Source organism: Bacillus rossius, chromosome 1, assembly GCF_032445375.1.
Source record: "Bacillus rossius redtenbacheri isolate Brsri chromosome 1, Brsri_v3, whole genome shotgun sequence".
NCBI lineage: Eukaryota > Metazoa > Arthropoda > Insecta > Phasmatodea > Bacillidae > Bacillus > Bacillus rossius.
In genome coordinates this window covers 374,602,913-374,675,001 of record NC_086330.1, presented here as the reverse complement: position 1 = coordinate 374,675,001, position 72,089 = coordinate 374,602,913, and the positions used below count along the sequence as shown (strand labels likewise).

The window sequence follows — 72,089 nt, the reverse complement described above, 5'->3', positions numbered from 1 at the left end:
AAATGTAAATTATTTGGGCATATGACATGGTATCAATGAATTGGTAGGTTGTCAGAGAGAAATATTAAGAAAGACAAATTAATAAAATTAATATTGCTAACGAGTTAAACCATACATACAGAATTAAAATAAAAGAGCAGCTGTTTTCTTTGTCTCACTTCTACTGCAAAAAATAAGTGGATTTCCTGATTTATTATCAAATCTGCCCAGTGTTAAAACGGCTATTATAAGAGGACATGCCCAGGTAATGTCTGGTAAACCTACCCCTATCTGACTTAGTGGTGTAGGTCTCAGCATGCTTATTTGCCATATCCAGAGGTTGTAGGTTTGAGTTCCACCTCGAGCTTTGAGTGTTTGCTTTCAGGGTCGTCAAGAGAAACTAAGGGCCTGGGGGTAAATAATAATATTGTGGAGACCCCTCTCCATTACTGTGGCCATAACTGTAAACGTGATCTGCATTTATCACATAACTTGTAAGGTTTCCAGTTAATTCTTCTAGCAATAATAGACTTGTAATTTTCATCATACTATCAGGATAACCTCAGGTCACAAAAGAAAATCTCAAACTCAACCGTGCTCTATTGGTTTTGCCCCACACCCCTAGATTGCCCTGTTTGCACAATCTTAACATTTACTTTTTTGTTTTGACATCGTCCGGGCCTACGGCCCCTCTTAAGTCCGATATGCCACCGCCCAAACACCATCCACCCTCCATTCAAACCTCCCGCCTACCCGTGCGTACGTGTGCGTGCGTGTGTGCTCGCCCGGCAAGAGGGCGCTTAGATGCAGTGCGCCGCACCCCTAAAAACATAAGTATATATAAGTGTGTTGTTTGTTTTTATATTCCCTAAGTGCAACGTGACGGCAGATCGGCCGGGAGGGTTTTGTGTACTTTTATTTTTAAATAATGTATTAAAATATCATAGCGTTTCCGGACATTCCCGAGGAAACCTGAAGCCAGACAATAACTAAATTTAAATCTTAATAATTATAATTTGTACAATCATTTCAATTCATTCAAAAATTGTTACATAATTTTCAATGCTTTCTTGTCATGTTAATTTAGTTTCCCGTGGCACGAATTCGCTAATATCTTTTAACGGCACTTGTTTTGGCGGGAGGACGCCATGTTAGTCGAGCGAGCCATGATCTCATCCCCAGTCTTCCGCCATCAACGACCGAGAGCAGACGCGTCAGCCCGGGGAAATCGATTCCTATTAGTAGTTACCGACCTTTTCTCCCGATGGGTGGAGGCATTTCCCTTGAGAAACTCTAAAGCCCCAAAGTTAATACAAGTCTTGGAGAATGAAGTCTTCTCACGCTGGGGATATCCCAAACAGATCCTTACAGACAATGGGAAGCAATTCACTGGAGAACAATGGGGCAAAGCCTGCAAGCGATGGCGAGTGAACCGATGGACCACCGCACTGTACCATCCCAGGGGGAACCCCACAGAGCGAAGGAATCAAGAAATTAAAAAGGGAATACGGATTCGGCTTGGGGAAGACCACCGCCAATGGGACTCGCATATCCCATCGATATTATTCTCCCTTTGGAACCGATACAATTAAGCGCTCGGCTGCAGCCCCAGCCAGTTGCTGCTGGGAAACGAACTTCCCCGACCTGGAGAATGGGAGTTACCCACTACCCAACCCCAACAAGCCAAAGAAACACAGGAGCAAATTCCGCGCACCGGAGCCGAAGCCGAAACCCGACAACAAGCCGCCAGAGAACATCAGTCTCAATACCACCAAAGGATTCACCCTGCGTCTCCTGAAGGAGTGCAAGAATCAACACTCCAAGTAGGGGACTGGGCCTACTGGCGGAAACACCCAATGTCCTCACAGGAGGATAACTTCTGCGCCAGCCTCTCCCCTAGGTGGCAGGGACCCTACCCAATCGTGGGGAGACGCGGGCAAGTGCTCGACCTAGAAATGAATCCTCAGAAGACCATCAAGGTCCACCAAAAGGACCTACGAAAATCCCCACTAAGGGATCCCACCGGAAAACCTAACCCGGGCCCGGATAACCTCCCCAAATCCCTGTCATTAGGGATAACGTCATCAGGACCCCAGGACACTCGGCAAGAAGAACACACCACTCCAAGAAGACTCTCCAGTCCATGCCAGAGGCTACGACCACGGGACCGACTCACCAAACCGGCACGGTACAGGTTGTCATAAAGCGAAGTGTAGTGGCCAGTGTAGAGGAGCCAGCCCTGGGACTGAAGCCCAGCGTGCTGACTCCTGGCATGTGCAACGATCCCAGTCAAGGCCACAGAGGGAGGGGGCGAATTGTCATGTCCACCATTTTGGCCTCGGCTGGTATGATAGCACAAGCCCCAAGTGCGCCACCCCTCCTACACAATCTATGGGGAGGAAAGTTAGTTCGCCACCCGCCCCTAGATGGCAGACAAAGGGGAATGTAAATTAAGGAAACTTTGTCTACCTGCCCAGCTTAATTCAGGACAAATATGTAAATACCCAGTGTTGTATCAAGAAGCCTTTAAATTATACAAGTGAATGTAAATAGCATTGTAATTCGAATATGTATGCACAGGAAGGGTACAAATGTGCCCTCCCTGATGAATATGTACATACATTGTATATTTACTCTGGCTGAGCTAAGCCAGGCAGAAAGCTCTTCCCAGTATTTTCTGGGTTAATAAAAGCGACAGAATACTTGAGCAGTATTATTTAGGCAGCGACCTCTCTGGAGGACCGCTCCTCCTTCCTACCTCTCCCTGCTCTTGGGCAGCGACCCCTGCTCAGGGACCGCTCCCGCTCTCTCCCCCCCCCCCCTCTGCCCGATCTCTCCCTGCTCTTGGGTAGCGACCCCTGTTCGGGGACCGCTCCCGCTCTCCCCCCCCCCCCCCCCCCCTCTCCCCGATCTCTCCCTGCTCTTGGGTAGCGACCCCTGTTCGGGGACCGCTCCCGCTCCTCCCCCCCCCCCCCCCTCTGCCCGATCTCTCCCTGCTCTTGGGCAGCGACCCCTGTTCGGGGACCGCTCCCGCTCTCCCCCCCCCCCCCCCCCTCTGCCCGATCTCTCCCTGCTCTTGGGTAGCGACCCCTGTTCGGGGACCGCTCCCGCTCTCTCCCCCCCCCCCCCTCTGCCCGATCTCTCCCTGCTCTTGGGTAGCGACCCCTGTTCGGGGACCGCTCCCGCTCTCCCCCCCCCCCCCCCCCCTCTGCCCGATCTCTCCCTGCTCTTGGGCAGCGACCCCTGTTCGGGGACCGCTCCCGCTCTCTTCCCCCCCCTCCCCCTCTGCCCGATCTCTCCCTGCTCTTGGGCAGCGACCCCTGTTCGGGGACCGCTCCCGCTCTCTCCCCCCCCCCCCCCCCTCTGCCCGATCTCTCCCTGCTCTTGGGTAGCGACCCCTGTTCGGGGACCGCTCCCGCTCTCCCCCCCCCCCCCCCCCCCTCTGCCCGATCTCTCCCTGCTCTTGGGCAGCGACCCCTGTTCGGGGACCGCTCCCGCTCTCTTCCCCCCCCTCCCCCTCTGCCCGATCTCTCCCTGCTCTTGGGCAGCGACCCCTGTTCGGGGACCGCTCCCGCTCTCTCTCCCCCCCCCCCCCCCCCTCTGCCCGATCTCTCCCTGCTCTTGGGTAGCGACCCCTGTTCGGGGACCGCTCCCGCTCTCCCCCCCCCCCCCCCTCTGCCCGATCTCTCCCTGCTCTTGGGTAGCGACCCCTGTTCGGGGACCGCTCCCGCTCTCCCCCCCCCCCCCCCCCCCCTCTGCCCGATCTCTCCCTGCTCTTGGGCAGCGACCCCTGTTCGGGGACCGCTCCCGCTCTCTCCCCCCCCCCCCTCTGCCCGATCTCTCCCTGCTCTTGGGTAGCGACCCCTGTTCGGGGACCGCTCCCGCTCTCTCCCCCCCCCCCTCTGCCCGATCTCTCCCTGCTCTTGGGTAGCGACCCCTGTTCGGGGACCGCTCCCGCTCTCCCCCCCCCCCCCCCCTCTGCCCGATCTCTCCCTGCTCTTGGGCAGCGACCCCTGTTCGGGGACCGCTCCCGCTCCTCCCCTCTGCCTGGGACAAGTCAAGTATATCAGCTGATATTGTAGATTCAAGGTCATGATGACCTAGTTTTGTATTTGTATTTTACTGTCTTGAATATTCTTGTGATTTATCATGATATTTAATTATCTTTATATAGAAATCTTTTGAACTGTATTTTTATTGATTTTTTTACATTGTTTGCTATGTTAGTATTTGTTGAAATGTCTTTTTCTGTATTTTATTTATTTTCAATATTGTTTTTTTGCCTATATATTACATTTGTGTTGGTTTATAAGCTGCTAAGAGAATTGACTGAAGACTGAAATTATAACAACTTGAAGGCACAAGACCATCTAATAAACTGTGTTTGGTGCATGAAAATAATAAAACTGAACATTCAATCACAGAAATAAGTAGATAAGATTTCAACAAACATTAAAATATAACCAAATTAATGACTTGCTGCAGTGAGTTGTGGTTTCATCAGGTTGCTCTATTTCACTTACAAATGTAGATTAAATGTAGAAAAATAACTGTAAACATTCTCACTGTTTACAATAATAAATGAACCCACACATAATATACATTTATTAAAAAAGAATTTTGAAAGTAAATCAAATATTGAAAAATGCATTTAAACAATACTAACCTAGAAAACGAAAGTTACAACCAGTACAAATATAGTTAAATGGCTTTTCTAAAACAAAATAATTAAATATCAGAGGCTATTATAAAAAATATTGACAAATAAAATACAAATATAAAACTAGGTCACCGTGATCTTGATCATCTCCAATCCGCTGATACACTGCATTCTGGAAAACATTCTTTCCTAAAAGTTCTCTGAAAATTGGAAAGGGGGGGGGGGGGGAGGCCTGCAGTGCCACTAATATATGCTGATAAAATCAAAACAGGAATATAGGTACTGATATATGCTTTATAGCCAAATACTTTAGATAGAAGTTAGTAAACCATAAACCATACCCAATAACCTTAAATCCTATATCTAGGATATAAATAGTAATAATAATGGCCAACTGGCTACTTGGGGACTGGATGCAGCCCGCGACATTGTTTCATACGGCACACCTAAAGAATCTTCCAACAAATAAATATTATCAGTTATTTAATAGTAGTCTGCACATATTTATAAATGAGATATCAGCAAACACTGTTCGGAAGCCATAATATGCTCACAGAAATATTGAGACTTCAAATTTATATTTTTGGCATCTGTCGATTGTTTCATAGTTATTTTTATTATATTCAAAGTTTATTTTTAATTTTTTTTACTGTAAATACTGTACACATTTTTAAGAGGATTATTATTTGTTAGCACATATTGCTTAGATTGGTTAGTGTACAGAATAATAGAACATTCTAATATTGTTTTAAGACATTCAATATTAATTCATGTGTGTCTGGCCCTCGTATTAGTTGTAAAAATATTTGGTCTTGGGTTAGTTTCAAAAATTATATGTGGCACTCGAAAAGAGTAAAGTTGGCCATCACTACTGTAGAACATCCAACACATCTGATTAAAATTTTCAGCAGAAAATATTTTCTACAAATCCTAATGAATATATATATATATTTTTACATGTGTATTATCAAGCTACTTCAAGTTGATCAGTGTTTTTATTTCACTTCTATTCGTGGTTGTTTTAATGACATGTTGCATACTATTTTTAAGTTTAAAAAAACTGGCATGAGTTCACACTAAATGATCAAATTTTTGTCAACTGGTTTGTTACAAAAAGTATGGATTAGAAGCTTGTACATTGATTAATTTTGTAATTAAATTTATGTAAAATATCTTTTCCAGGCCTGCACGTGATCGAATGGCTGTAGAACATAAGACTGCTACTGGAGGACTTTTGATGTTTTATGGACTGTCTGCTCTCTCTGTTCTCTTTATTTGTTGGTATTACTTAATGTAAAGTTTCTTTGTTTAATACCATTTATAGTTTTTTGATAATTTTATTTTCATGGTAGAATAAAGTCTTTTTGTCAAATTTTTGTGTCACTGGTAATTATTTCTGTACACTGCACCATGCATTTTAAAAAAGTTCAAAGCAGATATTTTTAATAGTTAAATAATCAAACTTTTATGTAAGATTATGAAAGCCGCATGTAAAACTTAAGGGGGGGGGGGGGGGGACTTTATTTGTACTGAAGTTAATTGAAGCCTAAATATATGAAAATTATCCCAGGTTTTTACAATGCTAATACAGTTTGAACTGTCACCATGTAAATCTATCTTCTAATAAAATAAATATTTTATTAGAGCTTGTAGTTTATAAAATCTAATATTCAAGAGGTTAACTTAATGCTGAAGTTACATTACCCCCATTACGTCAGCTATCTGTCTTACAGGTCAAAAGAAAACATTTTAAATGTAAGCATTATACTGTGTTGTCAGGCTGCAGCAATGTAATTGTAACTGACGTCCTACTGCCCTGTCAGCTGTAGAGCGTGGTACCAGAGCACACTCACCACCGATCACTTATGGTCAGTGGTAATAATTAACAGATTAACAAAATACATAAATATAAGGACAATGTTGAGTTTATGGTTTATATTGTAATATTTTACTGTTTGCAGGTAGAGACTTTAGTATATTGTACTTTGAATTTAGTGTCATTGTTGAAGTCAATTCACTACAGCTGTGATCCAGGGTTGGATGCTGTCTTCAAATTTAGCTATTTTTACTGATTTTTATTGTCAAAAGCTTAATTCATTCCTTAAACCCATTTTATTTTAACCTTAAACCTTACATACACCCTGGTTAATTTGTACTGGGGGCTTGTCTATTAATATTCTAAAGTTTTCTGTAGTTTCTCTACACATATTGTTGTGGCTGTACTTTTAAGTAGTACAGTAGAACCCTGTTATAATGTTTTTCAAGGGAGCACAAGAAAAAAACATTATAAGCAGGAAAACGTTATAAGCAGGAAATCTCAATTTAGCACTTAACAATGTTCAAGCTTTGTACCAATGGACTCACCAAGCTATGTAAACAACTTTAATGTTAAAACCAAAGATAGTATACTTGATACATGAATTTTCTGAAACAAGCCAACAATTTTTCAACTTCGTCTTGTTCCCTGGTTAAATTTTGTTTGTCTTTAAATATACACTGCCACATTTTTTTGTTAAAATTGTCTCACGATTCATGATGACAACATTAAGAGTGAGAACGTCTACTCCTTCGCCACCTGAAAATGTTTAATTTTGGGATTCCTACGTATGAATGAAAAAAAAAATTAGTTGTAAGCAATAGAAAACACTTTTAGTTATACCCTCGCTCAATGGTTGGCAACTTAAATATCGTAGGACTATATACGTGCATCTGAATACCCACTGGAATGGCAAGGAAGAGACGAGTTAAGGGTGCCAACTGACACGTAACTATCAACATTGTGTACCTTCAGTATATTGCATAAAATTGTACTTTAACAAACTTCATGTATTGTATGGCAGTGATTGTAAACATAAACATACATAAAGGAAACTTTTTATCGTAAGTGTTCGAATAATTTGGTTTTAAAACATTTTTTCCCCATTTATTGAATGTTAGAAAGCAAACATTATAAGCAGGAAATTACACTATTTGTGAACGTTATATGCAGGAAATAAATACATTGTCCTTATGGGGGAAATATTGGGACTTTAAAAATATAACATTATAAGCAGGAAAACATTATATGCAGGAACATTATAACAGGGTTCTACTGTACTTCCATGCTGCACTAAAACTGTGTCAACCCAAACCTGTGAGTAGTCTTCCATTGTACACAGGTAAGTGCCTTCCCCAAGTCCCTTGTATGTGACACATGTTCAGCTTCTATGCCCTGATGCTGTAAGAAGTTTTCTCAGGGTCCTCCGACATCACACTGATGTGTGATCGTCTTTGGCTAACCACTTGGGCCGAATGAACTGTGACTACGCTGGCATCAGTCCTCATTAGAGTTCCAGTCGGAGATGTCCACCTCGTTTCACCACTGCACGAGAGACAGCAATGACAGTACTTAACAGACTTTACTTGCAACAACTAACAAACTTATTTTTAGACTTTGATATTCAATAAAATTTCTCTTTTTTGTTTTATAAGAAACCAACATAGTGGTGGCCCAGTTTAATATTTTGGGGAGGGCAGATGACCGAATGTTATTTAGTGGTATGGAATACCTCCCAGTTAAGTGTGGAGTTAGATATTTTGAAAAATTTTACCACTTACAAGGTTATCTTAACACATTGATATCATGAAAAGTAAATACAAATATGATGTGTCTAATGTTAACACTTAAGTTTAAAAAAAATTACGCACTGGGAACAGACGCGGCCAAGTTTAGGACATATTCGCACTTTGAACAGTTACATTAATAAGTAAAAACGTTTGATGAATTATATATTACATACAGCAAAACCCCTTATTTGCACTTTTCATGGGGACAAAGTAAAAAAGTGTAAAAAGCGGGAATGTGTAAATAAAGGGAAAAGTATAAAAAGGAGTACAGTTTACCTTATTTAGTATTTTTTTCCTTTTGTTTAATAGCACATACTATAAAGCAGGTACAAACACACTAACAACAAATTTTACTTTAGTATTTGATCAATTATTAGTTTACCACATTTGACAAAAATAAAAAAAGAATGAAACCCACAATGTTGTTCTGATTACTTCCTATCAAAAAAATCTAAAATTTTCTTCTGCTTGCTTTTTTGGCTGTTCAAGGAGATTATTTGCCTCTCCAAATTATAAATACAGTTTGCAACCTGCAGCGTTTATAACAAATACGGGCTACATACACATTGCTGTAAAAAAAAAAAATTAAAAAAAAAAAGGTGGAAATTTAACATCAATAGCGCGCCGTACGCGGAGAAAGGTCAATGTACTCGGTCAGCTGCTGTAACGACGCGGCGGCGCATGCGCAGTATAACTCATTCTATGCTCCGCCCAGACTCATGACCTGCCATCAGCAGCCAGCCAATAGATGCGAGCTTAGCGTAAAAAAATATAAGCTCCACCCGTGTACCAGTTTTATCCAGTTCTAATACCAGTTTATTGGGTATATGCACAAGTTTTCTCGCTGCCGTGACATGTTCAAGTTTACGTTTATCGTGATGTCTTGATACCAATAATTAATTATTTACGATCCCCAGAAATAAATGATTAGTTTAAAAAATATGTGTGAACTGTACAATACTTCCGAAATTATAAAAGACGTATAAAACAGTTACCAAGACTCCACAAGACATTTTATCTTGTGAAGTTTGTGTCTCGTACCAGTATTTCGGCTAAGTTGTGACATAAATACAGTATCAGAACTTACAAGCCGCCACGTTTATACATTCGCGAGTTTACGTTTTTCCCTCGTGCCTTTTAGATTGTCTCCTGCTATAATTACTCGGACTTTTACACCCCTAGGCTTAAATTATTACGTTTGGAAATAAAAGCAACTTTCCATGTTATAAAATATGTATACTACTTTGCGATTTAAAATGTTTTTTTGCAGACTATAAACCTTACGTTTTTCACGATGATTTTAGGCCTACTAGCTAATCTTATCTACTCTTAAAGTACCCACAGTATTTTCTGGTTGTTTATGGTTGTTACGTGACGTAAATAGCGGGATGGATTCTATTTTTGAGACGTAATTCGCGTGAAGGTATTGTATTGGACTAAATGGGAACTAAACGGGACCTGAAGAATATAGTGCAAATAACGAGAAAACGTAAATAACAGTAACGTAAATAAGGGGTTTCGCTGTAGTTTATGTCTGTGGGAGAAAACATGTGCCCTTGAATGCTATAGTCCGGCGGAAGCATATTGCCACACCCGGCGGAGTGCTTCCGCCGATGTGGCCGGCAGTGGTGCTAGCTACGGATCGTTCAGTGCACTCACACTCGTTGCACCATGTTGCACGCGCGGACGTGTTCGTGGCACACAGCTTTGAGAGGCGTCGGTGAGGCATCGCGGCCTGTGCGACTAAGAGGCGCACTATCGGCCGGCGTCAATCTTTCTGTAAAAGTTTTGTCAATCTCTTCCCAAGTGTATGAGGGTTTTTTTTTAAAACCACAAGATAATATAAAAATAAATATCAGCCACACCCTGTCAACAGTAATGCAACAAAATTACCTTGAGCAGATCCAAACTTTTGGTGAAACCAATAGGTTTTGATTGGATTCTGGAATCTTGAGCAAAGATGATAAAAAACACAATTACTGGAGTGCTGAGAATGAGACAACAACAACTGTTTGGCAAGGTCGTAGCCGGTGAGTTCAAGGTGCGCCCCACAGTCACGCTGTTAACTTGGCCCCAGGAAAACTAGTGCAGTTTCATAAACTGACGCTGACAAAGAACGGCACATATCCACATTTCCTTTTCACAGGCACTTAATCGTATTCCACCAGCAAACAGGTGCACTTAACCATGACATTTATTCCAGCAGAAATTTTATTTACAAAACTGCACACAGGCATAAGAAAGTATTAAAATACATTGAGTCAGTTTATACGTTGACTTGATACATACGTTAAAGCAGTGTTTACAAACACTTCTGTAAATAAACTTGCCCTGTTGCACCATTCATTAAAAGATCTACTTTTATACTTTCACGAGTTAACATGTTATGAATAGGTATAAACACAGTCTAAGAATGCTTAGCACAGTTTTAACTTTAACACAGTTGTATCCTAACAGAATAAGAAACATCTCCGTCTCCACGGAACAGTGCAGGACTGGGTATGTGGTGAATCGGATGATGGATGACCATTACATGGAGTAGCACAAGAGATGAAGTTATGTGATGTATGCATCATGTAATTTTTAGTCATTAAGGTTTTCAACTTTACAATAACAAAAACTGATTGTCTTTTTTGTGTCCGATTGTAAGAAAAAAGATTTTGTGGTTTAATTTTAAGCCAATTTCATTTTTAAAATGGTAGATTTCCATGCCATTGTTTTTATGTTTATGAATTCTGTTTCATAAGATGATAGCATATTATTCAACAAATATGACACTTAAATGCTATACGATACTTTCATCAAAACAGTATCAGTTTGAATGATAAATTATAAATTTTTATAATATAATAATTTGTAATAAGCATGCCTCCTAACCTTTTGAAATAATAAAAAAAAAGTGTTTTAAAATGTACGTACTTCATAATGCAAAAATGAGTTAAAAACAGTTGCAATATCAAAAATAATAATATAAATGCTAATCTATTTAGTACATTAATTTTGGTACAACCTTCCTGCTAAAAAAAAAAATATTCTTTGAAATAACAAAATATTAAAAAAATACATATTTTGATTTAATGTCAGTTTTAATCAAAAATAATGATTAATTTCATTATTTTAGTTTCATTTTGGTGTAATTGTGTACTGACATGCTTTACGGCATCATTTTGGTATTATGGCAATTTACCATATAATCTACTGATTAGTGATTGTGAATTCTGTTTTAAGATTAATTTAAGCAATGCTGTTATATTTAAAATAAATTACCACAACAGGCCAAGATTCTGCAGCTCAAAAAAATTTAAAAAAAAAAAAATATTTTTTTGATCGTTTGCTTTAGTAGCTTTGCAAATTAAAAGTTTTCTAGGTTGTTCATGTCATTGGTTACCAGATCTCACACATTATCACATCAGTTACACCTATCCCTCACTTAAAACGTCTTCAGAAAGGGCGGATTAATTTAGCAAAATGTTAATTTTACTGCCCCATTCTTTAATTAAAAGCACGTCTGTAAATTTCAGTTAACACGAAATCTCAGCAGGCAAAAAAAAGTCAGGCACGACGCCACAAAGTCTATTTCAACTTCTGTAAACAACAGATGTGCCGTGGGATACAGTTAGCCAAACAAGGGGGGAAGAGATGCGTGCGCAGGTCTGACTATAGCTATCTGCTGTTGTATAAACATCAGCTATGGCAAGTTAAATTGTGACTATGGAGTGTAAAGGACCAAATGTTTTTACGTCTGCGTGTATGCCGCGGTGCTGTACCGTTGTCGCCTGGCCACAGACCGGGCCGTGAACTCAGTCTAGCCAGTGGCAGGGAATTCACTCAAACAAAAGCAACATCTGCTCATTCAGATGCCGGTAACTGTACGTGCTTGATCACTCACAATGCATAGTGTTCAAGTATTCGAGACAAAACTAGAAGTATTACGGCACGCAGATTGTCATGAAGGCCACACTTATGTTGGTCGCACTTTAGTTTAAAGAAAGTCAACTGTGCGCACAATTGTACGAAATAAGGACTCTTACCAAAAGTTTATATAAGTCTGATGCTGTTGAATGTACTAGCGGAAATATATTTGACATCAGATACCGGAACAGAAATGAATAGATGATTCACGTGGGAAAGGTTGTTAAATGAATGTTGCAATGAAAAAAATAATTACTGGCCTGACAGGATTGGTGTGAATCAGGTGGTGATACACAATTTTTGAAAAATTAAAATGTAATTATCCGGACAGAGATATCGGTTTCACTTTCAGTAAAGGATGGTTTGGAAAGGTACGCGACATGAGTTGAAGGTTATGTTCAGGCGGGCAAGTCAGCCAGCCGACTGACGATAAAGTACATAACCACGTATCTCCTGTTACGCGGTGTCGTATTTGTCATTGCGATGGGAGGCATATAAAGATAAATGGTGTGACATATTTATAGTTGAGTGTTATTCAATGCATTTATATTACGTAAAGTATATTTTCCTACACAATTTTGGAACACATTAAATAAATTAGCCTTGCTATTTATGGAAACTAATGCTTCAGAATACACTATTTCAAATAACACGAGCATTTTTAGGAACGAATTAGTTGTGCTAAGTAAGGGATAGGTGTACAAACTTATTCACATATTCCAGCCTGAACTCTAAACTGTTTGCAGTAATATCACATTAAAAAGAGGGCAATGCATTTCAAGAGTATACTCAGTGACGGCTATCACCAACAAACCCTATTACGATGTACAAATCTGACAGCAATTATTGAAACTGATGATTTATACATTATAACTATTAGGAAGGAGTAAAAAAAAATATTATTTTGTATATAAATTGTTTATGACATCATACACATACTTTGACACAAAAGAAATGCATCTGTTTAAGTCTTGTAGGTCTCAAGTCTTAGTTGACATCTGCGGAAGTTCATGATACACAACTAAGTCAGTAAAGTCAACTGTTCCGAATGCTAGATGCGAGCACTTCTCGTAAAACACATAAAACAAACGCACAAGGAAGCATACACCAGCGTATAACAGGCGAAGGTGTAAAAAGACAGCCGCACTAGAGCTCGTCTTTCAGGTCGTCTAAGTCGACATCGGACAAGTCGATGTCCTCCTCTGGAGGCGGCTGACCATCCTTTCCGTCCCACGCTTCCACGGTCGCCACGCTGGGCAACGCTGCGCCCTTCACTGGAGAAGTGTTGCCACGACCGTAAGACAAGTCCCTGCAACACCATAGCAAGGCAACACTTGCTATACAACCTAAACCAACAAATGTACCATCATAAATTTGTTTGGCCAACACCAGAAAATGAGATGATTAGTTTAAAATAATTATAGAAATTAAAATTTGATTATTTTTTGGTTGGTAGAACAAAGGTATTCTCAGTTTCAAATATTTAGCCAAACCACATCTTATCTGACAAACTAGTATAATCAAACCATACCAAGTTCTCATATAAAGTTTTTTTCATGTTTGTAATTTAAAACAATTATGTAATGAAAAGTTAAGTTAAAATACTAGTATATATTTATCAAAAATAAAACCATACTCAACCTGTATTAAAACTCAAAATGTTTATTGGCTGGTAGTACACACAAAAATAAAAAAAATACTAAAGGAAAAATTGAAATCAAGTTGACTTGAACGCAGGCTTTGTTAGCTAATAAACTAGCATCTTGCTTCAAACTTGTACACTGTTCATATGCATGAACAGCCATTGCTACCTCAATTTCTTTTTTAAAACCAAAAATTTATTGATGCAACTACACTCACCTTAGGAACTCATTAATGCCATCGTACGAGAATGCACCTCGCAGTATTGAGTACTTCATTTTCTTGTGGTTGAGCACAGCCATGGCAGGATAGCCGAAACCTCCAATTTCCAGAGCAGATTCCAGGTCCGGCTGCGCTCCTGCTTCCGCCCACACCCAGCTAAGGATCGGAAACCACAATTACTGCCACGGTCACCGGCCCATGGCATGGGACCAGCTGTATGCCCATGCTGGTTACTCCACTGCCCATCACAGACATGGCCACCAGCAGTCTTTGTTTGCACAAGTGTCAGCAAACAGCATTCAGAAGGCACAATATTCTCACAGAATTATTCTCCAATATACCGTATTGGTCTGAATATAAGCCAACCTTTTTTGCCAGTTTTGTCAACCTTGAAGTCTAGAGTCGGCCTATAATGGGTACTAGCCTAAATAGTATAATTAAACACATACATTTCAAGGAGATCACTTATGGCATAAAAATGTGAGGGCGTACGGTGTTGTAGTGAAAATTATCGGTGAAATTTAGTGGGCGCCACCACGTGAGTGGGCACGTGGACCCGGCTGGAGACTCTAACCCAGGGCGTTACGTGGCCCGTGTGTGGCGAGATATTAGCCCTCTAGATGTTACACGCAGCTCTCGACCCTACCTAAGCCCGCTCTCAGCGTCGGGCACGCTTCTAATACGCAGTGGGTTCTCAGGGCGTCCCACACGCCGCCGGCCAGGTTGGGATCCCACGTGGCCCCCCCGAACACAAAAACACGTAACACAGTTAATTGGTTTATTCTACTCACGCTTTCCATCCGTACATGCTCCTTCACTGATACAACTGAGAAAACGCCCGAGGCACGAATCAGATTAGAGGAGGCTAACCACACACGTGGCCGCCCCAAGGCAGTGACACGACCGCCCTCGGCCGGCGGGAGAGAGAGACTGGGGTGAGCTCATCGCTTGCAGGTGGCAACATGGCGCCCCTTCGCGCCGAACACAATTACCGTTACAACATTCTGCGATTCCGTGCCCCGGCGAAAGTTAAGTAAATCATAGATTAACATTAAAAAATATATACAAACTACTGGCAATTTAAAGTACATTAATATTTACGTAGTTATTGAGAATTTATATAAAACATTCCTACCCTCGTCCAAGTCCGTGCCTATTCGGGTCCGCCTGGGCAACGTCTATAGTTTTTTAAGTAACGTAATATTTAAATTAAAGAAATACATGGGTAAACTGCAACAAAACACTGGGGCAAAAGAATGAAAGAAAAAGGGTTACAATATTAATTAACACATTAAGGGGTGCGGCGCACTGCATCTAAGCGCCCTCTTGCCGGGCTAGAAACACACGCACACACGCACGCACGAGCGGGAGGTTTGAACTGAGACGGTGGTTGGGCGGTGTCATATCGGGCTCAAAGGGGCCGCAGGCCCGGACGACGTCAAATGTTATCAGATATACAATTCATTGACCTAAAATTACGCCGTACTTACGTGGAATTAATAATTTTTCCAACTTAGAAATTTAGTAAACACACTTAACCCCAATAACGTATCATATTTTAAGTACACAGACGTGGTCACTTGTAGCACATAGCTTTTGAAAGCTCGGTCTGGTTATTTTTGAACTGTATTTAACAGGCTGCGGTAATTTTATTTGCTTGTAAAATGTGGTACAGTATTTACAGTAAACAATTAGTAAAAACAGCAAATTTGTAATAGGTTATTTACCGTAGTATGCTTTTTTACTCTTCTACCACAGGAAAATCAAAATAATGGCACCAGTGTTGGCAACTTGTAGTTGCGACACGAATAAACAAATACCGGTACATACCAACAGTAACAAGAACAATAAAACCTATTTGCAATATTGGCTGTTTTACGGTTGATTCATACACGTTTTACATGAAACTATTTTGGTTTTTTTTTACGTCAAAATTAAACGTACAGGTAAATGTTTTTACGTCACCATTTCTATGAATAACACATTTTGTCAGTTCAATAAATACTAACTTAGTTGAAGTGTTACTGTGGTAATATGCTGCTGATAATCATTTAAGTTAGTTAAAAATTAGTTTTCCCTGATTTTGAGTGTGCTGTAGAAGGGGTCGGCCTATTTTTGAGGTTGGCTTATTTTCGGACCAATACGGCAAAAGTAGAAACCTGTTATGTTATCCTGCTTATAACATCATAAGTTTTAAGTCCCAACATTTTCCTCTTAATGAAAATGTATTTAAATCCTGTGTATAACATTAAAAAAATTATGTACAGTATTTTCTGCTTACAATGTTTGCTACCAAAATTAAAAAAAAAAAAAAAATCGAATAATAATAATAATAATAATAATAAATAAACTTAACTACATCAACACTTATCCTATCAGTGAAATTTAACACATTAAACCATTTACTTTACACTTTACTTACATTTTTGATTATAAGCAGTGTTATACCATATGTGTAGATTGTTCAAATAGAATTGCATGCAAAAACAAAACCGAAGTGCACCAGAACATTAGAGCTACATGTTAGTGCCGACTAGTGATGGGTAAATTCCTGTTTTTTCCCGGTTCTCGGTTTGGTACCGGTTCTTTAAAATCGGTTCTCGGTTCTGGGTTCTGACTTAAACAATAAAATAAATATTATTCACACATTATTTATGAGGTGTTTTAAGTAATAAAATATTTAGTGTTTTGGCTACAAAAAAAAGCACTGTTTCAAGCTACAGTAAACACACCAACCTATTAAAAATGTAATATGTATTAATAAAAAAATAAATTCGAAATAATATAGAGAACACTTAATAAAACTAAATCAATATCAATCTAGTAATTACCCCAAGAAATCTACATACACCCTCCTTTAAAACATAGGAATAAAAAGAAAATGTTACAATAATGGTCCGAAGACATTCGTCAATTTGAACTTTTTGTCCCAACCTGAGTACTTCGGACACAGAAAAAGAACAGAACACTCACGATATTTGAATTTCCGGTTCCCGTTTGATAACGTGGTGTTTGTTTTTGTTAAATATCTGAATAAATATATAATATTGAACTCGCACAACTTTCATAAGTTCAATCTCAAACTACAAAGCATCAAAACAATAAACAAAAACATTTGGTTTGGCACATTTACTGCGCTCTGGTGACAACTTTATAAATCAATACATTCGGACATCGGACATAGCAATTGTGGACAGGGCAGTTTTCGGTGAGACAATGTGACATCACTCACATTTGGATAAGGACACGGACCATGCACAGGTTCGGACTATTGTAGACGGGCTCTAATGGAAATAAATACAATGATGGTGAACTTTCAAAGAATTAAACTATTAAATTGTCCATCAAACTTATTGCCTGCATTGAATTCAGTTTGTTTGCACAGTCAACAGTAAATTACTGCCACACTTCTGATGCCATTTCTTACAGAATTTGCTCTATTTGGCCAGAATAATTATACTTTAGAAGTGTCAACAAGCATTTTGTTTGACTAGCCAATAGTAAAATACACCTACACATCCATACACCACTTTACTTATATATATATATATATATTAAAAAAAGAACCACACCCACACACACTTCCCCCTTCAAAGCAATCCCGTTTACCTAAAAGAGAAAGTTACTAGCCATTACGCTATCTGGTGGCATCTTCGTCTTGGTGTTTTTCAGATGTACATACGTAGTTCTAGAGCTACATGTTAGTGCCGACTAATGCTGTGTATTCGAAAAAAATTTGTAACGTTGCAAGACACTGGTCTCCCTGGCTTTTGCAAGTGTTTGTTTATGAAATAAATATATTTTGTCATTCAGAGAAATCCGCCGTTTATATAGTTTCAAGGTTATAGTGAACTAATTTTTATACTTGTGTTTTATCACTATTAATATTCTTGTCAATAATTTTTGTGTTAAGAAGATGTTTTATTTGTAATTTTACTGGTTCTAATATTATTATGTTGGTAAATATATATTTTCAGATTGTTATTTGCTACAAATTTTTTTTTAATGCCTATATTTTACATTTGGGGCTATTCAGAAGCTTTCATAATGATTCTAGAACATTTTCTATTGTTTGAGTGAAAAAATAGGATGAGACACATGTGCGCAACTCGAAAGCACCCATTTTTTGTGGACTTTTTTCAGCTGCCAAGGCTTTCTGGCAATTTGTATGTATTCTTATGATGGTAAAGTTGAACTCATGCATTTCCCACAGTATTTATTATTTGACTAAAGAGAGAGAGAAGAGACAGTAAAGCAGGCACTGACTTCTGGAAGTTTTATTGTAGTGAAATGTGTTGTGATTGGGCAGTGGTCACGTGACTCCCTCCTCTCAGTGTAGCTGGAGGCAGTGGCGTAAACTCCTAGTTCTCTGCTCGTTGTCTGAATAGGTTGCGCTTGATAGGGGCTGAAGCAATTAATTAATATGTACTAAGACCAAGCTTTACGGCTGAGGACCAGGCTGCGCCGGTAATCAACCTCATTACAAACATTCATTTTGAATTTTCATCAGTCATTGGCACTCAGCCCATAATGGAGCTTAAGTGATATTTGGCCGCCATACCAAGGACACTTTTGTGTAGATGGAACAGCCTCACAGTCTATACAAATGCAAGCAGATGATTGGTCGAAAATAAAACTTGTAACAGCGTGAGGCACGTGGCACAGGTTTCTCATTCGTCAGATGTTCTGCCTTGATTAGGGGAAATGGCATACAGATGAAACAGTGTCTCAATATAAGCAGATGATTGGTCGAAAAACACACTTGTAGCAGTGTTCGGCGTCTGGCAAAGGTATTGACAGTCTTGTGCAAGTTCAAATTATTTTGTTATCGTTCAGAAATAAGAAAATATTTAAAAATTAGAAATAAATAGAGTTTAAAAGTTTAAAGATAAACGTTTTATTTTTTGCAGGAAGCAAACGTTATGAATCGGAAAAATTAACATAGGGATACATGGAAGTGATCAAGGGAATAATTTTGTGAACTTAATAAGTAGGAAAACGTATTATGCGGGAACATCTTAAGTGAGTTTTACTGTATTTCAATATTGAACACCCCTAGATAATCATTGCTAAACAAGTCACATGACCTTTCACTTCATCACGTGTTTCATTTTACAGTAGAACCCTGTTATAATGTTCCTGCATATAATGTTTTCCTGCTTATAATGTCATATTTTTAAAGTCCCAATATTTCCCCCATAAGGACAATGTATTTATTTCCTGCATATAACGTTCATAAATAGTGTAATTTCCTGCTTATAATGTTTGCTTTCTAACATTCAATAAATGGGGAAAAAATGTTTTAAAACCAAATTATTCCAACACTTACGATAAAAAGTTTCCTTTATGTATGTTTACAATCACTGCCATACAATACATGAAGTTTGTTAAAATACAATTTTATGCAATATACTGAAGGTACACAATGTTCATAGTTACGTGTCAGTTGGCACCCTTAGTCAACTCTTCTCTTCCTTGCCATTCCAGTGGGTATTCAGATGCACGTACCATTGAGCGAGGGCATAACAAAAGTGTTTTCTATTGCTTACAAATAATTTTTTTTTCATTCATATGTAGGAATCCCAAAATTAAACATTCTCAGGTGGCAAAGGAGTAGACTTCTCACTCTTAATGTTGTCATCATGAATCGTGAAACAATTTTACAAAAAATGTGGCAGTGTATTTTTAAAGACAAACAAAATTTAACTAAGGAACAAGACGAAGTTGAAAAATTGTTGGCTTGTTTCAGAAAATTCATGTATCAAGTATACTATCTTTGGTTTTAACATTAAAGTTGTTTACATAGCTTGGTGAGTCCATTGGTACAAAGCTTGAACATTGTTAAGTGCTAAATTGAGATTTCCTGCTTATAACGTTTTCCTGCTTACAATGTTTTTTTCTTGTGCTCCCTTGAAAAACATTATAACAGGGTTCTACTGTATTTCCTTCACGCCTTCTCGGTGCTAACCGCTTTCTGGGATGGCCTTATACATTCCAGGTCATTACAACGTTCAAGTACGCAAGATACTCACCCCCACATCTTCTTCTTGTACTTGTCGCCCAACTTCTGCAGGATGTCTAGATACTCATTACGACACGAAGACTGACAATCCAGTATGTATGGGAGGATGGATACGACGCACAGAGGGTGCTCTTCACAAGCTTCCTTCAGTACAGCCTCGTTTGTAACCTGTAACGTTACACAGAAAATGCTCTCAGATGTGTAAACATGGTGGCCACTCACAGTCACCAAAAATATTCCCTGATTTTTCCCTGATTTCCCTGATTAAAAATTCAAAATTTCCCTGATATTTACAATTACAAAAAAACATACTTTTGATGAAAAAATATAATATTATAGAAAGAGATTACTCATATTTTAGCACCCTGCTGTATTTTCTTCATTATATACATACGGAAGTTCGTTAAATAACAAATACATTTTAAATATGTCACTTTACATTATAGCGTCCCGTTCAATGACCTGCAGTCTGTGTTTGGTTTATGTAATGGGGTATTTCAATGGCGAGCGCTCAAAAATTTTTTCACACAACTTTTGATAACTGTTCTTTAATTCATTTTTGAAGTGTAACATTTCTAGTTGTGAAATTTTCTTAGTCTTAGTACTCTCAACAAGGGATAACAGTACAGTGCAAATTTTACCTTGTGTTTGATTTAAAAATGAAACAACTAATGGATAAATCTTCACTGCATTACAATCAGTACTCCCATCTGTAGCTAAAGCAAATGGTCCACTTACTAACGATTCAACAGTTTCAATTTAGTTTCACCAGCCATATACTCCACTAAGGCAGTTTGCTCTCGCACAGCTGTATTTCTGTGCAATTTTTGAGTCCGGAAACATAGCTCTATACAAATTACCCGAATGATCGGCTACTGCTATTGGTAAATTGTGTTCTACCAAAAAACTTGTAAACAATAACTCTGCGTTTGTTACTTTCGTTTCTTCAGATGTAGCGAAAAACGACGATATAGATTTATTGCTCCTCACGGCTTTAAAATGTTCTGCATGTTTCTTTGTTTCAATATGCCGTCCTCAGTCATCCCTTCCACCATGCGCAATCGAAAAGTCACACGTGCATACATTACAAAAAGTGTGGCGTTCCAAAACATTTGAAGATGACAAGCATGGCCATTATTTTATATATGTAGTTTGGTCGAAAGTTCTGAAGAATAACGTTCTTTTTTTTTGCCCCAGATACACATTGTTCTGTCACACGCTTCATTTCTACAACCGGCACTGAAGAACACAACACTATCGAACAACATAAAAAGGTTTCACGTCTGTACACACGACAAAAACACTTTGATGAAAAAAATGGCTTTCAAGAAAGTAAATAACACAAGACAGGTTAGCCAAAGTACCGTACAAAAATTATCGTGATGTAAGTAGCTAACAAACGAAAAGACCGAGAATATGTACTAGTTGTATCGTACAACGGACGTAATACGTAATACCGTACCATTTATATTACAAAACACAACAATTAATCTACTTATTTCGACAGTACATGCGCACATTTATCAGTTCCGTTATCTGCGCAACCTTGTGATGTATTCGAACTGCGTTCACGAAACACGCACACCAGAAACGGAATTTTTTTCCGTTACCCAGCAGCACAAAGCCTCGTTTCCGTAATAAACCAGCGATGTTCCGTAATTCCGTAATATTGTGTTAAATCCGTAATAATTACGGAAAATCCGTAATGGTTGGCAGCTCTTGTATGTATATTTCGCTGAAATATACATGACACAAAAAATTCCCGGTTATTAAAAAAATTCCCTGACATTTCCCTGATAATTCCCGAACAACGTGATTTCCCTGATAAATCCTGATAAATCCCGGTTTTCCCGGTTTTCCCGGTGAGTGGCCACCCTGGTAAACGTTTATTTCATAACATCCAGTGATGAAAACCAAAAGCTTACCACAGAGGTGCAACATTTAGCATTGCATTTAATATGAATAGAAAAACATATTTTTTCACATATGTAATTAAATTGAGATACTATCACACATTACAACCAAGACTCCTTGTGGTTTTGACAGCGAAAAAATTTTCAGTTACCAAAAATAAATATTGTTTTTTAACTAAAAATTTCAAATGCATATATCTAAAATATTACTAGATCATGAACTACCAGAGAAAACCACTCCACTAGCAAGACCAAATTCTAGGTTTTCCCTAGGATTTTTAAGTTTTTCAATGAAATGTCATAAAATTGTACTATAATAAAAAATAAAAAAAAATGAAACTTAGCTAGCGACGTTGATTGCATCAGAGCTGAAATCCAAATAAAAATTTCATATTAAATACAGACAATTTAATATTACTTAAAATAGAAAGTATTCCTATAAGACTATTACTTCTATGATAAAATTCTATTTCCTGAACAAAATTTAGTAGCTCTTGTATGACAGTAGCAGTCAACAGCAAATCTTGACAAAAAGACAGCATTGCTTAAACAAACCTAAATATTTTTAAAGATTTCAATTTATAGTAAAATACCTTCTCAAATAAAATAAAGAGAGAAATTTATACTGTCTGAGAAATATACATGATGGCTAGCAAATATATGAAATATTCCACAACTTTTCCAGGCATGGAAATATATTTTCCCTCATCATTGAAATTAGTTGCCAATAAGTATAAAAAATTCAAATTCAAATTTGTTACTCGTAGACATACCACTCTTCACAATTCAACTGGCCTCAAGGCCTACCAATTATTTTATTGCACTACTGTAGACAGCACTGAAGTCAATATGCATTGACATAATGCTGATTACTGATAAGCTAAAAGGAATGGAAGAAAACCTTTGTTAACACTTAGATACAGGTTGGAAATGAAAAAGAAGGATGTGTACTTGGAACTGGTAAAAATAAATACAGTCAAAAATCATTAATACATTCCTGCTTACACAAAGTACTTTCAAGTCCCAGAAAATAAAGGATGCTTTCTTATGTTTTTTAGTACTTTTAATACGAAATACTGTTTATATGAAATACAAAGTTGTTTTAATCCCTCAAGTTGCTGTTTACATGTATAAGTAAACGGTTAATAAAAATTTCTCTACCGAAGTTCAAAATAAATAATCACGTTTTCATAACAATCAAGTAAACAAATGTTTCTCCAAAGAAGTATCTATCCTACAGCGCAAAACGGTTGAAAAACAAGATGAAAAGTGTAACTCTAGTAGTGCTATTAGTAACTAAACTAGAAAAGATGCCATTATGTAAACTGAAACTAAAAAGAAGGTACTTTATGCCATTTTTATATTATTCATCTGAAGTGCACATACAAAGAAATTGAGATACATACTCTATGCCGTATTTTTATCATTCGTCGGAAGTGCACATATGAAGAAGTTTAGATAATCTACGGTAGTAAGTTCTTGTGTTTTCTTTTGGCCGCACATGTGCCATAACTTTAATTTTGTGCGTGTGTTGTGTTGTGTTATGTTGTGTGTTGTAAAATGACTGCCAATCGTAAATGTTACAATATTACATTGCAAGTTAAAACTAAAATGATCAAAGAAGTTGACAATGAAGAAAAACTCCTACAATAGTCCTTGTCAACAATATTAAAAAAAATTAATTAACTTTTGCAAGTTATTGTGGGTTATCAACTACGAGAAGAATGTGAATCAACTATGAGAAAAATATGTGCAGCAAATTTGCCAATTTCTGGATTTATGATGCAGAAGAAGGCAGATACTTAGCATTAAGGATTTCATAATTTCAGTTCAGCAAGGTGGGCTACAACAGTTATACAATACAATGTATATAATATTTATGTTGTAATGTTATCACAATAGTTTGGTTAATACAAAACCTTGTTATTACAAAGTGCTAAAATTATGGTCCCTTCAGGTTTGTAATAACGAGGTTTAACTGTACAAGTCTCTGCTGTAACGTTAAATTTTCAGTAACTGCATCATTTAAAAAGTTCCTAACTTTTTCCTGTTGCTGAAAAGACCCTCATTCCCTCACTGACTTTACCAGGTTTTTCCCCGTTAGACACACAAATAAAAATAAAGTGTACATAAAAATTTTGCCCAGCAATTTGTATCCCTCTTCCGCCAGACCTGCTTGATCTCCGGGGGCGGCACGTTCTCTGCCAGCCTGTCCAAGGCCCAGTTGACGATGTCGCTGCTGGTTCGCCCGCCGGTGAAGTCGACGGCCGAGCCGGCGTCCTTCCTGCCGGACGGGAACAGCTTGATGGTGGGGTAGCTGTTCACTCCGTACTGCTGGGCCTTGCTCGTGTGCACCGTGGCGTCCAGGGCCCCCAGCTTCACCTGCAGCACACGCCGTCCTCACTCATGCATTGTATGCCCCCCTCCACCCCTTTGCACATGCGCGGAGGGGAGGCTGTGTCGGTCTTCACTTCTACTCGCCGATGCACTAGACTCAGTTCGTTGCTTGATCTGGTGGGGGTGTTTTGTTAGGAACACCAAACTGGGCATTGCCTCAAGGTATGTGGCTATGTTCGTTTGTTTCTTTGATTGTGTGCATAGTGGTTGCACATTAACTTTACTTCCTCATGTTCCCTTTGTTCGAAATTACGTTTCAGCCACCACCTTTCTAAATTATGGTTTGGTATAGACTTTTGTGTGTATTGTGGCACTGTACTTTTGACCCATTGGTCCAACGCTTAGTCAGGTGAGTTTTACGTGCCTTTTCATAACCTTGTGTTTAATGCTTTTTTTTATGTGAAGGTTACAGGCACCTGGTTTCTTACATGTTTTATTGTATTTTGTGTTTCATATTAATGTGTCATTTACCCAGTCTTAACTTCAAGGCCCTAGTTGTCTGGCTAACTGCCCTATTTGCCTTATAGGAGAGTGAAGTTAACTCGCCTTGCTTGTCTCTGCAGCTCGTACCCTTATTAGTGTTTGTATGCTTTGCCCGCGGGCTGAAACCAATGATAGGAACTGTAAATTAATCTTTCATGATCCCTGCGTTTTACGACTGCACATGTACCTGTTTGTTGTTTATCAAGCCGTTCCTTATATTGAAATTGCCTCTAGTGCTTGCCCTATAATATTGCATAAATTTGAAGGTTATGCATGCAATCATTGTAACCATTTGCCTATTTATATCTCTATTTACAGAATGCATTTTATGTAATGATGATTGGAATAAATTTACCCTTGGGGTTTGTGTTGATAATTTTTTAGCTTTTGTTCACCCATTATGCTCTTACAGAGCCACACTCCGGATCCCATAGTAGAATGGGATCTGCCTTTGCTCTACTTATTTTTTTTGTGAATTTGTACGGTGCTCTGCAAAATTTTGGGGATTGGTTCCAGATAGGCTGCAAGGTCTAATTCCACTCTAGCAACAAAAATTTGCTTATTAGTTTTTCTTGTCATTTACAGGAACAAAAAATTATGTACTAATCAAATTGGTCAAATTTAAATTATCTGAATAAGTTGTAAATTATACACAGCTAAATACTCCTCTAAAATAAAAAATAATAATAAATACTTAATTACTTAATTTCTATTTCGTGGGAAATCCCCAACAGTACTGTGAGAAAACCTTTCTTTGAGAATCCTCTTCCTGTGGGGAAATACCCTTCCTATGGTTATGTCCCAGTCAGATGTGCAGATTTGCTGTACTTCAGTTCTGTGATGTTATAACTTTGCTAGTTAAACATAAGTGGCAGAAACCAGGATGATTTATGGCTTTACTTTGAACATTATGAAAACCAAAATAACCAATGTAATAAAAAAAACTGGTTTAAACCTCCAACCCTGTTTTCTAGACTTATGTTTTATTGGGGATTAACTTTTTCCTTAAAATAAAAAGTTCATTTGGAAACAGTTAAATTTTAATTAAGAATGGATGACTGCAGTGGGAGATTAAGCAGGCTTGGTCACTTGGTTAACACTGTTTTGATCGCCGTGAGCTACATGTTTCGACATTATGTGCCAGTCAGCATTCAGACTGAATAATAAGAAAATAAAATTTCGTGAAAACTCTCTGCATAGTCCCCATTTAACATAAAAAAATAGACAAACCATATATATAATTTGGTCAAGAGCTTTAATAGGTTATAGATTTGGTGCATGCTCGTTGTCAAGGCAACACAATATTAAAGAAAACATTTCTCTTTAAAACATTTTATCTTTGCCGTTATTCTCTATTCAAAATTTTGATTTCACCTTTCTAAGTCATTTAAATTAAAATTATTAAATTGTTATACCTTTTTATAAACGATAAAAAAAAATTTGACTGAAAGAAAGATTATAGGTATTTTTCTTATTAAATATAAAAAAATTAATTTCATTAACTTTATGTCTTGTTATGATTTTTTTAAGTTGTACATATCATCCCTCAAATTCTAAGAACCCTAACTCTCTGTTAATTTTAATATTAGCAAAAAAGTAAAGATTTTTATGTCAAATTTTATGCTTAGTAATTTTTATTCTGAAATATTTCTTCTATCTTTCATGCTTTTCGAATAATCTTAAAAAAATACTTAAATTTTTTCACCCCTTCTCGGTATTTTTATTTATTATTTTATAATACAGTAGAGTACCCAAAAACTAGACACTCTATAACCCGACAGTCCAGATAACTCGGCCAAAACTTGGCAGGGCAAAAAACCCAGTGCCCAGACACGTTCAAGATCCCACATTCCTTTGTCACCCACCACACTGCCACTCCTTCACCATTTGTCTGGCGTCGGCGCGCAGTCAGCCGTTCAGATTACCTGCAGCCTTTGCCAGGGTCAGTTGATTTCTTAACCGCATTGCGTAACTCGCTGTGAGTAACCGTGCGTACTGCATTGTTCTGAGCTGTTTCATAGTTTGTGGGTGCTGGACAGTATTCTGTGATGGCATCTTCCATTAAAAGAAAACAAGTGAACTTGTCTATGGAGCACAATTTGTGGGCATTGAAGAGACTGGATAAGGGAGAAAGTGTCAGTGCAGTGGCCAAGGACTTGGGAGTCGGCAAAAGTACGACTGGATACTGGAAGAAGAAGCGGACAGAAATTGAGTCGTAGTGTGTTATAAGTATGTGTACAGAAACATTGAAAGAAAGGAAAAGTATAAAGGAAAGTAACTTTAATGAGGTAAATGAAGCACTTTACATTTGGTTTCGCCAAACAGGAGAAAATGCCTGCCAATTAGCAGGTCAATCTTGCATGAGAAAGCCTTCAAATTTTATGAAGAATTTAAAAAAAGACGATTCTAAATTTGTCGCAAGCACTAGCTGACTTGATCACTGGAAGAAACGCTATGGAATCCGGCAGCTTAGTATCTGTGGGGAAAAACCAACTGGGGACACAGAGGGTATGCCTCAGTTTAAGGAAAACTATCAGAAATTTATCAAAGTTGAAAGTTTAACCTGAGAGCAATTGTACAATTGTGATGAAACAGGGTTAAATTATAAAATGTTACCAGAGAAAAGTCTTGCTTTCAAGAAAGAACATTCAGCCCCATGTTTTAAAAGGAGCAAGGAGAGGGCAATGATGAAAGAAACCACATGCATCTAATCACACTGAAATGGATAAACTTTCAGTTTGGTACTGAAACCAGTCACATGCCTGAATGAGATGTGAAATTTTCAAAGAACAGTTCCATGAAGTATTTGTTCCTCTGGTTGAGCAGTTTTTTTTTTAAATCTAAAAACCTGCCAAGGAAGGCTATTCTGATTTTGGACAACACGTATTCGCATCCATGCATTGAATAGTGAAAAAAATGGGGACATACGAGCAAAGATTTTACCATCCAATGTCACAGCGTTATGCCTGCCAATGGAGCAAGTAGTTTTGGTTAGCCTCAAGAGAAGATATATGTGCACGCTGTTATCTTCCCTTCTTTCTGCTAATGATGATGGTCAAGGTCTAATCCAGAACTTGAATATTCACCTATTGGATGTTGTTGGATGGGTGGTAGATGCCTGGAACAAGTTAGAGTAATTAACACTAGTTCTTTCCTGGCGAAAACTCCTTGATAACGAGGGAAATGAGTTCGTTGAACATGATGATGCAAAAATGTAATCTTACTCAACCTCCTAAAAAAAAATTCCTGGATGTGGAGAAGCTGATGAAAATGACGTCAAACAGTGGTTCCCGAATGATACCGAGGAAGACTTAAGTCCGATGCAGAAATTATTGCTGCTGTCACAGATAATGAAACAATGCCGGAAAATGATTAAGATGTTGATATTGAGAACGCCACCATACCAGCTCCTAAAATATCACATAGTGATGTACTAAAGGCTGTTGAAACCACCCTTCAGTATTTTGAACAAGGAGCGTGGTAATGGACTTAGCCCCTACTGTTCCTTTGTCGTCTTCGTGATGCAGCAGCAAAACATGAGAGTGCAGTGCTGAAGACAATAGGATATCACGCATTTCTTTTTTTAATAATAAAAAAAGTTTTTTGCAAAGTATGTTAGTTCATTTTCATTATAGACACCTTTATGCCATCATAAAGTGTTTTCCTGATCTCTGTCTTATAAAAAAAATGGGTGCGTGTACTAATGTACACACACGAGAAGTTATACTTCTTTGGCATCATTAAAAATTTGTTTTTAATTGCATGCAAATAATTAATTACAATAAAATAATGAAAGGGCTGGAAAAAGATAGTCAACACAGTCAATAAAGTTCAGTATAAATTTGAAAAATTAAATAAATAAAATTTAGAGAATCATATATATGAAATAATTTGTACTAAATAATATGAGATTCTTAATTTTAAATAATTATTCTTGATTATTTAATATTTTAAAAGAAAATAAATTAATTTAATAATAAATTCAAAAATTTAAGTTTATTCATTTTTTAAATATTTATTTTCTTAATTTAATATTCACTTTTCATTTTTATCAAAACGTTTTCATTATATTTGTTTATTTATTTTTATAAATATTTATTCTTTATTCAATTTAATAATAAATATTTAAAGTTAATATTTTAATTTGATGTTCTATTTTAATTTTTATCACAGCTAAATGAATGCCAAATGGTTTTAGCAGCTGCAGATTTCATGTTTCTAGCAGAATCTGAAACTATGTAAATAGGTATAGTGTTTGGAATTTCCCACTTTGCATTTAGTCTAAGCAGAGTATTGGCAATTGCTTCCCCACTATGTTCTCCGGTGAAAAGAACATTCCCCAGCATGTGATGAACAGGAACAAAATCTTTGTCCACATAATGACATGTTAATGATAAATAGCTGTCATTACTGCATGACGTCCACATATCTGTTGTAAATGCCACCGAATTGACGCCTTCTTTGAAGTCATTATTTATTTTCGTGTGCATTTTTTCCACCAGACCATTGTACAGCTCTGGCACTACATGCCTAAAGAATGTTGTTCGGTCTGGTAGGGAATACTTGGGTTCAACTAGCGCCATCAAGTCTTTGAAGGCTTTATCTTGAACCATACTGTATGGCTGTAGATCCACAGCAATCATTTTGCCAATGGCATTGGTTATGGCAATAGCTATGGGATGGTCTCTACCATACTTTTCTTGGCTACTAAACGAAGCTGACAGAGTGAGTTGTACTTTGTTACTTGATGTGGAAGGTGCATGAGTTAATTCTTTCTGTAGTTGTAAGTACTCTGAATATACACTCTTGTGTAATGTTAAGTGCTTCGCCACGCTAGAAGTGCTACCATGCACCTGTTTGAGTTTACTTCCACAAGTTTTACATTTGGAATGGCTTTCTGATATTTTGTCATAAAATTTCCAAAGATGACTGCGGCCCTTAAACTTGCCACAATTTTCATCCAGTACTTATTTAATCCACCACTGTTTAAAGATGTCAAATTTTACCAACGGTAAAGTCAACTGCCTCACTGGAGTTACCGAGATAGTGCGATGCGTGCTACGCAAAGAAGTATAATTTATTAATTAACCTACATTTGCACATATGACGTATGCAGCATGGCCTAGCCAGTAGGTTTATTTAAATTAAAACCAATAAGTAACATATATTTCTTCGTTTTTTTTTAACAAGATCTGTTCCCCTAAAAACGGAAAAAATACGTAAATATGATTAATTTATTAACTTCACGAAGTTAAACCACACAACGATGATCAGCTTTAATTAAGTTTTGTAAAAGGCAAAAGCATAAACAGTAAACACTACTTCGATACTGACAGAATGTTACGATTCAGTGATTCGATTCCTTTGTGTCGGCACGCACAATCTATGATAAATGGTGACATGTCAACTGGTCTACACGTCGGGCACCGCTAAAATATTTTCATGTCGTGAATGTTTTAATGTTGGTTATTCTGTTAACAGAAGACTGTCACAGAATGGCGATCATTGTAAATGTATGGTTGAACAAGGAAATATTTTAACTGTTAACAGAAAATTGTGCGTTGATGGTTGTAAAATTCATTTTTAATACGTGTTATTTATTTTTCAAAACAAATAAACCCACAATATTTTTTTTCCCCGTGCAAGGTGAGAAATGGTCATGAGTAATATGCCGTAAGTAGGCAGAAATAAAAATGTTTGAGCAAATTGTTAAAATATTTCATAAACAAGCAGTTTTCGTAAGGTATCTATCTTTGCAAGCCTAAACAGTTATGTAGTGGTTTTGAACATGTAAATTATATCATAAACGATCTTTGAAAAATATTTAATGTTCGACCTAACCTATATTTCATAATGTATGAAATTTGCTTGAGTGAAAGTGCGCGGCAATAATGATAATTGACAAATAAATTTATGTCTAGCAATCAGTTAAACAGTAACCGTCAATTTCTTTCTTTGATCTTTTTATTTTTGAAATATTTGCCAGAATTTTTCGATTCCAAATTTTAGTTTCGGTTCCGGGTTCAAATAGTTGAGGAATCAAATCGAAGTTGAAATTATTGGGTACCCGCACATCCCTATAAATGTCTATTAACTTATGCACAACACATATACTGTTATACTTAATTTTGAATAAGATTTTAGAGAAACAAATCTTTAAGATGCACGATTAACAAAATCGGTATTGTAAAGGTCTAGACTCCGGACCACTAGTCTTGGTATTAATGATGTCAGTTATATAGTATTAAACTACGTAGAACTCTACTATCACATGATATTTTAAATAGTCTTAACAAATATGACAATTAGAGCTGTACCGATTCACCTAATTTTACGATATGCTGATACAACTGTTGCTGATTAACAGATTCTAAACCGATACAGGAGAAAACATATTTTCGTTAAAATATTTTTATAAATTTAATAAAACACAAAATAACTCATTCTAAGAAAAGCATGCAATGCAAATGTTTTTAGTTTATAAATGGAACATACTCTCTCTGTTTTAACTTTTTTTAAGCTTGTTTTCAATTGTTTGTTGGAAACCCCTAAGTGGCTTATTGAAACATGAATTTACTAATGGAGGGTGGAAAAATTTAATTATTTCATACGTAATTATATAAAATAAGATTATTTAATAATAGGTAACTATGAAATATATTGATTTACAAAATACAAGGGTTAAAAAAATGAATTCAAAATGAGCAAAATTGCAAGACTGTACAAGTTTACAATTCAAGAACGGGGATTCCAATACAATCTTACGCATGCTGCGGCAAAAATTTATGGTACCAAACATTTTTATGGAAATGTGTTTCACATGGTCACTTTGCATGCGATACAGTAATAGTAATTATTTTATATGAAACCTTTTATTATTGTATTATTTAAAAAAAATTCAACTTAAAAAACATGACTTAAGTTAATTAAAAATGTCTCCATCACGATATTCCAAACATTTCTTTACAGTTAAAGCAGTTGATATTTTCTGTTGTTTGTACTGGTAGCCATGCTCTAAATCTAAATGTTCTTATCTAACTTTACCATGCTGGTGATATATGTATTTATTTACGATGTATTAGATTCAAGACAGTTATTAAAACATAGGTGGTTTAAGTTTGATTTGTACGGCTGGCACAAGTAGCTAAGAAATGATGCAAGTTCAAAGTATTTAGTAGTATGAAAAGTGAAAAAGGTACTGGTGGAATTTTAGGTCACGAATCATCAGAAACGCAGATTCAATTAAGTATCAGGAAATACAGTTCCTGCAGATTCGTTTTGGCACAAATCTAATGACTACGCCTATACGCTATTTTAGTATTTATTCAAGTGTAGCTTGATAAGAGTAATAAATACATTTCTTATGTCTCTCACATCAGAAATGATATCCCCTTGAAGCTGTTGAATGCAATGACACATTAAAATTTTTAGTGTCGACACACAAGTCATCATCAACATTCCACGGGCACAGGTTAAAAATCCAATTCTGCCATCAAAGCAAATGCCATAAATCTGCTGTCCATACCAAAATATCCATATATGGAATAACATCCATTACTCTTGAATTATTATTATTTAATATTACTGAATCCAACAAAACACTATATTGTTCCAAAACTTTTTTATTTCACAGACAAAGTCCTGATATTTTTTAATATCAATCCCCCTCCCCAAAAAAAAACCCCCCTGCTAAAACCAGTTTATAGATATCTGGAATTATACCACCAATTTAACATGCAAAAGCTCAAATTCCTGTATCCTTACTAGGGAAACCAATTTTTGGGACAGTGTTTTTTTCTCAAAAGTTTTGTTAGTGCACCCTTAAAGATATTTTAACACATTTGAGTTGCATCATTAAAAGTTAAAATTAATAGAATTAATCATGTAAAAATTTTGTATACAAATGTAATTTTTTACACATGTACTATGTCAGCTACCACTGAATGATTTACAACAAAACCTTCTCCAATTGGCCTGACCCAGACAATATTGTGAATGCTATGTATCAACTTGAAAACCACAGAAACACGAACTGGTGTGAAATTATGAGAGCACATGAACACAACACAGAGTTATACTCGTATATATTAACAAGGGAAACAGAGCAGCTACACAAGTACCTTGCCCTTCAGCTCCGTAGCAGCTCGCGCCCAATGAGGTGCTAGGTTCTTGCAATGGCCGCACCATGGGGCAAAGAACTCTACCAGCCACATGTCATCCGAATCCAGCACGAGAGAGTCGAAATTGGAGTCTGTCAGCTCTATCACGTCCTTGGGATCGCTCTATATGGCAAAGAAAAACAAAAGTTGAGAACATATCATGTATCATCCAGACATTACAATGTTTGCAGAAGTATTACAAAATTTCAATATAGCAGAAAATTTAAAAAGTTGTCAAGGCATTAAAGCAATGCCAATGTTCCCTCAAAGCAAAACTTTTGTTTAATTAGTTTAAACCAAATTAACGCATACATAAAATATCATGGAACAACTATAATCTGGAGTTACTCAAAATAAAAAAATTGGTTGTCTGTAAAGTCGGTTTACGGACGATAGTTTAACGTGACGTCATAACAAAACATTGGTGAAATGATTGCATACTTTTATGAATAAAATTGAAAATTTTTTTATTGAATTATCACTATTTTGTACTGATACAAAGGAGTGAAATGAAATCTACAATTTAATTGATAAATTAAAATTTATTTGCACTCATTAATTCAAATATGTTAAATACTTTAACGAACAGATTATTTTAACTATAACTTTTATACATGTTTGCTATTTAACTTCTTCCAATCTGTGTTATTCTCATAAGGATAGGAGGATGATAGGAAAAGTAGGAAACGAATGGGAGTGTTTCAAGTTTAATGCGCCTCGAAAAAGTCAAATCGATGGTTGTTCCAATCGAGTGGAAGAGAGACAGATGCGGCGCAAGCGTACAATGAGCGTAACAGGACAAAGTGTAATGGGACAATGAGTGTAACAGGACAATGAGTCATCCTTTTTTATGTGTGCAGCCGGCGTTCATCGATTTATTAGACGTCACGTCAAAAAATGAAAATGTGCATGCATAGAGGGGAAGCATGCAATGTTGTTTATTATACTCCACATACAGTAGAACCCGTTTATAGTGAACCCGCCTATAATGAATTCCTGTTTATTGTGAATTTCCGTCTCGGTCCCGGCAAAATGATGTGAGGTTATGTATTAATTTATTGGATATAGTGCACAACTTTAGTCAATGTTGATACGTTTTCCCATGTACTACGAACAAATTTTGCCGGCATAATGCACATTTATCTTAAATATTTTCATATAATTACAAGTATTTTCACAAAACTCCTATTCTGGATCACATTAACGATTTTCTCCGCACAATGCTACTCGATTGTCCACTGTTCATATTATAAACAAGTCGTAATCGAGTGGCCTCGGTAGGCTACGTGTAGCCAGAAATGGTGCTCAGTTTGGTGAAAATAAAAAATAGTTTTCCCTGCATAGTTAAAGAATGGGCGAACACGTGTACATTTAATAAGTTATCAAAATTAAACATAAATTACACAAATATGTATTTACATTATAGCAGCAAATTCAATATTTTTACGTCTCATTTTTATTGTTCGCGTTTCGGACATTTTGATCGAGTAAGGTTCGTAAGACTACCACTAGATAGAACTCTGTGGACTAAATTTTTCCATTGAAAGTAAGAAATTTTCGTTCCAGCTTTAGCAACTGCGCTACTAAATGATACGTAGTGATCTTTGATGCGCCAGACTCGTTATTTTTCGTTTATTTACTTTTGACGGTAAAAAGAATTTCGTGTTATTAAGCTGCAAATGTGCTTCAATAAGAAATACGTACATAAAAAAGGGTGAAAAACGCGTTAAAAAACGTAAGGCATTATCTGTGCGAGATAAACTGGACATTATTAAAAAGGTAGACTCCAACCCCACTGTCCCGCACGTGTTAATAGCAAATGAACTGGGAATTGCAACATTCACATTAAGTACAATATTAAACAAGCTGAACAATCTTCTTTCTCAAGCTGCGAATACGTCACAGAGTATTAAACACCTGAAAAAAGGAAAATACGCCGATGTCGAAGAACCATTAATAGAAAGTTGGTACATGTGTAGTGTATTAAAAATAATATCTGCATTTGCTCATAAAACTGTTGCTTTGAGTATTTTCATTCGTTCTTTTCTTGGCTTAGGCCTATGTGTAGTTAAGATTATGCTTTTGAGTATGTAATGCCAATATAAAAGTTTTCCCAGATATAAAGTTTCCCCTCTATAGTGAACATATAAACTACTCCCTTCAGATTCATTATAACAGGGTTCTACTGTACATAGCTACAATTAAAATTTCTTCAACAACTAGGTTATTGGTAATGATGCTGGTGTTATAATGAGAACTGAAAATTGACAGAATGAATGAGTGAAAGGAAACTGTACCCCAATAAAAAACCCAACTCACATAAATGCACACAGTGTTTTTCCTTTGCAAAAATCTAGGTTTCACCTCACCAGAAATCTGACCACAATCACTTTGGTGGGAATCGAGTGAACTGACGACTCAACCACTGTTGGGATCCTCATGTAGATAAAAAGGAACTGCGGTACTTGCCGCACTGCCAACCTTGTTTCAACACTTCTGGCCATAGTCGTGGGAAGGATAATACCACGGCAGCAACATGATTACGCACTTACCTTCGACTGGTCGCCGCCGCTCCTCCTCCCGCCAGGCAACTGTGAGTTGACCTTGGAGCGCAGAGCCGAGAACGCCGCGTCGATGATTCCCTGCGCTGTCCTGGGTCCTTTGTAGTCCTCCGGCTTGCGCTTGTCTGCACCGAATATCTTGATGGTGGGGAAGCCCTGCACGCTGTACTGACTCCCGAGGGCTTTGTGCTCATCCACGTTAACTCCCCCCACCTTCACAACTCCCTGCAACACACACACTGCGAATTCAAACCATAGACTACATGAATATGGGCTGCACGCCCAAGTTAAGGAAAGGAAAACTTTTTAAGAATATCACATGCAATTTTCACGATCGCGAAAAAATGACGAAAAATGTGAAAAAACTATAAGAAATTTGATTTTGCTGTGAAATTAACTTTTTTTTTTGAATTCACGAAAAACATTAAAATATCTGTTAATTCCTGTGTTAGAATAACAGACAATGCCTACTTGAACTATCTTGCTATGAAAATAAAATGCAATTTGTTTTATCACTGTAAACATGGCAAAAAATGGGACTTCTAAAACAAAAGTACCTACCCGGAAAAAGAAAACGATGTCAAAATATTCCCAGCACCAGTTTTGACCAGGTGGAATTCCTGGTTCCATTCCGTTGAATGTATTGCGGAATACATTAATGATCTAATGGAATTTTTCAATGGAGAAGATAATGGTGTTTCGACAGACTATTTTAAGAACTTGAGTGACTGCCAGCTTGCAATAATTCTGTGCTCCGCTGAATTTCTCGTGGACCATGGCAAGGAACTCACAGAAAACATCCTGGAGCTTGAAGGTTGTAGTTACTCTTTAAGTCATAAACTCTATTCAAAGTTGTATGACTTAGAGAATAACTTCTTATTGGTTAGCAGGGGAATTTTTGGAGACAGAACATCTGCTGCCCTTTCAAAACTCCCTTCAGCTGTCAAGCAAAGTCAGATGAAAGATGTATTGAAGAGATTAGGAGTGAAGTGTCTCGCCAAGCTACAAAACCTTAGGAAAAAAGACACTGCTAAAGAGTTCTTTAGCACTGTTGGGAAACTGTTTGCTGCTCGAAACATTGTGAGCAATAATATTGATGAGAAGCTGTTCACAACTGCTAACCATCTTCCTCTTATCAACTCTGTTACAAAGAAGGAATTTCTAGAAGGTTATCTTGCACTTCAGATGCAAGTTTCCAATGTTTTGAAAGAAAGGCTCACTGCTGAAATCTGCCAGATTTTGTAAGGATTCCATAGTGAACACTGCAACTTTGTGTCACAAACTTTAGCACTGCTGTGGAAACCAGTTTCAAATGTGGACAGTGAAAGAGCATTTTCGTCATATGGCCAGATATTTTCTGACCTGCCTACTGGTTTAAAAATCTAAAACATTGAAATTATGCTTTCAAGATATTTCAATGGACGTACTTAATTGTATCATTATTTTGATATGTTTAGCAACATTATTTTTTTTATTTACTGCAAGCCATGTGCACTAAAGTGACTTTAAAATAAATACAAAATATATTATATACTAAATTGCTTTGATTTATTATGCTATTCTTATGTTAATAAAGTGTATGAATATGTATTTGTGTAAGAAATAGAGGAAGAAAATAATTTTCAAAAATAAACCTGTTTTGTCGGTAATTTTTATTACCGATTTTCAACAAACGCTTTACAGTTTTTTTGACGAAAAATTTATACAGCTTTTACCTACTACTTATAATGACGAAACTACTCATTTTTATTTACCACTTTTGTGTGGCCCTACATATATTTATTCACCAATAGAATTCAAATTTTTTTTTTTAAAATTTCAGATGCACAGCTAATGTGCATTTCAGGTTATAAAATCTAATAACATTTTATATGTCCATGTTTCAATACATAGGATGAAGTCCTTCGACTTGTACCATGAGTTGCAAGCAACCACGGGATTTCATTAACGGACTATATATTAATTTTCATCTTTCAGTAAACTTCGAACAATAACTTAGTGTTTTAGAGTCATCAGACTTTAAAGCGACAAAAGTGCATTTCAGCCATGTCATTGTTTTCGTGGTCAGAAGATGGTGGCCATGGTATGACTTCTGAATTTTTTTTTGAAGGAATAATAAAAAGCGGTAAAAATTAGTTTGGGTCCGAGGGACTTTATTTAAGCAATTGAAGGGTTTCTGGCAAAAACAACCAATGTCAAAAAATGCCAAAATTGAGTTATTAGTAGGATGGGAATAACATTTGTGTCATTTTTCTATGGACATTTCATATTCCATAAAAACATCCATAGTCACTAAGAAACAGGTGCATGAAATGTTGGTACTTCTGCAAAAACAACCAATGTCAGTTGGCTTTCCAGTAAGAAAAACCATAGTCACATGACAATGGTTGTTTTTGCTTAAAAGCTATAAACAGTCATGATTAACATTTAAAATAATATTAACAACATTATTTGCAATAAAGTACATATAAATTATCCTTTACATATAAAAACTATCATTATTCATTAATGTGCATAGTGCAATTTATGGATATTGGATACTAATAAATAATAATGGAAAAAAAATAAATTACATTCAAAATTCCCGCTAAGAAATGTTTAGTTTGGAAAACTGATACCTCAGCGCTGTAATAAGTTTTCAATTCAGGCTAGGAAGAACCACTTCTATACCTTGTATGTTCTATGACAGCATTTCTACCATGTTGTGTTCTGGGCATTTAGAGGTTTGTGTTGCACATGTGATGCATTACAGTTACAAATAGAGTGTACAACAGACCATACAGAAAAGAACATACTGATGCAGAAGAAAGAGTTGCATCAGAGGAAGGCCGATAAATTTTTTGAAATGAAGAGAGCATACAGCAAACTGCTATAGAAGGGACTTGCATGGTTATTTCGTTTGACTTCGTGCAGAACCTGCCATTGCCCCACATACGTACCAGTGATGTATTCTTCTCTAGGCAACTATGGTATTATGTATTTGGCGTACACGGTTTAGCTAATGACAGTGCTACGATGTATGTTTATACAGAAACAGTAGGAAGGAAGGGAGCAAATGAAGTAACGTCCCTTTTGTTACATTTTTTTAATAACAAAACCATCACTGCTGATCATCTAGTTCTACTGAGTAATGGATGCTCTGGACAGAATAAAAATCATATAATGGTCTATTTCCAATACATATTAGTTCACTGCCTCCATCTCTTCAAAACATTAACTCACATTTTTCCGATGAGGGGCCACTCCTTTCTTCCAAATGATCAAGACTTTGCACTGAATGAGAAGAAAAAGAGTACTACTTCACCAGAAGTACCAAATTACTGGAATGAAATAATCAGTAGCTGTCGCAGCAGACCATCTCCATTTGATGTCGTCGTTGTGACCCAAAAAATGCTTTATGATTTCAAACTTGCACAAGCTCCTTACTTCTTAAAAATGCCAAGACCATCCCTGACTCTCAGAAATCTTCGCCTGATGGAAATCGTAGATAACTGCCCCTATATTTTGAAAAGGAATACATACTTTGGCCACTGGGATAAGTGCCACATTCGTAAAAAAACTGTGCTTCCTGAAAGTATAGAACTAACCCCATTGTATGGAGGTCTGATTTCTCTTTCACCAGAGAAGATGCAGGACTTAAAACGATTGTGTGCATTCCTTCAGAGACCAGAAATCAGGATGTTTTACACACAGCTGAAAGAGAGTCCAGAATGTATTAGTGGCGATATTGATATAGATGAAGATGACAACAGTGATGAATGCATCGAGTGAAGACATTTTAGTGAACCATCACATTACTGTGCTATTTTCTCATTCAGTTTTCAATCATGTGTGATGTAAAAACCAAAAACAAGGAAACTATCAGAAATACATAAAATTAACATTGTCTTATCAACAAATTTTGTTAAATAAACTGATATATTGCCATTGTCTCAAATATTCATGTACAAATAGAATATCTGCTGCATTATCTGATAAATTTAAGGTATGGATTTTTTTCCATGAAAATTGTGGGCAGAAACAACCAATGTCAGAAACTATATAATTTTAAAAAGGCTAATTATAATATTTCAACATTAGAAACTTCAACAAACTGTTTCTTTCTTGTATACACGTGTATGTAAAAGTACCCAGATGTAATTTTAACAAAGAATCACATTTAGAAAGTTATTTGTTTCTCCTGAAAATTTCATTTTTTGACATTGGTTGTTTTTGCCCGAAACCCTTCAATTGTTCATCAACTGTACTATTTTTGTCTCAGAACTTAAATATTTTTTCAGTGCCCAATTAATTTTTTTTAGTGTTAATGTATGTGTACTTTAGACCAATTTTGGGGTAGCGGGAGATCTGGAGTATCACATAGTATTTCACGACTGTAATCACCCAGCAGCATGGAGGGAGTAAATAACTGAGCTGATTTTAGATTTAAACTTATTCAAACTAAAATAAACACATATCTACTTTAAAATCCAGAGCATATCACAGACTGCAGACAAATCATATCAACGTTCATAACTAACACATGTTAATTTCCATTCTACAAGAAAAAGGTTTGCGACATCATAAAAAGATTGATAATTTTCACTATTTTCGATGTTTACTATGTTTAAAAGCTCTTTTCCGTAGTCAGGCTAGAGCAGACACCCTGATATGTAATGATGTGAAGGCTACTGGCAGAACAGTTGGTATGGTTTAAATAATTGCAGCTATTTTCTCATCCCTAAATAAAAAAATAAATAAAAAAAAGGTGTTACGTAAAACTGAACAACATCCAACAAGTAATTATTCAATGTCACATATTCAAGTTTAGCCCATGACCATAACGGTATGATTCTGTATGTAGGTAATGATTCCGTGGTACATGATGCTTGCTGTTTCAATTTAGTATGTCGAAAGATCCTCATCAAACCTACCACTACCACACAAACCAATTATATCAAGTGGAAATTGTCTTTCGTAAATAACTTACGGTCATAATTCAGGTTACATCACCAGTTTTTGTTATGTCCAGGATCTTCTGACATAATAAATAAAACAGCAAGCATCATGTACCACAGGATCTATGTATACAGGATCAAGAGATAAACTTGGATACGTGATATGAAACTTTTACAGTTTAACAATGTTGGCATGAACAATTTAAGTAGCATAATTAGTTAAGAAATAATAACCAGGTTTAAGGGTTTAAGCTACTGATTAAAATCAAAGTGGTGGAACTAGCAACCACTTGCCTTCAGAGCCGCGGCAGCCTTGGAGTACTCGGGCACCAGCTGCTGACAGTGCCCGCACCACGGGGCAAAGAACTCCACGACCCACACACTGTCGCTCTGCACCACCAGGCGGTCGAAGTTCGTGGGTGTCAGGTTCACAACGTCCGAGCCAGAGTCGTATAGCGCCAGGCTCAGTGGGGCAATCAACAAGCCTGAACAGGAAGTTTCCATCATATTTATTTATTTATTATTTATACCAGCTGAGGGTTTAGCATTGGGCACAACACACAGAGACAAGGACAAAGAAACAAACAACTAAAAAAGGTGCGTGTACTTATGTACGTATGTGAGAAGTTATACTTCATTGGCATCCTTTTAAAATAGTTTTTAATTGCACGCAAATAATTAACTACAATAAAATAATAAAAGGGCTGAAAAAAGATAGTCAACACAGTCAATAAAGTTCAGCTTAAATTTGAAAAATTAAATAAATAAAATTTAGAGAATAATAAATATATATTATCTTTGAAAGATTTGTGCAATGGGAGTGCATGACTTGATGTAAGTTTTTGGACATACATACGCCATTGCTACACATACACCTGTGTTTCCGTACCATGTGCGTCTCTGCCTGAGGACGGGAGCAGATAGCAGTTCCCGAAACGTCGCTTGTTTCTGTTTAGGTAAAACTATTGTATTTGTTTGTCTTTTCGTTTTGTCATGTTTTTGTCTCGTTTCAACTGTTGTGCTGAATTATTTTGGGTTCAATATTTTTGTGCTGTCATCATTTGTGGGGGTTTTTTATCGTTCTATTCTGTTTTGGAAAACTATTGTGTTTGTTTCGCCTTTTCGTTTTGTCGTGTTTTGTTTCGTTTCAACCGTTGTGCTGAATTTTTTTTTGTGGGTTCAATATTTCTGTGTCGTCATCATTTGTGTTTTTTTTTCGTTCTCTTAGTACTTTTTTCTTTGTTTTTCTTTGATTTGTTGACCATATTCCTGTCACTGAATATTTTGTGGTGTTATATCCCTGTTGACAACAGCAATGTTTTTGCTTAATTTGTGTTTTTTTGTCTTTTTTATATTTCTTTATTTTTAGTTTTTCTTCAACAGAAAAAGTTTTTAGCAATGGCGTATGTCCAAAAACTTACATCAAGTCATGCACTCCCATTGCACAAATCTTTCAAAGACAATTTATTTTCTAAATTCAATATTCACTTTTCATTTTTATCAAAATGTTTTCATTAAATTATTTCATTTATTTTTAAAAATATTTATTATTTTTTCAATTTAATAATAAACATTAAAAATTAATATTTTAATTTGATGTTCGATTTTAATTTTTATCACAATTTTTTTATTAAATGTTTTATTAACTTTATTTGTTTATTTTGAAAATATTAAATAACCAATAATAAATATTTAACATTAATATTTAATAATATTTAGTATTAATTATATTAAATAATAATTTTTAATTTATATCAATAAATAATACATACGGATAGTTAACCTCAATTATATTAGAGCACTTGAAAAGTATAAAAGCACAATTTTTTTTACTAATATTTACGAATAGTAAATAATATTAATAAAAATATTCAATTTAAATCACTTCTGAATATAATTTATTAGCACATATATAATTTGCACTTGTATGAAACTAAAACACGTGTTGTGAATGTAGAAACTAGAACCATGTGGATAAATATTATAAAGATGAAAACAGTGATCAGAAGCGACAAGCGTGCCAACATGCGCGACTAATAGAGGTTCTATTTCTATTTTGTTGGTAGCTTTTTTTTTTTATAGACATAATGAGCGGTTTAGCGGGAAGCTTCAACCTGTTAATTTTGTGTTACAGTGATGTGCGCACATTTTAAAAATTTACTCTGTTCATTTTTTCATAACGCGCATAAAGATTTATAACTTCAAAAAAAGTAAAAAAAAAAAAAAAAAAAAAATAGCTACCGCCAAGTTTTGAACCACAGGCCTTTAGCATATTGACCGCACAGTATAACCGCTGCTCTGACAGAAGGTTATGAGGAAAATGTGTATTATATTTGATGTAATACCAAAATAATGTAGCTTTTTTTAAACCTTGGAATTTACTCATACACGTGGGTCCGCCATCTTACTGTGAAAATGTCGTTACATGGTGCGCGCGCAGCTTAAAATTTCACTCTCATAATATTTTCATGACGCGCCTAATGAAGTATAACATAAAAAAAAAGTCACTTCAAGTAAAAGTACACTCCGCTCCGTCAGTACAAAGAGGGGAATCTACAACAGGTAGGCACATCCGCAAATGCCCAACAAACATAAGTTGAGTGAGTTCCACACTTTCAGCAACACACACAGACACACACACACTAAAACCCAAAGCGACATCAAACAAAAAAATAATATAACATAATGACAGAATAGATACAAAAAAATTATTTACAATAAAACAAAAACAAAGAGTAAGACCAAGTATCTTCACTTATACACCCTCAGAGGGTAACACATGAAAATAACCTCTTTGATCCAGAATTCCACTATGTTTAAGTATTTTTGAAATGGTAGTAGTGTGTCTCTACTTTTACTGGTGAGCATAAGTAAAAAAATAATGAGAAAAATAAATTTAAATTATATCTGACTGTTCTTTTATACCTTGGCCCTAAGGTAACTAATGGAGTCAACTACCACTATTGGATAGTACTGATCTCACATATTGAAATCTGTATTATACTATTATAAATTGATTCTAAACAATGTTTATTATAATTATAGCATTTATTTTGATATTTTATGCCACCTTAAGGCTCTGTCTCACATGCCACATTAATTTCCTTATTTTATCGTTAATACTATCATGATAGCAATGCTGAGAAAATGACAAAAATCAATAATAAAAAATCAATAGTTAAGAGACCAAGACACATAAGTTTATATTTTATACATTTGTGTGTGTATAAATATATATAGGGGGGGGGGGGTGAGTGAGTGAGTGAGTGTGTGTGTGAGAGAGAGAGAGAGAGAGAGAGAGAGAGAGAGAGAGAGGGAGGGAGGGAGGGAGGGAGGGAGGGGAGGGAGGGAGGGAGGGAGGGAGGGAGGGAGGGAGAGAGAGAGAGAGAGAGAGAGAGAGAGAGAGAGAGAGAGAGAGAGAGAGAGAGAGAGAGAGACAAACACACTAGCTGCTCGACCCGGCTTCGCACGGTTTTATTAATGGGGGAAAAAATGAGACCAAATCTCTTATTTACAGTTATAATAAATGAAATACAATGAAAATTAATTAATTTTGACAAAAACTTAATACAATGCTTTGTAATGTACCGAAGAAAAAACAAATAGCACCGATGGTTTCCCGACTCTCAAGCACGCAACGTTGTCATGGAGACGAAGTGCCCACTGTTTCCCGGGCTTAAACACCGATCAACATTGATAATCAGTTTATTATTAATTATAAATTATTAAGACCATTAATCGAAATAAAAACTACCCTTTCTCTCAAGTTGGAAAAAATTCCACATAAATGCCAATTTTCCTCGAAATCGGTTGACTTGGTGAAGAGTTCACTGGAAACAAACTTCAGGACACTGGATTTATATATATTAAGATAAATTTTTAAGTAGGTATTAATATTCAACCTTCATGCAAAGGAAATGTAGGAAGATTACACTGTTTAAAGAGATTGTACAGAATGGCTGTACTTGATGTTACTAAATATAAGTTAATTTTGTTTGTGAAAGCTCAGTTCTTAATTGAAAATACTGTATTTTGCTTTTCAGTAGTTTTCATGTGAATTTTTGTGATACTGCAAAATTATTTTTATATTTTACTGAACCCACTTAAACTCACACATTTCAAGAAGGAAAAAACTGAGTGCACAATCAGTAATAGGAATTTTTACTGCCTTTGGAATGGGCATTTTTGTGTTAGTTTTTGCAATATTACTGTTTCCTAAAACTGTATCCTTTAATGTGAATTGCTGCAGTCTATTATTTTAAAATTAAGCCTTCATAACTGTATGCTAATGTCACGTGATTGCCATAATAAATAGAAAATATTGGTTGTTTAGGTCTGGTCAGCCTTATTTATAATACGTACATTAAAAATATTATTAAATTATTGAGTCATATTCTTACATTTTTAATTCAGAGGCCCATGATAAATTCTAATAATAATAACAACAACAACAACAAAAACAACAACAACAACAACAACCAATTTTGAACTGCTATGAAAATAACTCTATTAAGGGGATGACTCCCATTTCAGGTCAAGATGATACTTTTTGCATAATTAGCTGCCAAAGTTATATTTATAATGTTTTTGGGTTGTACAAATAATAATAATTTAATTTATTATTGCAGAACTGAAACTATTTAGGTTGAACTGCAATGCCACTGGCTACTTCAGGAAATGGTTTCAATTGATTTCAGAAAATATTAATTAATTTTACCGGGCATGTCAAAATTCTCAATTTGTTACGATTTGGATAGCCAAGAAACATGAAATGAGTTTTTGTGATAGAAATGCAAACCATATCATGAAGTAAAAACACTAGATTTTCCACCAATTTACCCCATCCTACCCTACTTTAATTATTAATGTAATATCGTAAATGACCTACACGGGAAAACAATAAATGGCGGCGGCAATATCAATGCACAAGTATTGTAGTTAATCTATAATGAGTATTTTTAAAAAACCAGTGTGAATTTAGAAATGCCGTTTTCAGAGTAAGTAGAGGAATGTTTCCAAGTGTTTAAAAAAGGGTTCTTCGAATTTTAAAATTTTATAATTTTATTCACGAAAAAGCCACAACGTAAGAAAATTACCTTGTCCAAATTAAGAGTGATATGCAGAATTACAAGTCAACTAATCTGTGTACTTCTTGCCTAACTCTCAATTAAACACCAGTTGCCATTTTGAAAAAAATTTTGATTAGGTACATTTGATATAGTATTTAGCCTAATTAGTTTAAAAACTCATAAAATCATTTTCACTCTATAATTTACCAGCATTAATACAGTGAATGTCAAAATGAATACTAAACCATGCTTATAAGGAAGTTCCAACAAAACACATGCACATACATACCAATCATAACTAGTACAACACAAAAGTAAACAAAGTAAATTACCATACATTTATGAGGCAGCAATAAGCTTTAAAAAGAGTAATTTCCGCTAATACCAAGTGAATAGGACCAACATTAAGGCCGGGTTTATAGAAAACGCAAGAACGCAACTACGGTAAAAGTCCAACCTTAACTCTTCTACCAGCACGTTTATAAAAAACGCAAGACACGCAATAACGCAAGAACGCAACGCAGAGGTTGTTCAACTTTCTACTTCTTGCGTTTTCTCCTTGCGTTTCGACCTTCTATGCTGGTTGCTTTAGTATGTGGAAACTGAAACTGTCATGTAATGCATATAGAAGGCTCTGCAATTGTAATTAATCATTACGCTTGTGTTTCTTTATTTATGTTTTGGGCTGGTATTCTTCTAGTGAATACAGCGTAATGGAGGAAGCTGATGAATTTCTTGTTCAGCTTATCCAAAATTTTCCCTGCTTGTACGATAAGTACAACAAAGATTTTAAAAATAATCATGACTTATTCCTGAAATTTTATTTTTTGACGTTGGCGATGGCCGGCGTCCTTGCATTTTTTTTATAAACGACTGTGAATTTCTTGTGGTTGTCGTGTCCTGCGTTCTTGCGTTTTCTATAAACCCAGCCTAAACCCCTCTGAATTCGTCAGGGACATGTGAAGTAAGCAAGGTAACAAGAACACAACTGCATACCTAATTTTTGACAATGCCTTATTTTTTTTCTTTAAGTGGACACTACTAACTATAGCAGCATTTACTTTTCAAAGACTGAAACAACCAAATTATAAAAATAAAGGAATAAGGTTAAGTTTAGATCCATTTTAGCCAGGCCACCGAGCTTATTTTGTTTTGGTAAATATGTATTGTACGGATTAGCGCCAAAAAAAATCGTACAAATATGAAATAACTTTAATTATATGCTATCTTACGTCCTCTTTTCAGAACCGCCTGCGGAGATAATAAATTCCAATTACTTTTGGAGATATGGAATTTTTTAATATTCATTTTTTGGCAATTTTTTTAAAAAAAAAAATTTAAAAATCCGAAAATACCTTTATTCTGTGCTCTTTAACTTCCTCTTTTCAGTAAACCCGGCGGAGATCAGAAATTCCAAATACTTTAGGAGATATGGAATTTTTTAATTTTCATGCTGTGCACTGATGCGTCCCTCAGCGGGAAACCTACGATTCACACGTCCTTCTGGACATACCCGAATACTCACGTTGGCAAGCCTTCTTTTCTTAAAATTAGCAAGAAGTAATTAAAAATACTTTAAAACATTGTGGATGGTTGGTTATATTAGGTAAGTATAGCTACATTAAAAAAACTGTAAAATCATTTTATGGTTGCTTAGCCAATAACTTTTTAATATGTAGCTATCCAGCGCTAGGAAACAGTTTACATGATTTCACAGTATGTTTAATGTACCTATCCTAACCAAATCAACCATCCACAATGTTTTCAAGTATTTATAATGTAGCTAACATAACCTAATTGACCATTAGTTTTCATGAGTTGCATATTTATTTACAATAAACAAAAAAAAACCGAAGATGCACGATCGGGCGTTTGCCTCTCGTCTGTTGAAAGAAGGCTTGCCAACGTGAGTATTCGGGTATGTCCAGAAGGATGAGTGAATCGTAGGCTTCCCGCGTTCCCATTGTTGCTTGTTTAAAAGTATGATTTTTTTTTTTCGTGACGTAGTTGAACGACTACATCACGTAAAAAGAAAATTACGTGAGTTCCTACTGTTCATCCTTTTTCCCGGTTTGTTAGGTCAGGTCAGCTACATTATAAATACTTTAAAACTAAACAACCATTAAAATTAATTTTTATTATTTTTAATGTCCGTTCAGTTTCAAAGTATTTATACTGTAGCTGACCTGACCTAATCTACCTTTGTCCCGTTTTGTTAGGTCAGGTCAGTTACATTATAAATACTTAAAACTATACAAGTAAAATTAATTGATATTATTTTTAATTTCCGTTTATTTTGAAGTATTTATCATGTAACTAACCTTACCTAATGGAAAATTTCTGTTATTTATGCATTCACGCACACACGGCAAAATATAAAATGGCGTCTGTTGAATGATTACATAGGGCTTGTATTGCAAAATAAGAACGGCGATATCTCCAAAAGTAATTGGAATTTTTAATCTCCGCAGGCGGTTCTGAAAAGAGGACGTAAAAGAGCATTTAATGAAAGTTATTTCATATTTGTACGATTTTTTTTGGCGCTAATCCGTACAATACATATTTACCCACATACGCCTCCAAACTCCAAAATTACTCATCTTTTATCAATCAATTTTCGACATTATTTACTTACGGAAACGGTACTGTTGTGATAACAGCCGTTAGTGGTGGAAGCACAATTCTGTAATTCATTACTTGGAATTTTTTAGTAAAAATATGTACGTTAACTTACCAATGAAAATGAACACAATGCCGGAACTTCTTTCCATTGCTACTATGATAATGTCAGAAAGAAAAACTTTACTATCTAATTGGTTTATAAAATTGATAATTTAATAATTGACTTTCACCAACAACAACATTCCTATATCCAACAGGGTTTATCAACATCTAATGCCACATCTCATCACTTGTTTGAAACTTCAAAATATTGTGGAAAGCGAATAACACCACGTCAGATATAGGTTAGTGCAAGTGATCATGGAAACAATCGAGAAATATTGAATTTCGTGGGAAATTGTCATTGGTCAGCATCATAATTCATAGAGTTTATTTCAACAGAACTTAACTAAAACTATATGACTACAACAGTAAACCATGATTAGTATTTAGCGAAAACAAAATGTTATAAAATTCATCTGGTAAAACATTTACAATAAAAGTTCAGATAAACAAATTAAGTTCATCTAGTTAAGCATCATCCTTAATAATCTACCTCCTCAAAATATATTTTCAAGATCAATTTCTGTAAAAAACTATCACCTCAAAATATATTTTATTTTTATTTATTTTGTTTTGTATTTTTGTTCCATTGATCCCACATGGAGTCAAGGTTCCGGGATATAGAACATGTCACGTTATACATATAGTTCCCTTAACATACAAATATTTTGACGCCAACCGCCGGTGCTCGTTCTGGTCCGCAAAGGTCGTTATGTCACAACAACACTTACTCTTAAGTGCGTCGAACACGCCCGAGCGTGATGTCCACCGAGTGTATAAAAGTGCGCCGCGACGAACACCAAAGCGACGACAGCGCCCGGCCAGGTGTGGCAATGCGCCGAATTAAATATGTAATTATTCTGGCGGCCTAACGGAAGGGGGCGGCAGAACCCGCACCCTTTGTTTGCGAGGTGAAAGTGCGGCATTCCAGTGACTTGGCCGCACGCACTTCCCCCGCTTTTTTTTTTTCATGTAGTGCTCTCCAAACAAGGGGCAGTTTTTTTCACCCTCCCTCACGACTTGTCCCGCCCGCCGCCGACGCTACGGCCCACCGCCCGGGACGGAACCACGAATCGCGTAATGCAAGACGGCGCACACATAACTATTAACATGGAGGACTTATGCCGGGACTGCCGGAAACCGTGCGCGGCCATCTGCCCGGCCGAGGAATATTGTTGCCTATACTGCATGTGCCAGCAACGCATCAAAGCCGAACACCAGGCGGACAGTGTAGAGGACAGAGCTAGTGCGTGATGCGCAGCAGTACAGTGTCACGGGCGCCCCGAAGAGACCGCACGCTGTCACCAATGCGGCGTCATGAAACATCGTGCATGCACTGATGCACGAGAGTTTTTGAACTTTCGTGACAGCCTGTTTATGTGCGGAGGGTGCGAGGAACGCACAAGCAAGGCGGTTCACAGACAAGTGTTGCCAATCTCCCGCATCGCAAGAGGACCAATCACTCTTCCAGAGTTCGCTGGGCAGACACACGAGGACCCGTGTTTATTCACACTTGTGTGTCAGGACAAACTGACGCGCTACAGCGTCGCGGCTGACGAGTGGACGGAGCGCGTCAGCGGCCAATTTCGAGGCGAAGCCCACGCCTGGTGGCAGCAGACGGGCGAGTACGACATGGACTGGAGCGACTTCACTCACCGCCTCGAGTCGCGGTTCAACGACTCTCGCGCGCGCGCGCGATGCCAGCGTGAACTGTTTTGTCGTGCTCAGACCCGCGGCGAGAGCGTGGAAGCCTTTGTGCACGAGAAGCTCCGCCTCCACAGACGCCTCGCGACGGGCAGCCGGTTTGGGGACATGCTGTCCAGTATTGTCGAGTTGCTAACACCGGAGTTACGCCCGTTTCTGCGGGGGGCAGCCGGGGAAAGCCTGGACAGTTTCCTCACACTAGCACGGGACATAGAAGAGGACCTCAAGGCTGCGCAGTACACGCGCGGCCCGGTACACTCCCGGCATGCAGCACCGCCTCCCGCACCCTTGCCACTAGAGGACGCACGTGCTGTTGTGCCTTACGTCCGCCTACCCCCGCAGCAGAGAGATGCAGCAGGACCATCACGAGGAGGGGGCTCATCACAGTCGGCCCCCTCAGACCTGTCGTGGCGCCAGACGGGTCGGGAGGAGAGCGATGAGCGGCCACCACGCTGCCGTTACTGCCCGACAGAGGAGCGACACTAGCTGCGCTTGTGCCCCACAAAGGCCGCGCTGGAGGGAGCGCGCGAGGGAGGCGCGCCGTCGGCGGGAAACGTGGAGCCGGGGGCGGACAGACGGCTGGGCGCCGCGCCCCGGGGCATAAACTACCAGAGGAACCAGCGACAGAACTAATCCACCGGTTATGGCATCCGTCGGAGACTCGGACGCCGCCTGCGGAGCAGGACCAAGCGCCGTCGGATGATGGCGGGGATCGGGCGCGGCCTGAGCCAAATGCCCCTGTGCCGGGGTCGCCATCAGGACAGAGGAGTGCCACCCCGACTCCCGCGGCCTCGTCACCAGCCGTCCAGGAGCCGGACGTGTCTCTCCGGCGGCCTGCCGCTGGCGGAGGAGCTCACCGAGGGGACGACACGCTGGTGCCGGAGCTGCCAGCAGAGCCCCTCCTGGGCTCCCCACGTCCGGATGACATGAGACTCGCGAGCGAGGTGGGCCGGGTGCCAGTCCACTTGGGGCGAGTTGGACCCGAGGAACCAGAGCTGCTGCGGATACCAGTTCGTGCCGACGACCGGGAGATGCTGGCCCTGGTGGACACCGCAGCCAGCCGATCCTTCGTCGCGGCTCACTTGGTCGCCGAGGAGGTGGTGGTACCGCGCCTGGAGCAGGTGCAGCAGGCCATCAGGGACACCAGCACGACGGCGAGGGGCACAACCCAGGTAACACTGAACATCATTGGTCATGTCAGTCGCATCGAGGCCTGGGTGGTCCCCGACCTGCGCGAGGGGCTGATCTTGGGAGCACCATGGCTGCACGAGGTCGACGCCGCTGTGGAGGTGCGGGCCGGACGGATGCACTTTGGCACCCGCGGGCGCTGGACGGTGTACGGCATCCACCAAAGCCCCCCTCCCCCTCCTCAGTCAGTCACCCGCCTGGAGGACCTCCGGCACAACGTCCCGGCAGAGTATGCTGACGCCATCAGTTGGGCCCTCGAGTCCCGACCTCAGGTATTTGCGGCGGTGGACCGGTTAAGGCGCACGACAATGACGGAGCACAGTATCCCTATGGTGCCGCACCGCCAGCCGTTTGAGAGTGTGCATGGGTTCGGGCCCCGGGAGCACGAGGCGATCCAGTCCCAGGTGGACGAGATGCTGCGCGACGGGGTCATCGAGCCCAGCACCTCCCCATACAACTCGAGGGTGGTGCTGGCCACTAAGAAGGACGGGAGTTTACACTTCTGCGTAAACTTTAAGGCTGTCAACAGACTGACGATCCCCGCTCCCCCCCCGCAGATCAACATCACTGACGCCTTGGCCGGGCTGGGCGACGCAAAAATGTTCACGACGCTGGACCTGAAGTCTGGCTACTGGAAGGTGCCGGTATGCCCCGCCGACCGTCCGAAGACGGCGTTCACTGCGCCAGACTGTCGGCGGTACCAGTTCTGTGCCATTCCGTTCGGGCTCATGGACGCCCCGGCCACGTTCCAGTCTATGATGGTGCGCGTCCTGGACAGGTACATCGGCGTCTTCGCCAGTGCCTATCTGGACGACGTCATCGTCTATTCCGGGACGTGGGAAGACCATGCGCACCACCTGGCGCTGGTCCTGGAAAGGCTGGCCAGACACGGACTGACTTGTGCCCCGAACAAGTGTCACATCAAGGCTGAGGAGATCGTGTTCCTGGGGCACCTGGTGACGGCGGAGGGGTGCCATCCGCGTCCTGCCCAGCTGGAACTCATCGAGGAGAAGCAGGCGCCGAAGACTAGGAAGCAGCTCCAAAAGCTTATGGGACTGCTGAACTGGCTGCGGTCTTTTGTGCCTGACTTCGCGACGATCACGGCCCCGATGACTGACCTGTTGTCTCCGAAGGCCAAGTTCCGGTGGACGCCCGCCGCGGACAAGGCCCTGCGCCAGGTCAAAGACCGTTTCCGGAACTGTCACACGCTGTCGCGACTGAAACCTGACCAACCCATCTTCGTCCAGATGGACGCCAGTCAGGAGGGGATGGGTGCGGTGCTCTACCAGGTGGACGGCGACGGTGTCCGGCGTGTGATTGAGTACCCCAGTGCGAAGTTTGGGCCGGCTGAGAGGAGGTACCACGTGAACGAGCAGGAGTGCCTGGCAGTCGTCTGGGCTCTTCAGTGCTATCGGCACCACCTCGAAGGCCGCTCGTTCACGCTTAGGACCGACAGCCAGTGCCTTCGCTGGTTGGACTCCGCTCAGGGCTGGAAGTCCAAGTTCACTCGCTGGGCCATGCTGATTCAGGAGTTCTCGTTCTCGGTGGAACACGTCCCGGGACGGGAAAATCAGCTGGCCGACGAGCTGTCCAGGAATCCGGATCCCACGAGTGTGTTCCGCGACGACCAGGGCTGGGAGGAGGTGCTTCCTCCGATTCACGAGCCCGTCGTCGAGAACCCGGGGCCGCGGCCGTGCGAGTTGTATGCGCTGCCCGACCCCGCTGTCCCCGAACCAGACACGCCACCGGAGACGCTAGCCGACTTGCTTTTGCGGGTGCGGGCGGAGCAGCTCCGGGACCCAGACACCCAGTCCCGGCTGGCCGAGTGCGGGGAGAAAGAGGTACCGGGCCACCGGAGTCTTGACGGCGTGCTCCAGACCAGGGGGCCACACAAGTCGGGCAGGTGGCGGACCCACATGCCGCCAGAGGCCAGGCAGTGGGCCCTGTGGTAACTGTACGACCACCCCCTGGCTGGACATCCCGGTGCAGAGCAGACACTGCGGGAGATCCGACGGACATTCCGCTGGCCGGGGGACGCGGCGGATGTACGTCGTTATGTCAGGGCCTGCCAGCGTTGCCAGGAGCGGAAGTCCCGGAGACCCGACGGCGAGGAGCAGCAGGTCCCACGACGGCCCCGGGATCCCTTCCACACTGTGGCGGTGGATATCATGGGGCCGTACCCTCGCACGTCCCGCGGCCGGTGCTTTATCGTGGTGGTCACGGACGTCTTCACCCGCTGGGCAGAGGCGTTCGTAGTGCCAAACGTGAAGGCCGGCACCGTGATTGCCCTGCTCGAGCGCGAGTTGTTCCCGCGATACGGGTACCCCGCTGTCCTGCTGACAGACAACGGGGCGCAGTTCGTGGGGAGACACTGGCGAATGTCCTGTGAGCGGTGGGGGGTGGAGCATCGCACGACGCCCACCTACCACCGGCGCGCGAATCCGACCGAGAGGCGGAACCAGGACATAAAGACTCAGCTTCGCATATGGTTGGACGAGGACCACACCAAGTGGGACCTGCACCTGCCGACGTTGCTGTACTGCCTGCGCCGACGGACGAACGTGGTCACGGGCCATTCCCCCGCCGAACTGGTGCAGGGGCGCAACCTCGCCCTGCTCGGGGAGGCGCAAGCACTCGCCGACACCGACGTGACACCTGTTGACGAGCTACGTGACGATGCCCGACGACACCAGGAGCTCTTCCTGGCACGACGAACACCCCAGACGACCCGGCCCCCTGGTCGGCTCGAGACAGGACAGTGGGTGTACGTCCGGTGCCACCATCTGTCGTCGGGCGACAGGGGGTTCTGCGCTGGACTGGCGCCGTAGTGGACGGGGCCGCAGGAGGTGGTTGTTCGTCTGGGGAGCATGACATACCTCGTCCGTCGCGCTAATGGGCGCACGACGAAGGTTCACAGGGACAACCTCCGACTGGCGGACTCGACCGACGATGACGACCTACCGACCCCCGTACCTGCCGACGACCCAGCGGAAGAGCCTGACCGGGCCTTGCAGTACCAGGCGATCCCTGAGGGTGACCAGGTGGGTGACGTCGGCCTAATTCAGGAGCCAAAGGGGGGCGATGACATCTGACGCGTCAGACGGAGGGAGACCACGGGGTGCGAGCCTGGACGAGCTGGAGCGCCTCGTGGACACGATATCCCGGGACGACGACAATGACGGAACGCGCAGGTCAGACGTCACCATCGAGGAGGTGTCCGCCGACGACACCGTCCCCGGGGACCCGGTCGACCTGAACGACCCGACGGTGACCCCCCCCCTGACCATGGTACGAGACGCTGATGGGGGTGCACCCGCCCATGGGAGCGACGGCCGGGGGGCGGGCCGGTGACTACGAGTGACACGACGGATGACGAAGTGACGGTGTGACTCCTCAGCGGGGAGAGTGACGTGGACCGGGCGCAGCCCGTGGTGCTTGACATGCCCCCTGAGGAGACGACGATGGTGGTGCACGCGGGAGACGGGCCCGAGGAACGACGGTCCACGCGCTGCTTGACGGCCCCTCGCTATATCCGGGACTATTAGTGGGAGGGGCAGTACAAGTACTGCGACCTATGACGGACGGACAGGGGTGGACTGCGCTGCAGCGTCATGCAGCTGCTGCCGCGGTTCGCTCGACCTCAGACGAGCGATGAGCACACACCTGAGCGAACTAACAACCAGACTCGACAGCGCCTGCCGGCCTGAGCCGACGTCGGTGGGCAGAGCGGCCTCGGGGAGAGGGGGGCATATGACGACAGTCGTCGTGCCCTCATAGACTTAGAGGCCGTTTCTGCCCACCGCCGGGTACCTGAGGGGGACTATTTTCCCCCTAACCCCTCTGTGCAGTGCAGTGAGTGCTCCGTGCTAGGGACGCACCCGCGTGCGCCCTAACTTCGCTTCTGGACTGCTCAAGGACGGACATCTTTGTATAATTATTTGTAAAAACTTAACGTGTAATTGTGTATTCAAATAGGGTAGTTATGTGTTTTGTTTGAATCGTGTAGCTTTGTACAGGGGCCGCGACTGGCCCGCAGTGGACACGCGACCCTCCGTGCCGCTTTCCCCCCTTCCCCCCTCCTCCTCTCGCGCGGCGCTGCGGCCGCGCGGGGCGGGGAGTCGGCAGTCGCCGCTTGGCTGCCGTCAAGGGAGGTTTTGTATCGCTGCGCTCCGCGAGTCCGTAGGCCCTCTGCCACGCGCGTTGCTAGTGTCGCTACCATCATTTCGGTTAGCTCCCATGTTCGACATCTTCAGTCTCGGAGTAGTGCACCTTCGTGGTTGACCTGCAATTTGCGTTCGTTCACGGCGCGGCGGGGACAAGTCCCGTAACATCGTTGTGGGTCAGGCGCGCTCAGGGAAAAGGACTAAATAAAACATCTTGTAGACTAACAGCGGACGTTTCCTGGTTCGATATCCACCCCCATACGCCTGCCCGGTTCACCATCTACCCCTCTCCCCAGCTCCCGGTCCCGGCCACAGTAGGCACGAACCCCCACCTCTCACTGAGTTAGTCGGCCAAAATAATTACAACCTAAATTCATAGTCGCACGTCGGGGATCGGGAAGGAGCCATGGCCTGGGGACGACAATTCTTTTAAATCAAAAACAACTAAATTAATAACAATTAAAAGATAACTAATCCAAGGGAAATAATGTCCAATTGTTTTATAATCATATATTGTGAAATATGTCATTAAGTCAAAACTGGTCGGAGCTGTTTTCCCGTGTTGCACATGTCGAGACGCGAGGCCGCAGGACGGTCTCGCGCTCAGTTACCGTCGGGGACTCGCAGGGGTCGGTCGCTCCGCGTACGCAGAGCCTTCAGATTTCGCGCCTCATAAAAGTCTCAGCAATAGTGTAAGTTCTTCAAATACTTTTACCAGCTCTGCGCCGACCCCACTCAGTCGCACGTCATTTCGTGTGACTCGTTAACTAATCATTTATTCCCAACAGGGAGATTTTCAACTCTTTACGTAATTTTCCTGTCCAGAGTTTAAGGACAACGTAATTGAGTTACACAGTTTTCGATTTTAAAGTTTAAGGACAACGTAATTGAGTTACACAGTTTTCGATTTTAAAGCCAAGTAATCGTTATCGGCGAAGACTCTTAGCAACGTGTGTCGAGTTCTTACTCGTTAATTTATGTCTCTAACTTTCATCGTATATAAATGTTTAACTTGTAACATGCAATCTAACCGAGTAATAACTGATTAATAAGTCACTGTAATATGTATGTTTCCATCTTACCGGGTCTACGTACTTTTCGGGACTTTAATATTTCGCCACAGGTTAGATTGCAAATAACTTAGAACATTCGTTTGTATGTGCCGTTTTCCATGTTAACATAAATGCCTGCATAAGCTGTTGCAGCACAGTAGCTCCGCGACTATCTGCCGCATCTTTCACTTTGATAATCGGCCACTGTATAAGTCTGTACATACCACATTGCAACCTATCCTGGTCGCGCGCACCGTCTACGCATAGAGACTCGCGTGCCGCAGCGGTCAGACAACAGACGCGGTCAGATCTTGGACCAGTGAGTGTAACGGTTCTGAATAAATTGCAGTGTCGTGTCAATCAGTTTACCATTTATTGTATCCTGGGTGGCCTGAACAGCCCGGGTAGATTCCAAACTGCGACGCGCTCCTGCCTGCAGCCACAAGGCCGAACCCCCGTTAAAATTTTAACTGAATTGACAAAAGAAGACGGAACAAGAACGAACAGGAAGGGAACAAGGAAGCAGGTGACGGAGTGGGCTGAAGAATCAGCAAGAAGGAGAAGAGTGGCAAAGGACAGCATTCAAAGAAGGCAAAGACAGAAAACCCAGAAAGGTAGTGGGATCGGTGCCCTTGCATGTTCATTGCCCCGGGTACTGGCAACCGTCCCGGAGCAATGGCATACAAGAGATCCCACACGGAATGACTGAAGAGTTTTAACATCAGCCGTCGTGTTTTAAAATCTGCATGGATGCATTTGACAAAGTATATTATAAAACTGACACAGCTATATTCTGGCTGCAGGCACGGCGGCTCAAACAGAATGGATAAGTTGTTTCTGGTTGAGGCAAACGAATGGTGTTAAACCATTCAAATCATGGCATAAGAACATCTGAGGCCAAACATCCTGATGCCATTAAGACCAGGTGACATCAGGATGAAAAGAAGAAAAGTTAGTGCTCCTGGAATACCCTCACGGGTTCAGTCCTAGGAGGTGGAGGTGGTGAGGCTAGGCCGGGCTTCGGCCCGAAACAACTTGCTGGAAGCTAGTTCCAGTGATCATAGACTGATCACTTTCGATATAAAAATGGAAAAACATGAAATCATTAAAGAAAGTATAAGAACCCGATACTTACATAAGAATACAAACTGGATACAGTTTGATAAGGCACTGAAACAAAGAGTTATGGCATTTGAAGAAGATGTAAGAGAAGACACTTCAGCGGACGATATGGTTAAAAAAAATAACAAACTTAATCATTCAACTTGCAGAGACTTTATGAGAAAACAAAAATTGAGATATAATGAAAACAATTGGTGGGATGTTGAACTGGAAGATGAACGCAAAGCACTTAAAATCCTGAGAAGAAATTTGATGAAATCTACAAATGTTCATCACAAAATATTACTTCTAGCTCAATATCGGACGCGGAAAAAATTCTACTAGAAAATTGTTAAACAAAAAAAGATGAAGTCATGGGAAACATTAGTGACTAATAAAGGAAACCAGGACCCATGGGGACTGGTTTATAAAATATGCAATGACAAATTGAAGAACCCAATCAAAATTCCTGGCATGGTTGTCGAGGGTGCTCAGAAATGTGACATCAAGGAGAATCTGGAGGCACTATTGAACGGATTGCTGCCTTACGAAGACACTGAAGGAGACACAGCAACTCAAGACATAAAAAGAAAAGCTATGCTGGAAGACCCAGATACTTCTGATGAAGAGGAATTTAACATGGAAGAACTAGATAAAATTGTTTAAGAACTAAAACCACGTAAGGCCCTTGGTAAGGACAATCTCACCACTGAGTTATTATGGAGAGTTTACCCCAGAATTAAAAATATACTGCTGAGACTATTTAATAAATGCCTACTAACTGGTATCTTTCCGGATCAATGGATAGTAGGAGTCCTCAAAATAATATATAAAGGTGGAGGGAAAGACTCCACACTTATAAAGTCATACCGACCACTGACAATGCTACCAATTATGGGAAAAATTTATGAAAGACTGATCAACCTTAGGCTTTATAAATATTTTGAGGAAAATGACTGTCTACACAAAAGACAATACGGATTTAGACGAGGATTAAGCACAGGGAAGGCAATCGATGATATGAAGAACACAGTAAGAAACACTACAGAAGAGTATGTTATTGGGGTCACCTTGGATATATCGGGAGCCTTCGATAATGCCTGGTGGCCCCAAATACTGTGGAGGCTTAACAATTTAAGAACACCAAGAAATATATACTGTGTCGTGCGTGATTTCCTCAAGGAGAGATATTGTGAGTGCACAATAGGACATATATCGACTGTTAAGAAACTCACAAAAGGATGTCCACAGGGATCAGTATTGGGACCCATTTTATGGAACGTGCTGTTTGATGAACTATTAAAACTGGAACTACCAGAAGCATGTAGCATATATGGATATGCGGATGACGGCCTCTTACTTGTTCAGGCAAACTCTAGATATGAACTAGAGCATAAGACTGAAAGTGCACTAAGAATAATCCAAAGATGGGCCACTGATGTAAAGCTTACTATAGCGCCTGAGAAGACACAATGCATTTTGTTAAAAGGATGGCTGAGTCCAAAAAGACCTCCTACCATCAGATTTGCAGGAAGAGTACTCAAATTAAAAAGTACAGTTAAATATTTACGAGTACATATCAACACAGGATTGAAATTCCATGACCACGTCCGTATAACATCTCAAAAATCCCTGATATTATTCCACAAATTAAGAAGTGTGTCCCCAGCATCATGGGGACTTAATTCCAGAACACTGACCATCTTATACAAGGGAGTATATGTAAGCATATTATCTTATGCTGCAACAGTATGGTACGAAATAGTCGACCACTCCCACGTTCTAAGAATACTTACTGCATCTCAAAGAACGGCTTTAATTGCTGTAACCAAGGCTTACAGAACAACATCCCTTGATGCGCTGCAGGTTATAGCAGGAGTTATCCTAATTGATCTGTTAATTAAAGAACATGCAGCAATAATTTTAAAGAATAATGAACATCTGTATAAAAGAATGCTTGCTCAAGAGATAAAGAAAATAAAGGACAACACATTAATTGTCTGGCAAAATAGATGGACAAACAGTACAAAAGGAAGGTATACTTATAATATACTCCCTAACATTGGCGAACGACTAAAAAACATGTGGATGTACACTGACCATTACACATCACAGTACTTATCCGGACATGGCAATTTTAAAGCCAAATTAAATTCAATGAAACTCACAGATTCACCTTTATGTCACACATGCAATGTTGATGACACAGCCCAACACGTCTTGCACGACTGTATCAAGGTTGAAGATATACGTGAACATTATACCCTTAGACTTCAAGATGAGAATTGCATGTACGACGATAAACAGAAGATAATGAACAACATAACAACATTTAACATATAGAAATCACTGGCTAAGGACCTAGGCAAAAGACTAGAAGAATTTGATAGCTGGTACGCTATGCAACAGCATGCAATCAAAGACATTGAAGTAAAAGTTGAAAAACAATAATTAAATTAGAAGAATAAACTGAACAACTACAAGATATTGAGAGAAAGACAACAATACATATTAAGAAGACTGCTATCATAATGAAGATTGAAGACAAGAAGATGCAATATCAGGTAGGAAGATATGAAGATAGATGATATTAAGAAAACTGAAGACAAGAAGGTACAATATATATGTAGAGCATCATAATAAGATGTAGAACAGGAAGGAAGCTAAATTATGATTAAAATAAAGTTAACCTAACCTAACCCAACCTAACCTAACCTAACCTAACCTAACCTAACCCAACCTAACCTAACCTAACCTAACCTAACCTAACCTAACCTAACATAACCTAACCTAACCTAACCTAACCTAACCTAACCTAACCTAACCTAACCTAACCTAACCTGACCTAACCTAACCCAACCTAACCCAACCTAACCCAACCCAACCTAACCCAACCCAACCCAACCCAACCCAACCTAACCTAACCCAACATAACCCAACCCAACACAACCCAACACAACCCAACCCAACCCATCCAAACCCAAACCAACCCAACCCAATCCATCCCAACCCAACCCAACCCAACCCCACCCAACCCAACCCAACCCAACCTAACCTAACCTAACCTAACCTAACCTAACCTAACCTAACCTAACGTAAACTATCCTCACCTAACCTTACCTAACCTAATCTAACCTAACCAAACCTAACCTAACCTAACCTAACCTAAACTAACCTAACCTTACATAACATTACCTAACCTAACCTAACCTAACATAACCTAACATAACCTAACATAAACCTAAACAAACCTAAACCTAAACCTAAACTAACCTAAACCTAACCTAAACCTAAACCAACATAAACCTAAACCAACCTCTACCTAAACCTAAACCAGTCTAAACCTAAACCTAAACCTAAACCAACCCAACCCAACCCAACCCAACCGAAACCATACCAACCAAAACCAACCCAACCCAACCCAACACCAAACCGAAACAAACCCAACCCAACCCAACCCAATCAAACCCAACCCAACCCAAACAAAAAAACCCGACACAACCCAACCCAACCCAACCCAACCCAACCCAACCCAAACCAACCTAACACAACCCAAACCAACCCAACCAAACCCAACACAACCTTTCCCAACCCAACCCAACCAAACCCAACCCAACCCCACCCAACCAAACCCAACCCAACCCATACCCAACCCTACATAACCCAACCCAACCCCACCCCACCCCACCCAACCCAACCCAACCTAACCCAACCCAAACCAACCCAACCCATCCAACCCAACCCAACCCAACCTAACCCAACCTAACCCAACCTAACTCAACCTAACCGAACCCAACCTAACCCAACCTAACCCAACCTAACCCAACCTAAACTAACCCAACCTAACCCTAACCTAACCTAACCTAACCTTAACCTAACCCTAACCTAACCCAAACATAACCCAACCCTAATCTAACCTAACCCAAACCTAACCCAAACCTAACCCAAACCTAATTCAAACATAACCCAAACCTTTATCAAACCTAACCTAACCTAACCCAAACCAACCCAACCCAACCCAACCCAACCCAATGCAACCCATGAAACCCAACCCAACCCAACCCAATGCAACCCAACCCAACCTAACCCAACCTAACCCAACATAACCCAACCTAACCGAACCCAACCGAACCCAACCTAACCCAACCTAACCCAAACTAACCTAACCCAACCTAACCCTAACCTAACCTTACCTTACCTAAACTAACCTTAACCTAACCCTAACCTAACCTAACCCAAACCTAACCCAACCCTAATCTAACCTAACCCAAACCTAACCCAAACCTAACCAAAACCTAATTCAAACATAGCCCAAACCTTACCCAAAACTAACCTAACCTAACCTAACCAAACCTAACCAAAACTAACCACAACTAACCAAACCTAACCTAACCAAACCTAACCAAACCTAACCAAACCTCACTAAACCTAACAAAATCTAACCTAACCTAACCTAACCTAACCTAACCTAACCTAACCTAACCTAACCTAACCTTATCTAACCTAACCTTACCTAACCTAACCTAACCTAACCTTACCTAACCTTATCTAACCTAACCTTACCTAACCTAACCTAACCTAACCTAACCTAACATAACCTAACCTAACATAACCTAAACCTAAACCAATCTAAACCTAAACCTAACCAAAACCAACTTTTACCTAACCTTAACATAAACCAACCTAAACCTAAACCTAAATCTAAACCTAAACCAACCTCTACCTAAACCTAAACCAGTCTAAACCTAAACCTAAATCTAAACCAACCCAACCCAACCCCACAGAAACCAACCCAACCGAAACCAACCCAACCCAACCGAAACCAACCCAACCCAACCCAACCCAACCTTAAACCGAAACCGAAACCAAATCCAACCCAACCTAACCCAACCCAACCCAACCCAACCCAACCTAAAACCGAAACCAACCCAACCCAACCGAAACCAACCCAACCCAAGCCAACCCAACCCAACCCAACCCAACCTAACCCAACACAACCCAAACCAACCCAACCCAACCCAACCCAACCTAACCAAACCTAACCAAACACAACCCAACCCAACCCAACCTTACCCAACCTTACCCAACCTAACCCAACCTAACCTTACCCAACCTAACCCAATCTAACCCAACCTAACCCAAACTAACCTAACCCAACCTAACCATAACCTAACCCTAACCTAACCCTAACCTAACCCTAACCTAACCTTACCTAACCTAACCCTAACCTAACCTAACCTAACGTAACCCTTACCTAACCTAACCTAACCTTAACCTAACCCTAACCTAACCTAACCCAAACCTAACCCAAACCTAACCCAAACCTAACCCAAACCTAACCTAAACCTAACCAAACCTAACCAAACCTAACCAAACCTAACCAAACCTAACCAAACCTAACCAAACCTAACAAACCTAACCAAACCAGACCTAACCTAACCTAACATAACCTAACCTAACCTAACCTACCCTAACCTAACTTTACCTAATCTAACCTTACCTAACCTAACCTAACCTAACCTCACCTAACCTAACCTAACCTAACCTAACCTAACGTAACCTAACCTAACCTAACCTAACCTAACATTACCTAACCTAACATAACCTAACCTTACCTAAACCTAAACCAACCTAAACCTAAACCTAAACCTAAACCAACCTAAACCTAACCTAAACCTAAACCAACCTAAACCTAAACCTAAAACTAAACTTTAACCTAAACCCAAACCAACCTCAACCTAAACCGAAACCAACATTAACCTAAACCTAAACCTAAACCTAAACCAGTCTAAACCTAAACCTAAACCTAAACGAACCCAACTAAACCCAACCCAACCGAAACCAACCCAACCGAAACCAACCCAACCCAACCCAACCCCAAACCGAAACCGAAACCGAAAAGAACCCAACCCAACCCAACCCTACCCAACCCAACCCCAAACCGAAACCAACCCAACCCTACCCAACCCAACCCCAAACCGAAACCAACCCAACCCAACCGAAACCAACCCAACCCAACCCAACCCAACCCAACCCAATCCCAAACCGAAACCGAAACCGAAACCAACCCAACCCAACCTAATCCAACCCCAAACCGAAACCGAAACCGAAACCAACCCAACCCAACATAACCCAACCCAACTCAACCTAACCCAACCCAACCCAACCCAACCGAACCCAACCTAACCCAACTCAACCCAACCCAACTCAACCTGTACTATGAGAGTTTACCTTTATTATGGGAGTTTACTACTTATATACCAGTATTATTGGAGTTTACCCATATAATGGAAATTTTCACTTATATACGAGATTTTAGAAGCCTTATCCCAATTTATGAAGAGTTATCCAGATTTTTAAGCCATTCCCGGATTTTTTAAGCCATTCCCGGATTTTTTAAGCCTTATCCGGATTTTTTTAAACATTCCCTAATTTTTGAAGCCATATCCTAATTTTTGAAGTATTTCCCTGATTTTTGAAGCCATTCCCGAATTTTTGAAACCTTATCCAGATTTTTGAAGCCATTCCATGATTTTTGAAGACATTCCTAAATTTTAAATGTCATTCCCTGATTTTTGAAGTCATTCCCGAATTTTTGAAACCTTATCCAGATTTTTGAAGCCGTTCCTATATTTTAAATATCATTCCCTGATTTTTAAAGCCACATCTGGATTTTTAAGCCATACCCTGATTTTTGAAGCCATTCCCTGATTTTTTAAGCCATATCCCGATTTTTGAAGCCATTCCCTGATTTATGAAGCCATTCTATGATTAATGAAGCCATTCCCTGATTTTTAAAGCCTCATCCGGATTTTTGAAATATAAACTGATTTTAAAAGATAATCCCGGATTTTTGAAACCTTTTCAGAATTTATGAAGACTTATACGGATTTTTGAAGCTTATCCGGATTTTTTAAGCCATTTCCGTACTTTTAAGATATCTCCTGATTTTTGAAACTATTCCCTGGTTTTTGAGGCCATTCCCCTGATTAATGAGGCCATTCCCCTAAATTATGAGGCCGTTCCCCTGATTTTTGAAGCCACTCCCCTGAATTTGAAGCCATTCTCTAATTTTTGAAGCCATTTCCTGATTTTTGAAGCCATTTCCTGATTTTTGAAGCCATTCCCTGATTTTTGAAGCCATTCTCGCTTTTTTAAACCATTCTCTTATTTTTGAAGCCATTCCCTGATTTATGAAGACATTCACGTTTTTTTAATCTGTTCCCTGATTTTTGAAGCCTTATTCTGATTTTTGGAGCCATTCCTGGATTTTTGAGTCCATATCCTGAATTTTTAAGCTATTTCCTGATTTTTGAAACTATTCCCTGATTTATGAGGCCATTCGCCTGATTTATGAGAGGCCATTCCCCTGATTTTTGAAGCCATTCCCCTGATTTTTGAAGCCATTCCCTGATTTTTGATGCCATTCCCGCTTTTTTAAACCATTCTCTTATTTTTGAAGCCATTCCTGATTTATGAAGCCATTCCCTGATTTATGACGGCATTCACGGATTTTTAATCCATTCCCTGATTTTTGAAGCCTTATTCTGATTTTTGGAGCCATTCCTGGATTTTGAGACCATATCCTGAATTTTGAAACTATTTCCTGATTTTTGAAGCCATTCCAATTTTTTAAACAAAATCATGATTTTTTGAAGATATTCCCTGATTTGTGTAGCCATTCCTAGATTTTTGAAACGTTATCCAGATTTTTGAAGCTATTCTGATTTTTAAAGCCATACCCGGATTTTTTAAGCCATACCCTGATTTTTTAAGCCATATCCTGATTTTTAAGCCATATCCTGATTGTTGAAGCCATATCCTGATTGTTGAAGCCATTCCCTGATTTTAGAAGCCATTCCCTGACTTTTGAAGCCATTCTCGCTTTTTACCCATTCCCTGATTAATTAAGCCATTCATGGATTTTAAATTTATTCCCTGATTTTTGAAGCCATTTCCTGATTTTTGATGCCATATTCTGATTTTTGGAGCCAATTCCGGATTTTTGAGGCCAAATCCTGAATTTTGAAGCTTTTCCCTGATTTTTGAAGTCTTTCCCAGATTTTTGTAGCCATTTCCTGATTTTTCAAGTTATTACCTGATTTTTTAGGCCATCCGAAGATTTTTGAAGCCTTATCCAGATTTTTGAAGCCATTCCCTGAATTATAGGCCATTCCTGGAGTTTTGAAGCCATTACCGGATTTTTGAAGCCATGTCCTGATTTTTAAGCCATTCCCTTAATTTTGAAGTCATTCCAGGATTTTAGAAGCCAATTCCTGATTTTTTAAGTCTTATCCGAATTTTAGAAACCATTTCCGGATTTTTGAAGCCATTCCTTGATTCTTGAAGCAATTCCCTGATTTTTGATGCCATGCCCTAATCTTTTAAAACCATTCCCTGATTTTTGAAGCCTAATTCTAATTTTTTAACCCATTCTTGAATTTATGAAGCCATTTTCTGATTATTGAAGCTATTCCCTGATTTATAAGGCCATTCCTGGATTTTTGAAGCCATTCCTGGATTTATGAGGCCATTCCCTAATTGTTAAAGCCTTATTCTGATTTTTGGAGCCATTCCTGTATTTTTTAAGCCATTCATTGATTTTTGAAGCCTTATTCGGATTTTGGAAGCCATTCCCCGATTCTTTAAGCTTAATCCAGATTTTAGAAAGCTTTATCCATATTTTTGAAGCCATTCCCTGATTTTTGAAGCCTTTTTCCCTTTTTTTGAAGCCTTTTCACGATTTTTTAAGCCTTATCCATATTTTAAAGCCATTCCCTGATTTTTGAAGCCTTTTCAGGATTTCTGAAGCCTTTTCGATTTATGAAGCCATATCCTGATAATTATAGTCATTCCCTGATTTTTTAAGCCATTCCCTGAGTTTTGAAGCCTTATCCGGATTATTGAAGCCTTATCCTGATTTTAGAAGTCATTCCTTGATTTTTGAAGCCATTCCCTGATTTTTCAAGCCTAATTCTGATTTTTAAAGCCATTCTTTAGTTTCTTTAGCGTTATCAATATTTTTAAAGCCATTCCCGGATTTTTGAGGCCTCAACCATATTTTTAACGCCATTACCTGATTTTTGAAGCCTTTTCCTGATTTTTGAAGCCATTACCTGATTTTCGAAGCCTCATCCTATTCTGGATTTTTGAAGCCTTATCCTGATTTTTCAAGTTATTCCCTGAATTTTTAAGTCATCCAAAATATTTGAAGCCTTATCCAGATTTTTGAAGCCATTCCCTGAATTATAGGCCATTCCTGGAGTTTTGAAGCCATTACCGTATTTTTGAAGCCATGTCCTAATATTTATGACATTTCCTTAATTTTGAAGTCATTCCAGGATTTTCGAAGCCAATTCATGATTTTTTAAGTCTTATCCGAATTTTAGAAACCATTTCCGGATTTTTGAAGCCATTCCTTGATTCTTGAAGCAATTCCCTGATTTTTGATGCCATGCCCTAATCTTTTAAAACCATTCCCTGATTTTTGAAGCCTTATTCTAATTTTTTAACCCATTCTTGAATTTATGAAGCCATTTTCTGATTTTTGAAGCTATTCCCTGATTTATAAGGCCATTCCTGGATTTTTGAAGCCATTCCCGGATTTTTAAGCTATGCCCGGATTTTTAAAGACATATCCTGATTTTTAAGCCATTCCCTGATTTTTGAAGTTAATCAAGGATTTTTGAAGCCATTTCCTTATTTTTGAAGTCTTATCCGAATTTTAAAAACCATTCCCGGATTTTTGAAGCAAATCCCTTATTTATGAAGCCATTCCCAAATTTTTTAAAGGCATTTCCTGATTTTTGAAGCCTTAAGCTGATTTTTGTAGCCATTCCCGATTTTTGAAGCCATATCCTGATTTCTGAAGCTATTCCCTGATTTGTTTAGCATTCCCATATTTTGTGAGGCCATTCCCTGTTTTTTGAAGGAATTCCCTGTTTCTTGAAGTCATTTCCTGATTATTGAAGCACTTCAATGATTTTTTAAGGCTTTTTTTTACGATTTTTGAATGCATTCTGGTATTTATGAAGCCATTCCCTGCTTAGAGGCAATTACCGGATTTTTTTAAGCCATTAACTGTTTTTTGTAATCCATTCCCGGATTTTTGAAGGCTTAACTTAATTTTTGAAGGCTTTCCCTGATATTTGAAGTCTTATCCGAATTTATGAAGCCTTATCCGGAATTTAAAGACATGCCCTGATTTTTGAACCCATTTGCGATATATTGATGCCTTAACCGGATCGTAGAAGAGATTCCTGGATGTTTGAAGCCAATCCCAGATTTTTGAGGCCATTACCTAATTTTTAAGCCTTATTCTGATTTTTGAAGCAATTCCCGTATTTTTGAAGCCTTTCATTGATTGTTGAAGCCTTTCATTGTTTTTTGAAGCCTTATCCGGATTTTGGAAGCCATTCCCCGATTTTTTAAGCTTTATCCATATTTTTGAAGCCATTCCCTGTTTTTTGAAGCCTTTTCCCGTTTTTTGAAGCCTTTTCACGATTTTTTAAGCCTTATCCATATTTTTAAGCCATTCCCTGATTTGTGAAGCCTTTCCAGGTTTTCTGAAGCCTTATTCGATTTATGAAGCCATATCCTGATATATATAATCATTCCCTGATTTTTTTAGCCATTCCCTGAGTTTTGAAGCCTTATCCGGATTATTGAAGCCTTATCCTGATTTTATAAGTCATTCCTTGATTTTTGTAGCCATTCCCTGATTTTTCAAGCCTAATTCTGATTTTTAAAGCCATTCTTTAGTTTTTTAAGCCTTAATAATATTTTTAAAGCCATTACCGGATTTTTGAGGCCTCATCCATATTTTTAAGGCCATTCCCTGATTTTTGAAGCCTTTCCCGGATTTTTGAAGCCTATTTTAGATTTTTGAAGACTTATCCTGATTTTTTAATTTATTCCCTGATTTTTTAAGCCATCCCAAGATTTTTGAAGCCTTATCCAGATTTTTGAAGCCATTCCCTGAATTATAGGCCATTCCTTGAGTTTATAAGCCATTTCCGGATTTTTAAAGCCATGTCCTGATTTTTAAGCCATTCCCTTAATTCTAAAGTCATTCAAGGATTTTCGAAGCCAATTCCTGATTTTTTAAGTCTTATCCGATTTACAGAAACCATTTCCGGATTTTTGAAGCCATTCCTTGATTCTTGATGCCTATTCCCTGATTTTCTATGCCATGCCCTAATCATCTAAAACCATTCCATGATTTTTGAAGCCTTATTCTGATATTTGAACCCATTCTCAAATTTTTGAAGCCATTTCCTGATTTTTGAATGCCATTCCCTGATTTATGAGGCTATTCCTGGATATGAAGCCTTTCCCGGTTTTTTTAAGCTATGCCCGGATTATTGAAGGCATATCATGATTTTTTAAGCCATTCCCTGATTTTTGAAGTCAATCCAGGATTATTGAAGCCATTTCCTTAATTTTTGAAGTCTTATCCATTTTAGAAAATATTTCCGGATTTTTGAAGCAATTCCCTTATTTATGAAGCCATTCCCGAATTATTTAAAGGCATTTCCTGATTTTTTGAAGCCTTAAGCTGATTTTTGCAGCCATTCCGGATTTTTGAAGCCATATCCTGATTTTTTTAGCCATATCATGATTTTTTAAACCATATCCTGATCAGGATAAGTCTTCAAAATCTAGGAATAGGCTTCAAAAATCCTGGAAAGGCTTCAAAAATTAGTGAATGGCTTAAAAAATCCTGGAATTGCTTAAAAAATCAGCGCATGACTTAAAAAAACCCGGCAATAGCTTTAAAAAATCCAAGAATACCTTTATAAATCAGGAATGTCTTCAATACTCCGGGAATGGCCTCATAAATCACAGAATGGCTTCAAAAATCCGGATAATACTTCAAAAATCTTGGTATGGCTTCCAAAATCCTGAAATGGTCTTATAAATCCGGAAATGGCTTCAAAAATATGGGAATGACATTAAAAATATGTATGTGGCTTCTAAAATCATGAAATGGCTTTAATAATCAGAATAAGGCTTCAAAAATAGGAAAAATGCTTCAAAATTCAGGGGAATGGTTTCAGAAATATGGATAAGGGCCTCAAAAATCCGGATGAGGCTTCGAAAATCAGGGAATGGCTTCAAAAATCAGGAAAAGGCTTTAAAAATCAGGGAATGGCCTTAAAAATATGGATGAGGCCTCAAAAATCCGGGAATAGCTTTAAAAATATTGATAAGACTTCAAAAATTAAGAATGGCTTTTAAAAAATCAGAATTAGGCTTGAAAAATCAGGGAATGGCTTCAAAAAACCAGGAATGACTTCTAAAATCAGGATAATGCTTCAATAATCCAGATAAGGCTTCAGAAATCCTGAAAAGGCTTCAAAAATCAGGAAAAGGTTTCAAAAATATGGATAAGGCTTTCTAAAATCAGGATAAAGCTTAAAAAATCGGGGAATGGCTTCCAAAATCCGGATAAGTCTTCAAAAATCAATAAAAGGCTTCAAAAATCAATGAAAGGCTTTAAAAATACGGGAATGGCTTCAAAAATCAGAAAAAAGCTTCCGAAATTAGGGAATGGCCTCAGAAATCCGGGAATTGCTTCAAACATCCAGGAATGTCTTCTAAGATCCGCTTAAGGCATCAAAATATCGCAAAATGGCTTCAAAAATCAGGGCATGTCTTTAAATTCCGGATAAGGCTTCATAAAATCGAATAAGACTTCAAAAATCAGGGAAAGGCTTCAAAAACCAAGTAAAGCCTTCAAAATCCGGGAATGGATTACAAAAAACAGTTAATGGCTTAAAAAATCCGGTAATTGCCTCAAACCAGAGAATGGCTTCAAAAATACCAAAATGCATTCAAAAATCGTAAAAAAGGCTTAAAAAATCATTGAATGGCTTCAAAAATCAGGGAATAGCTTCAAAAATCAAGGTATGGCTTAAAAAATCAGGATATGGCAAAAAAATCAGGATATGGCATAAAAAATCCGGGGAATGGCTACAAATATCAGCTTAAGGCTTAAAAAATCAGGGAAATACCTTTAAAAAATTCGGGAATGGCTTCATAAATAAGGGATATGCTTCAAAAATCCGGAAATGGTTTCTATAATTTGGATAAGACTTCAAAAATAAGGAAATGGCTTCAAAAATCCTGGATTGACTTCAAAAATCAGGGAATGGCTTCAAAATTCAAGGAATGACTTCTAAAATCTGGATAAGGCATCAAATATATCAAAAATAGCTTCAAATATTCAGGCGATGTCTTTAAATTCCGGATAAGGCTTCATAAATTCAAATAAGACTTCAAAAATCAGGGGAAAGGCTTCAAAAACCAAGTTAAGCCTTCAAAAATCCGGGAATGCATTACAAAAAACAGTTAATGGCTTAAAAATATGGTAATTGCTTCAAACCAGGGAATGGCTTCAAAAATACCAGAATGCATTCAAAAATCGTAAAAAAGGCTTAAACAATCATTGAATGGCTTCAAAAATCAGGGAATGGCTTCAAAAAACAGGGAATGCCTTCAAAAAACAGGGAATGGATTCAAAATATATGGGATTGCTTCAAAAATCAGAAAATAGCTTCAAAAATCAGGACATGGCTTAAAAAATCAGGATATGGCTTAAAAAATCAGGATATGGCTAAAAAATCAGGATATGGCTTCAAAAATCCGGGGAATGGCTACAAAAATCAGCTTAAGGCTTCAAAAATCAGGAAATGCCTTTAAATAATTCGGGAATGGCTTCATAAATAAGGGAATTAATTCAAAAATCCGGAAATAAATTCTAAAATTCGGATAAGACTTCAAAAATAAAGAAATGGCTTCAACAATCCTGGATTGACTTAAAAAATCAGGGGATGGCTTAAAAAATCAGTATATGTCTTCAATAATCCGGGCATAGCTTATAAAATCCGGGAATGGCTTCAAAAATCCAGGAATGGCCTCATAAATTAGGGAATAGCTTCATAACTCAGGAAATGGCTTCAAAAATTCGAGAATGGGTTCAAAAATCAGAATAAGGCTTCAAAAATCAGGGAATGGTTTTAAAAGACTAGGGCATGGCATAGAAAATCAGGGAATGGCATCAAGAATCAAGAAATGGCTTCAAAAATTCGGAAATGTTTCTAAAATTCGGATAAGACTTTAAAAATTAGGAATTGGCTTCGAAAATCCTGGAATGACTTCAAAATTAAGGGAATGGCTTAAAAATCAGGACATGGCTTCAAAAATCCGGGTAATGGCTTCAGAACTCCAGGAATGGCCTATAATTCAGTGAAAGGCTTTAAACTTCTGGATAAGGCTTCAAAAATCTTGGGATGGCTTAAAAAATCAGGGAATAACTGGAAAAATCATAAGTTATTCAAAAATCCAGAATAGGCTTCAAAAATCCGGGAAAGGCTTCTAAAATCAGTGAATGGCTTCAAAAATCCAAAAATTGCTTAAAAAATCAGCGAATGACTTTAAAAAAACCTGGCAATAGCTTTAAAAAATCCAATAATATCTTTATAAATCAGGAATGGCTTCAACACTCTGGGAATGGCCTCATAAATCACAGAATAGCTTCAAAAATCTGGATAATACTTCAAAAATCTTGGTATGGCTTCAAAAATTCTGGAAT

General features: G+C 39.1%; 2 protein-coding genes and 1 long non-coding RNA gene across 4 annotated transcripts in view; 2 read left to right on the top strand and 1 right to left on the bottom strand.

The window, feature by feature from the left end:
- LOC134528523 (uncharacterized) overlaps nt 1-6,011 on the top strand; it is a 24,022-nt gene extending 18,011 nt beyond the window's left edge. Inside the window, exon 5 of the long non-coding RNA XR_010074403.1 lies at nt 5,822-6,011. This is a non-coding gene — a long non-coding RNA (uncharacterized LOC134528523). The remainder of the gene's footprint in view (nt 1-5,821) is intronic.
- A 7,048-nt stretch (nt 6,012-13,059) lies between these two features.
- On the bottom strand, nt 13,060-48,584 carry LOC134528522 (protein disulfide-isomerase A6 homolog). 2 transcript variants are annotated; one of them, XM_063362225.1, is made up of 8 exons: nt 48,296-48,584; nt 40,787-40,977; nt 35,547-35,780; nt 32,956-33,117; nt 24,128-24,337; nt 20,053-20,210; nt 14,018-14,176; nt 13,060-13,466 (listed from the first exon to the last, which is right to left on the bottom strand). In XM_063362225.1, exons 1-8 carry the CDS (start codon nt 48,330-48,332, stop codon nt 13,304-13,306), a joined length of 1,314 nt encoding a protein of 437 aa, XP_063218295.1. In that variant the 5' UTR covers nt 48,333-48,584; the 3' UTR covers nt 13,060-13,303. The 2 variants fall into 2 exon arrangements, with proteins under 2 accessions (XP_063218295.1, XP_063218294.1); XM_063362224.1 differs by having other exon boundaries at nt 35,547-35,776; nt 40,783-40,977; nt 48,296-48,554.
- An 822-nt stretch (nt 48,585-49,406) lies between these two features.
- LOC134528834 (uncharacterized) lies at nt 49,407-53,129 on the top strand. The gene is made up of 4 exons (XM_063362504.1): nt 49,407-49,427; nt 49,810-50,241; nt 50,332-50,410; nt 50,497-53,129. Exons 1-4 carry the CDS (start codon nt 49,407-49,409, stop codon nt 53,127-53,129), a joined length of 3,165 nt encoding a protein of 1,054 aa, XP_063218574.1.
- The last annotated feature ends 18,960 nt before the right edge of the window (nt 53,130-72,089 follow it).

Excerpts from the sequence above, each read along its gene's own strand:
- LOC134528834 (XM_063362504.1), top strand. The coding sequence starts at position 49,407 with ATGCCGGGACTGCCGGAAACC. Across the intron at positions 49,428-49,809 it reads TGCCGGGACTGCCGGAAACC|GACAAACTGACGCGCTACAG; the intron begins GTGCGCGGCCAT and ends CTTGTGTGTCAG. Across the intron at positions 50,411-50,496 it reads CCTGTCGTGGCGCCAGACGG|GCCGCGCTGGAGGGAGCGCG; the intron begins GTCGGGAGGAGA and ends TGCCCCACAAAG.
- LOC134528522 (XM_063362225.1), bottom strand. The coding sequence starts at position 48,332 with ATGGAAAGAAGTTCCGGCATTGTGTTCATTTTCATTG. Across the intron at positions 20,211-24,127 it reads CGCCCCCGGAGATCAAGCAG|GTTACAAACGAGGCTGTACT; the intron begins GTCTGGCGGAAG and ends GTAACGTTACAG. Across the intron at positions 13,467-14,017 it reads GGCATTAATGAGTTCCTAAG|GGACTTGTCTTACGGTCGTG; the intron begins GTGAGTGTAGTT and ends ATGGTGTTGCAG.